The sequence below is a fragment of the Zea mays genome, chromosome 10 (genome assembly GCF_902167145.1).
Source record: "Zea mays cultivar B73 chromosome 10, Zm-B73-REFERENCE-NAM-5.0, whole genome shotgun sequence".
Classification (NCBI taxonomy): domain Eukaryota; kingdom Viridiplantae; phylum Streptophyta; class Magnoliopsida; order Poales; family Poaceae; genus Zea; species Zea mays.
Window position 1 is genome coordinate 15116328 of NC_050105.1, and position 72089 is coordinate 15188416.

The 72089-nt window shown below is 47.5% G+C and overlaps 1 protein-coding gene across 1 annotated transcript; it reads right to left on the reverse strand.

Annotated features, from left to right (window-relative positions):
• Nucleotides 1–11294: 11294 nt before the first annotated feature.
• On the reverse strand, nucleotides 11295–13702 carry LOC100381515 (putative subtilase family protein). Its single transcript, NM_001174345.1, has one exon. It carries the CDS (start codon nucleotides 13684–13686, stop codon nucleotides 11446–11448), a length of 2241 nt encoding a protein of 746 aa, NP_001167816.1. The 5' UTR covers nucleotides 13687–13702; the 3' UTR covers nucleotides 11295–11445.
• Between the last annotated feature and the right edge of the window lie 58387 nt (nucleotides 13703–72089).

Consider the following 72089-nt stretch of genomic DNA (forward strand, 5'->3'; position numbering starts at 1 on the left):
GGTGAGGGTCGCCTGAATGGCCACTCGGAAACATTCTGCGGCGCCTTGGAAGTCAGCGCGCACAGTTATGATTCCTTGTGGTCCTGACATCTTCAATATCATGTACGTATAATGTGGAATGGCCATGAACTTTGCCAATCCTGGCCTGCCGATGATGGCGTTGTACCCGCAGTCGAAGTTTGCCACCTCGAACCTCAGGAACTCGGTTCTGTAGTTTTCCAGAGTTCCGAAGGTGACCGACATGTAGATGTGTCCCAGCAGATATTCTCCCTCAGTCGGCACGATGCCAAAGAAAGGAGTGTCCGACTCATGGAGCTCTTTGAGGGGAACTTCCAAGCCTTGGAGCGTCCGGGGGAAGGTGACGTTAATACTGCTTCCCCCGTCCACTAGTACCTTTTTACCCTGCTTTCTCGGATCACCGGATCGACGAGGAGCGGGTACTTGCCCGGGTGGTCGAAGTTGAGCCACTGATCCGCCCGAGTGAAGGTGATCGGGTGCTCGGACCATCGATAAGGGACGAGAGGTCCAACAGTCGCCACCAATATCTAACGGTCGTTGAGCTTTTGTTGCCTCTTGCTTTCTTGCGACCCATGTCCGCCGAAGATGACATTGACATCTCTGTCGACGCGTGGGAAGGCTCCACCTCCTCCCCCTCCTGCTGTTGGGGTTGTCGAGGTTCTCCAGGTCCTCCTCACGGTGGGGGAGGCGGCAGAGGTTGGAAGGGTCGACCGTTCCCCACGGAATGCTTGAAGTCTCTGCAGTTCCGAAGGGTGTGGCGCATGTCCTTGTGGTACGGGTACTGGGCGTCGAGGATGTCGTCCAGCATGCGTTCGCCTCCGCGAGGTCCTCCTCGGGCGCGAGAGGCGGGTGGTCCAGCGGCGTGGACTTCTTCACGAGGCCTCTTCTCCCAATGTTTGTCGGGTTGTTGGTTCATGTCGCGGTGCCACCGGTGCAGGCTTTGCTCCTCTGATGAGGTCCTGAGCTCGTTCATCGGTGGTGATGTAGAGGTCAGCTTCCCGGAACAACTGCTCAGAGGTAGTCGGCACTTTCTGCAGTATGGCACGGACGAAGGCCGAGTCATTAGATCCCCGGTAGAAGTCCTCGATCACTGCTGCTTCTGCGACCTCGGGGATACGATTTCTCATGGTCTGAAATCTTTTGAGGAATGACCGGAGAGTCTCATCCCCTCGGCGCTTGATGTATTTGAGGTCCCATGGCTGCGCCGGTTTGTTGGATAGAGATTGGAAATTGGCGATGAAGCACCGACTGAAATCGCTCCAATCATCGATGCAGTGTCGGGGTAGGTGTCGCAGCCATTGCAGTGCGTCCTGCCCGAGGACGATAGACAAGTATGCGGTCATCATGTCTTCGGTTGCCCCAGCGGCTCGGGCGGCGGTGGTGTAGACGGCCAACCAGCCTCCCGGATCCTGCTTAGGCTCGTACTTGTCGACGTTGGAGACTTTGAAGTTAGGGGGCCATTGAATGGCCCTGAGGCGTGGAGTGAGTGCCGATACTCCACACTTGTCCTCCTGTCGTCGATGATGTTGTCTGTCCCAGGGAGGGGAGTTGTTGTCGTGGTGCCTCGACTGTCCCCGGGTCGTGCCACCAGTCGAAGCCGTTGCCGACTCAGTTCTGGTGGCCTGACTCCGCGCAGGGATGCCGTGATCCTGGTCATATTCTTCCCGGCGCCGGATCTCGTTCTCGTGTCGTCGTTTGCGCGAGGCGTTGATGGAGCTCCGTGCGTCTCGCCGACTGTTGATGGCGTGTCGTAGATCGCTCGACGGATGAGCGAGAGGTAGAAGGTGGTTGGCTGCCCGAGTGAACAGCCGCCGATAGCCCTCGGCGTCTGGAGTCCGGGGGGCCATCTGCTATCCGAGCCAATACTCCACCAACTTCACTCGGTGTGTTCATGGCTCGGGCGAAGTCAGGGTTCAGGTTGCGTCCGAAAAGTGGATTCTCTCGGCGTTGCCTCGCTTCCTGCTCAGCCTGCTCTTGAGCTTGCCGACGGTCACGTCGTCGGGAATTCCTCCTTTCCCTGAAGACCCGTTCTTCTGGAGTTTCTCCTATCTCCGAGACCTCGTCTCGTGATACGGGCTACGTCGGGTCCCTCTCTCCGGCCTCGTGATGTCGCCGAATATTTCAGCGTCGGTTCCTTCGTCGGCGGGATTCCCTCTAAGGAGGTTCTTCCCCGGGCGCAATTGGTTCATCGTCGGAGATGGGGGGCGACTCCACTCTTCCGATGAAGAGGACGTCAGTGTAGAATGGAACTGCCGCTGTGACGAGCTTGTTTCCGTTCTCCTTTGAGGACGGAGGCACCGAAAGAGCAGTTTGACAATCCTTTGCCTTGTTCGCTTCCTTTTTCCTTGTGACATGTGTCCATTTTTCCGTCGAAGAGGTGGACAATGGAGTTCTCTAGGTAGACGGACCCTCGGCTCCTAGCTTGCTGAAGGTGGTCTTTGCTCGGAGCGCTGGAGGTTGTGCTTTTTCCTGCTTCGCTCCGACTTTCCCAGAGATTTTTGAGGAAGACTTTCTCTCCGGCGGATCCGTGATGCGATGTAGAGTTCCTTCTTCATCTGCTACGAACGAAATGGTTCCGAAGCAGAACACGGACCCGGGGCGGAGGACGATCTTGTGCTGGAAAGTGACGGCCATTGAGCTAGCTTGGATCAGTGACACACCCCCTACCTAGCGCGCCAGCTGTCGGTGTTTTAGGTCCGACCGCGCACCCGGGGTTGCCCCTCGAGGTGCTTTTTGGAGTAGGACAGTGTTATCGACTGTAGCTCGATGGTTCGCGCTTGATGCACGAGAGACAGTGGACAGTTTTGTACAGGTTCGGGCCGCTTTGAGATGCGTAACACCCTACGTCCTGGCGTGAGTACTTTATGCGGTGGATTACAAGGAGGCTCTCTAGTGTCGAGGATGTTAGAGAACCGGGTGGATGGCTAAGTAATGAGATGCTTTCGATGGGGTGCCCCCTAGGCCTTATATACTCGACCGTGGGGCGTTAAATGTCGATATGATAACAATGTGTGCCTAAGTAATAGTGAACCAACTGAGCCTATCTTCCTATAATTCTGCCGACCTATCCCTTATTCAGTTTTGATGTACGAGGGCACTGCACGGGAAGGTCGAATCATTGTTGCGATCATTGCTTAAATTCATCGGGTCGTCTGGGCTTGCGTCAATCTGGCCTTGTGTCAATCCACTTCACTAGACGTTCCTCTCCAGACCCACGAAGGGATGACCTTACGATTTATTGGGCCCACGGGCCTTTCGTGAGGTCTTTTATCCTTCCGGTGGACCCAGGGGATATCCGTCCCCCACAGTTACTCTATCCTTTTAGAGTCTTGAAAGTATGGGAGGTACATTTTGATGTGAGTAAAATTTTCTTTCTTTTTTCTTATTAAATCAATTTTACTATGAGGACCTCCCACGGTCTTTCGAGTTTATGTTTGGGATTAAAGTCACGTACTTGCAGGACGAGGATTTTTAGTGGCTCCCATTCATCCCTCTCTGGTCGTCTCACCGGTCCTACAACGTGTTTGAATATAGAGCGAAAGCGAGACACACAATAGCAAAAGTGAAATCTCTGTATTCTTTATTGATGGAATGTCTTGCTTATATAGATACTAAGGGTGCCTCGAAGAGGTAAGTTTAAGAGATGACTAAAAGGGGTCAAGTCAGAGGTGCCTTTACAACCAAAGGGTGTCTTGAAGGGATGTGATCATTTCTCAATAAATTTCACTACTTGATGTGGTAGGTGCCACTTGGCGCATTAGAGATGTAGTGGTTCTCGAGAATATTTTAGGATCAATTTGTGTTCACTAGACATCATCTTTTAAACAATTTTCATTATTCAACGAGTGTTTGAATGCACTAGATCTAATAGTTAGTTGACTAAAAAATTGCTAATTAAAATAGCTAGCTAACTATTAACTAATTTACTAAAAATAACTAATAGTTGAACTATTAACTAGGGTGTTTGAATGTCTCTAACTAATTTACTAAAAATAACTAATAGTAGTGCATTCAATCACCACCTCAGTGTGATTTTACAAGCAACCTGATGCACAACACAGTATTATGTGTTTGAATATAGAGCGAAACACTACAGCAATCCAAAGCATCCCCGTCGGCTATATTAATTCCCGTCGGCCTGCGTGCGCGCCGACGGGAATTAATTAATTCCCGTCGGCCAGAATAAGGCCGACGGGGATTAAATAATTCCCGTCGGTCAGTCAACGCAGCCGACGGGGATTAAGTAACTCCCGTCGGCCTGCGCTTAGGCCGACGGCGATTAACTAACTCCCGTCGGCCGCGCCGCCAGGCCGACGGGAGTTATTCGAAATAACCAACGCCGGCCGTTCTTCTTCCTTTCTTTCTGTTTCTCTACGCCGCGCATTTCTCTCCGCCCGCGCCGCCACCGTGCTACCCGCCGCCCCGCCGGTGCTGCCCGCCGCCGGTGCTGCCCGCCGCCCACGCGCGCCGGTGCGCTCGCTTCCCGCGCCGCCCGAACGCCGCCCGAACGCCGCCACCGCGCCCACGCCGCCCGCCGCCCGCACGCCGCCACCGCGCCCACGCCCGCACGCCGCCCGCACGCCGCCACCGCGCCGCCCGTGCTGCCCGTCGCCCCCGCGCCCACGCCGCCGCGTCCACGCCGCGCCCACGGCCGCCGCCCCCGCCCGGGCGCCCGACGACCGCCGCCGAACGCCGTCGCCCGCCCAACGCGGTCACCCGCCGCCGTCCACGGTAGCCGCGACTTCCCCACATCGAGGTCGTCCATCTGCGTCCACCACCGTCGTCCGCGGAAAGTGAGCGAGGTATATTATATATATTGTAATGTTTTATTTTCGTCGGTTTTTTGTGGCCGACGGGAGTTAACTGTTATGTGATTAAATTTTGTTTAAATTTGTTAATTAACAGTGTTAGTAGTCTTCATATTTTTAATTTTATGTTGCAAATATAAAATGTGTTGTTTAATGTTATTAGTTAATGAATTTGATGATTAATGTGATGTGTTATACAAATAGTAGTTATTTCAAATATTATTATTTAATGAATTTGATGTTATGCAAGTAGTAATCATGTTAATGTGATTAAGTTATGTTATGTATATATATAGTTTAACTATTTATCTATAGATGTATGTGTGACGTTTATAAACATGAATGTCTCACACACACAATTCTTACTCGTACACACAGCCGCAATATGGGTGATAGACGTGATTGGATGTATGAAGGTTTCAAGAAGGGTGGGTGTCACACAAGTGAATGGTTTGCCAAGACGCAGATGTTTCTGGACCATGCAGCTGCTTTGTCACAAATAGATAACATTAGGTGTCCATGCAATAAATGTAGAAATATGACGAGCCACACCAAGAGGCAGGTCACACTACACCTGTGTTCGCATGGTTTCGTGCCAGGCTATAAGGTCTGGTATCTCCATGGTGAAGACGTTGAACGAGCAGCAGAAGTAGAAGTTGATGACGGTGAAGATGATGTTGATAGGATGGACCAGATGCTTGAGGATCTGCAGCCTGAACTGGCACCAGATCATCATGATTCACCTACACCGGAGGTTCAGAAGTTCTTCGACCTACTCAAAGCGTCAGAAGAGCCTCTTCACGGGCACACTGACGTGACCGTGCTGGAATTCGTGACCCGGCTGATGTCAATCAAGTCTAAGTTTGCATTCTCAATTAATTGTTACAAGGAGCTTGTGGATTTGATTAGCGAGGTTCTTCCTACGGGTCACAAGATGCCCAAAGACATGTACCAGTCCAAGAAATTGCTTGAAGGTCTTGGTATGGAGTATGAGAAGATTGATGTTTGCCAAGACAACTGTATGCTTTTTTGGAAGGAACATGGCAGAGAACAGAAATGCTTAAAATGTGGAAAGTCCAGGTACGTGGAGCTTGTAAATGAAGATGGGGAGAAGGTGGTGACAAAGGTTGCACATAAACAGCTTCGGTACATGCCTCTCACTCCTAGAGTGAAACGTTTGTTTCTCTCGAGGAAGACCGCTATGCACATGAGGTGGCATAAAGATTGTACGGACAGACAAGATGGGTTAATGGTGCACCCGTCAGATGGTGATGCATGGAAGGCTCTTGACAAATTTGATCCAGATTTTGCCAGCGATGCAAGAAACGTTCGTATCGGCTTGGCAACTGATGGTTTCACGCCGTTCAATATGACCGCTGCGTCGTATTCATGTTGGCCTGTCATTGCCATACCGTACAACCTTCCACCTGCTCTTTGCATGAAATATGAGTTTATGTTCCTATGTCTTGTTATACCTGGGCCTGAGCATCCTGGCGTACGCCTCAATGTGATGCTTCAACCACTGATTGAAGAGTTAAAGAAGCTATGGCAAGGTGTGGAAGCCTATGACTGCTTCAAGAAGCAGAAATATAATCGAGATTACATGGAAGGACACGAAGCCTGCTATTACGGGAAAATCAAAAATATAATCGAGATTACATTTGCTGGAAATAAGCCTTTAGCGCTAGTTTTCTTTGAGTGTAAATGGTATGACCCGAAGTATTATAGGACCAAATTTGGGATGACACAGATCCAACCTGAGAAATTGCTTCAAGGACACGACACGTATATCCTTGCCCATCAAGCAGACCAAGTTTATTTCTCGACATATCCATGCAAAAAGTTGTCTAAATGGAGGGTTGTGTACAATGTAAATCCCCGCGAACGCCTATACACTCCTGGTGAGGACGAATATCAAATTGGTCACCTTGAGCAGGTTGATGAGGTGTTTCAAGAAGAAGAGTTGCCAACTAGTTTTCATATTGATCCTGCACCGGCATTAGATTCACTAGTCGCAGACGTTAACGACCTAACTTTTCCCGAGAGGCGGAGAAGACAACCTGTTAGGAGAAAAGTTACATGGCGACCTCTGCATAGAAGAGAACAAATAGATCCTGATTTTGATGATATTTAACAAGTAAAGTTGTTTTGTTATTTCATTTGTTTATATTTTAAGTATTATGTCATTTTTGATGCACTAATGAATAATTTCTTATTTTTTATGCAGGATGCCGCCAAAATCAAAGAAGTCAGTGAAAGGGTTGTTCAAGGGCCTGGGCCTTTTTCAGGGCAGTTCTTCGAGCAGCAGCAGACGTCGAGAGCTGTTGAGCGCGGTACATGGAGATGAGGTAACATATCTTGTACAAATAAATTTATTTACATATTTACAAATAAATCTTGAGTTGTATGTACCAGGATGAGCAGCACACTGAGGAGCAGCACATTGAGGAGGAGCAGCACAATGAGGCTGAGCAGCACAATGAGGAGGTGGAGCACAATGAGGAGGTGGAGCACGAGACATGGGACCAGGCCGCACAGCATCACCAGCCATGGGACCAGTGGGACCACCAGAGAGAGCAGCAACAGGCGTGGGACCAGTGGGGCCAACATGGCGAACCGGCTGACAACCCGATGGATGATGGCTCGGGAGGCTCTTCAGCGACACGCACACGTCGCTCAAGAAAAAGCCACTCAGTAAAGCCTCGTCACGCGATAGAGCGAGAGGCTGATAGGACTTTAATCATGCCACATGGAGATCGGTGAGTGTAATATATTAACTTATCTCATATAACTATTATGTGTATTATTAATGTTTTTATGTAATGCAGGAATTGGGAGGACCTGTCCTTCGACGGCAAGGGACACCACACTCAGGTTAACCTTACGTTGGGTTCTCTTTGCCGCCTTCACTACCCTGGTATAGTGAAGGTGTCAAACGGTGATACCGAGGATGAGGTGCTCGTCAGTACCTGGGATGAGTACAAGTTTAAAAAGGAACGAAACCACACCGACAGACAGGGACTTGTGCGTAATGACTTTTGGGTATGAATTCTTTATTATTTTTGTTATGTTTCTTAATATTGTAAATCTATGACTTATACCATTGTATTTGTATTCTTTATGTTGTAGCTTCGATATCGGTTGCCTGACGGAGAGGATTACATGGGGCACGCTGAACGTGTCTTGCAAAACAATGCAAAGAAGCTGGTGAAGGATGCCATATACTATGCGAGAATTCAGGCTACAAACCTGTATTTTCAAAAGCATCCGGAAGAAGCGGGTCCCTTGAATAAAAAGGAAGGGTCCTCAAAGATATATTTGACTGAGGATCAATATCGTGAGGTTAGTATTCAATTTGTTTTACCCTTTATATTTATTGTTGTGATTGATATAATATGTAACATTGTGTGTGTGCAGGTGATGGTTCCATGGATGGCGTCCGTGCCTGATGCGTACTATGCTTGGTGTCGATATTGGGCTTCCGAAGGCTTCCAGAAAGCGTCAGCGCATCACAGACAATGTCGAGGAACCAATCCTAACCACAAGTTTGGCGGTGACGACATGATACGAAAAGCTAAAAGAATGGTAAGTTTGATCTTTCTATGTCGATCAACAAATAATACGATTGCTTATGAATGTTTTTTGTTTATACAGGAAGCTACGAGTGGCCAAAAGCCTAGTGACATTGAGGTGTACCAGGAGGGCCACAAAGGACCAGACCCGAACAACCCTGACCAGCTCTGCAGCCAGACAACCACGGATCGCTTGGTGAGTTTTGGCTCAAAAGTTCAAACGTTCAAAGTATATAAATTCCTGCATTTGTAAGGTTGTGAATGATGTATAGGCGGCATATGGGGAGGAGATGGTTCGTCGCCATGGCCCTGACTACGACTGGCGCCATGAACCAGTGGATCCCTCGGTGGTGTACGCAAGTGGTGGTGGCAAAGCGCATGGACGGTAAGCTCTAACTTATGAAATTATATGGTTGACACTAAATGGATTATGCAGTAATAACATTTTTTGAATCACTTATAGATACGCACTCTTCGACGGATTCATTGACTCGTCGTCGGTGAGATCTCAGAGGACGGGTTCATCTTCCCGTAGCTCATGCTCTCGTCGACCGAACGAGCAGGAGTTGGAGATTATGAGGATGCGTGAAGAGATGAGACAACAACGCGAATTTATGGAGGCTTGCAATGCTCATAATCAAGCGATGTATCAAGTGAGTACACATAATCCGAACTCTAAATTATTATATTTCAATACAACATCTTCAGTAGTAACACATATGTGTTTAACAGTTAATGCAGCAACAGGGCATGACATCAAATTTTCCACCGCCACCACAATGGAGCCAATTTGCAAACACACCAGTTCCACCACCACAGTTCACCACCCCTCCGACACATATACCTGCACCTGGAGATAGGGTACGTTTGATAACTCTCCATTAATTTATACACTTGTATACTTTTTGATATTTGCATTTAACGTGTTGATATTTGCTAACTTGCATAGGTTACGCCTGAAGCGGGTGGCAGTGGGTCTGATCCAGCAGCAGGGACTGGATTTGTTGACTCGCTCTTCGCGTTCCCTCCTCCTGGTGGTGAAGGTGGCAGCGGTCATAGCTCTAACCACCCAAGTGGTGGTTATCTCTAAACACTTAAACTCGTGCTCGTTATGTTTTTAACTCCTGGACGTTATGTTTGTGTAAACACTCTCGTATCTGAAATGTTTGTGATGTGTGAATTATATCAATGTGTTTGTGATGTGTGATGTCAATGATGTGTTTGTGATGTGTGATGTCAATGCGTTTGTGATTTATATGTTTATGTGATACGTTTTGTCATATGTTTGTGATATATATGTTTTGTGTATGTTATGTGTGAGAAATATCTAATTTGGTGTTGCTGTTGCAGAAATATAGGTTAACTCCCGTCGGCCCAGTTAATTCCCGTCGGTTTGACCATAGCCGACGGGAATTGACTATTAACTCACGTCGGCCCAGATAATTCCCGTCGGCTGACCTGGCCGACGGGAATTACTAATTAATTCCCGTCGGCTGACCTGGCCGACGGGCATTAATTAGTAATTCCCGTCGGCCAGGTCAGCCGACGGGGATTAGCCCTTATTCCCGTCGGCTCGATATTGGCCGACGGGGATTACGTATTCCCGCCGTCGGCCGACGGGAATAACCGTATCCCCGACAAGGGACGCCTGGCGGCTGACAACCGACGGGAATAAGGGCTAAACCGACGGGAATTACTTATTCCCGTCGGTTTAGTGCTTATTCCCGTCGGTTCCTGGCCGACGGGAATTTTACTATGAGGACCTCCCACGGTCTTTCGAGTTTATGTTTGGGATTAAAGTCACGTACTTGCAGGACGAGGATTTTTAGTGGCTCCCATTCATCCCTCTCTGGTCGTCTCACCGGTCCTACAACGTGTTTGAATATAGAGCGAAAGCGAGACACACAATAGCAAAAGTGAAATCTCTGTATTCTTTATTGATGGAATGTCTTGCTTATATAGATACTAAGGGTGCCTCGAAGAGGTAAGTTTAAGAGATGACTACAAGGGGTCAAGTCAGAGGTGCCTTTACAACCAAAGGGTGTCTTGAAGGGATGTGATCATTTCTCAATAAATTTCACTACTTGATGTGGTAGGTGCCACTTGGCGCATTAGAGATGTAGTGGTTCTCGAGAATATTTTAGGATCAATTTGTGTTCACTAGACATCATCTTTTAAACAATTTTCATTATTCAACGAGTGTTTGAATGCACTAGATCTAATAGTTAGTTGACTAAAAAATTGCTAATTAAAATAGCTAGCTAACTATTAACTAATTTACTAAAAATAACTAATAGTTGAACTATTAACTAGGGTGTTTGAATGTCTCTAACTAATTTACTAAAAATAACTAATAGTAGTGCATTCAATCACCACCTCAGTGTGATTTTACAAGCAACCTGATGCACAACACAGTATTATGTGTTTGAATATAGAGCGAAAGCGAGAGACACAATGGTAAAAGTGAAATCTCTGTATTCTTTATTGATGAAATATCTTGCTTATATAGACACAAAAGGGTGCCTCGAAGAGGCAAGTCCAAGAGGTGACTACAAGGGGTCAAGTCCAAGAGGTGACTTTACAACGAAAGTTGTCTCAAAGGGATGAGATCATTTCTCAATAAATTGCACTACTCGATAGTGTAGATACCACTTGGTGCATTAGATATTTAGTTGTTCTCCGGAATAATTTTAATTTCACTGAGACATCATCTTTTAAACAATTCTCATTATTCGGGGAGTGTTTCAAATAGCTAGCTAACTATTAACTAATTTACTAAAAATAACTAATAGAATAACTATTAGCTAGGGTGTTTGGATGTCTCCAACTAATTTACTAAAAATAACTAATAGTAGTGCATTCAATCACCACCTCAGTGTGCTTTTACAAGCGGCCTGATGCACAGCACACAGTATTATGTGATTGAGGCACAGCACATAGGAACGATACAGACATTTCAGGCGGACTAAGTTTTTATTATAACAAGTAGCTAGCAGACTCTCACCAGTCAGTCACCACGCGAGTCCTATCTTGACGACGATCTTACACTAGAATATTACAATGGGGCTCCTCACCACATGCTTGCTAGAGACCCACCTAAAGCATCCCTGAGCATGCTTGGTTTTGCTCGCATCCCAGCTTAACCTCACAGTAAACGTCTTCTTCTCCTTGAGCTCGGTGAACTCCAGCTTCGCTGGTGACACAGTGGCCTCGACTTCCTTGGGCAAGTCAATCTCAACGGCATAAGACGACACCGCATCTCCAACGTTAGTGACTGTCCGGTTCACGACAAGCTCTCCTACGCTCGCCCTTGTCGCCACCGAAGGGTAGTTCAGCTCGGCTTCAGCGATCTTCCGTCGTCCCTTGCCGCAAGCATCCTTCTGGTGCGTGATTGTTTCCACCTGAGAGTCTGTGTAGCCTAGGCCACAGAGATACAGAACGTACTGCTCCACGTCGGTGTCGTACACCAGGCCTGGGCTCACAGCCTGCGAAGGGTTGACATGTCCGGCCCCAACGCTGAAATGGCTCGCCGGACTGAGCTGCTCGTCTAAGATCGGCTGGTTTTTGTTGTTACCATACACGACATAGGCCGTCGTCATGATCGCCGACTTGATCACCGCCGGCGACCAGTCAGGGTGTGCGCTCTTGATGACAGCTGCGATGCCGCTGAGGTGAGGTGCAGACATGGATGTTCCAGATACGGAGTTGAAAGTAGCTGCTGCTGCTCCATGTTGGTCGTCGTCGTCACGGTCACGGCCGGCGGTGTTTGTTGTTGGCCCGACCTTGAACGGCCATGCCGCAACGACGTTGACGCCGGGCCCAATGACGTCTGGCTTCAAGATGCCAGGGCTCGCAGTGCTAGGCCCCCTGGATGAGAAGTAGGCGACGACGGGAGCTGGAGCGGTGCCCAGCGCCGTGCCGTTGAAGACGATGGAGGCAGTCGGCTTGCTGGACGTGTTGATGTACTGTCTGACGGCGGCGGCGTCTTGGGAGTTCAGATACGACGCCGGCAGGACATGGGCCGCCGCAATAGTCGTGTGACCAGTACTATCACCCCCCAGCAGTATCATCCCGGCACCACCGCCATCCTTGACAGACTGTCCGATTGCGACTTGAGAGCCATCAAGCTCGCAGGCGACAACATTCCCCGTTATGTTTCCAGCAGACAACTGGAGCATCAGGGGTAGAGGGCCAAGGCTAGGTGGCTGGTAGGCTGACTCGCCGACGAACGAGCGGCCGTCGCCTAGCTTCACGATGGCCTCCATCTGCCGGTCCATGGTGCTTGCGCCCACGGTCAGGACCCATGGCTCCTCGTTGCTCAGCGTGCCAGGAAACGGGCCGGAGTTCCCTGCAGAGCAGCTCACAAATATGCCCTTCTTTACAGCAGAGAAGGTTCCGATGGCGATAATGTCTTCATCGAAGGGCTGTTGAGGGCCGCCGAGCGACATGGACAGGATGTCAACGCCATCCACGATGGCGGCGTCCAGTCCGGCGAGTATGTCCGAGCCATAGCAGCCCTGCTCGTCGCAGACCTTGTACATGGCGAGGTGCGCGCGTGGGGCCATCCCAGCCGCGGTGCCATTGCCACTGCCAAGCACGCTTGCACCCTGCACGAACCTGCCGGCGGCTGTGCTGGCGGTGTGTGTTCCATGGCCGACATCATCCAGTGGACCCTCAGGATTGTTTGGGCCACCGATGAATGACCTTGCGCCAATGAGCTTCTTGTTGCAGTGACCACCACTAGTAGCAAACTTGCAGGATCCACGCCACCTGGAAGGCGGCGCGGACATGCCCTCATCGTCGAAAGAGCTGTGTGCGGAGTCGATCCCCGTGTCTAGGAGCCCGATGATGCTTCCCTCGCCCATGCCTAAGCTGCTCCAAGCCCCTCCGTTTGGTCGTAGGCTTAGGAAATCTGGCGTGTGGGTTGTCAAGAGCGGAAGAAGGATGTCCTTGTACACCATGAGGACCCCATCTTTGCTCTTGACATACTCCGCGTCGTCCTTTGTGAGGTCTACAGCAAACCCCAGAATGGCTTCTTTATAGGTGTGGATGAATGGAGATGTTGATCGAGGTGATCTGTCCATACGTGGTGGGAGGAATGATCTATACCAGCTTTCAAGGTCCATACGGCTCATATCCATGGAAATATTCAGATGAGGGCTCACACGTACAATATACGTGCATAGGCCAGATCTTTCACAATTTTCTTGGGTGGTGGCTTGAGTGGTGTGTAGTAGCAGGCCTATGAGAACAAGGGAGATCGATAGGAGTGTAGCATCCAACTCCATGGCAGAGACTTGGAAGATGAAAAGGTAGTGAGTTGTGTCAAAAGAAGCTGGGAGCTGGTCTATTTATAGCCCCACTAGATACCACTTCTATTCATAGATTCAAATGCCTATGAATTCTACGCATTTAATTCTTGCAAGGAACCATATGTTCATAATTGTGGTCAAAGGTATTTTCCATGACTTTGTTTTGCTATGCAAAGCCATCATGTATGATGAGGATTATAGGTGGGGGTCATGCATATTCTATTAACTGTTTCAAAATTACTCCTAGGAATAAAATTTGATTAAGCTTGATTTGATTCTGTACAAAATCTCATCATTGACTTTTGAGGGGTATATATGGCAGGGTTGGGGATCTTCTATTAGTAAGTTCAAAATTACCATGATGAATCGTAGTTGGAGTAAGGTTGGATTTAGTTCGTTGAAATGTATTGAAAGTTTTAAGACTATTTTATTACATAAGACAATTGTAGTTGAGGGTTACTCAATGAATCAAATAGAATCCTATGTTTATATATGTTCATAACTGTGGTCAAAGGTATTTGGCATGACTTTATTTTGTATATAAATTAAAGCCATCATCATGTATAATGAGGATTATAGATGGGGTCATGAATCTTCTATTAACTATTTGGAAATTACTATTGGGAATAAAAAATGATTTATCTCGATTTGCTTCTGTGCATAATCTCATCATGACTATTGAGGGGTATTGGTAGAGATGGGGAGCTTCTATTAATAAGTTTGAAATTACCATGAGGAATTGTAGCTGGAGTAAGGTTGGATTTAGTTCTTTGAAATGTATTGGAAGCTTTAAGACTATTTTATTACATGAGACAAATGTAGTTGAAGGTTATTCAATGAATCTAATAGAATCCTAAGTTTATATATGTTCATAGTTGTGGTCAAAGGTATTTGGTATGACTTTATTTTGTATATAAATTAAAGCCATCATGTATAATGAGGATTATAGGTGGGGTCATGTATCTTCTATTAACTGTTTGGAAATTACTATTGGGAATACAAATTGATTTAACTCGATTTGATTCTGTGCATAATCTCATCATGTCTATTGAGGGGGTATAGGTAGGGATGGGGAGCTTTTATTAGTAAGTTCAAAATTACAATGAGGAATCATAGTTGGAGTAAGGCCGTATTTATTTCTTTGAAAACTATTTTAATACATGAGACAAATGTAGTTGAAGGTTACTCAATGAATCCAATAGAATCCTATGTTTATATTTATATGTTCATAATTGTGGTCAAATGTATTTGGCACGACTTTATTTTGTATATAAAGCCATCATGTATAATGAGGATTATAGGTGGGGGTCATGCTTCTTCTATTAACTGTTTGGAAATTACTATTCGAAATAAAATTGATTTAGCTTGATTTCAATTTGTACATAATTTCATCATGACTATTGAGGGGTATAGGTAGGGATGGGGTCTTCTATTAGTAAGTTTGAAATTACCATGAGGAATCATAGCTGGAGTAAGGCTGGATTTAGTTCTTTGAAATGTATTAGAAATTTTAAGGCTATTTTATTACATGAGACAAATGTAGTTGAGGGTTACTCAATGAATCCAATAGAATCCTATGTTTTATATTTATGATATTTTTGGATGAATATTGGGAAATAATATTTTTCTACTAGGCACAAATGCACACGAGTTATATGCAATAAATTAATTTATCAAGGAAGAATATGTTTATGATGACATGATAAAAGAGGTTTAGCATGATTTGACTATGTAGACCAAGCCATTATAAATATTGATGATTTTAGGTTAAAGCCAGCTGTCTTCTACCAAAAGCTCCAACATTACTATGACAATTCATAACTATAGTAAGGTTAGGTTTGGTTCCTTGAAATGTTGTGGAAGTCTTGAGACTTTTATTATTACTTGAGACAAATATAGTTGACAGTTACTCAGTAAATGCAGTAGACTCCTTTGTTTTTAATATTTTGAAACAATATTTGGGATAGAATAAATATTTAACGTATAAAATGCACATAAGTTACATATATTTAATCAATCAGTACGAACCATTTGTTGATAGTTGAGATATTAGAAAAGTTTTTCTTGATTTTATTTTACACATAAATCATCTATTAATGGTTACTCGTGGTAGTTGGTTAGCTGCTATTAGTGGCTCCAACATTACGACAAGGAATGGCGGATAGATTGGTTTGGTTTGGTTCTTTGAAATATTTCAAAAATTCTTAGAGATTTTTACTACATGAGAAAAATATTGTTAAGGGTTACCAAATATGCGAACACAAGGTTGACTTTTCCATTATGATTCGAGTTGATAATGAGTAATTGTCAACGGGTAGCACTCTCTGGTAGACAGTGGACTGACCACAGTGTGAGATTATGTATGGGCAACAATGTCGGTCAGCTTGTGCATGTGTGGAGCACAGGGACGGTAATCGACGACTGAGGTGAAAGTCATGCGGGCTCATGCTGATGGACCGGAAGTGGTGAAGGATAAGTGCTGGGTCTTGGCTGACGGATCGGAGCAGCCGTGGTGGCTAACACCTGGGACACACACTCGCGTCAGTACATGGTGGAGTGGACCATATACATATTAGGCATATGAGGTGTATGAGGCATATGAGGCATGGAAAACATAGGATGACATGGGACACACATATTGATTATTGGTGGATAAAGAGGATGTGATCTTATGTAGTTGGAACGGGTTTTGGAAAGACAAGGGTATCACATAGCACTAAATGGGTTTGCAGAGAGTGAACTCATGTGGAGAAGCAACAATTGGTGATATGGTGATCTTTTTGGCTTAGACCGAAGGTGATATGAAGTGGGAGGAATATTGGTAGTATATGTGGCCCACTGGAAAAAGTTGGGGTTGATTTGAGCACAGAAGGCTGGTTTGTACATTCTATCGAACACCTGGTGTGCGTGGTGTAGCAAAAGAGGTGAAACAAGGGTTTTTAGGGGCAAACCTCCCAAAGGGAGAACATCACCTGCAAGGGAACTTCACAATGCATACACACACAGAAGACACAGATTCATAGAGATTTCCAATTCGACTCTATGCTCGAAGAAAAGGGTATTCCCCTTAACAAATTCCTCAATAAGAGCAACCATTTTTCTTAGACAATTGAAATCCAAGAGGCCCTCGACCGAATAATGTGTTCTTGAGCTCGCCACTGGTCTTGGTCGTGCCTGACCCAGGTGAAACACTCCTCCTCTATGTTGCAGCCACCACCCAGGTGGTCAACGTTGAGGTGGTTGTGGAAAGGGAGGACGAGGGAAACGTGCTCAAGGTGCAGAAGTCCATTTAATTCGTTAGTGAGGTGCTGATGGAGTCCAAGACACAGTACCCTTAGATCTAGAAACTGCTCTATGCAGTCCTCATTGCCAAGTGGGAGTTGATCCACTTCTTTGACCGACACTTCGTGCAGGTGGTGTCCATGGCACCCCTTGGTGAAATCATCAATAATCGGGATGCGTCCAGTCGCATGACAAAATGGCCCCTCAACCTCAGTGGGCTCGACATCAACTACATCCCTAGAACTGTGACCAAATTCTAGGCTCTTACCGACTTCATCGCAGAATGGATCGAAGCGCAGGAGCCACCCACAATCAAGGACCCAGAGTACCGGATCATGTACTTCAACGGATCCTACCTCAAGACCAGAAGCGGCACGGGTGTCGTCCTCATGTCGCCTTAAGGGCACAAACTCCGCTACGCCATCTTCCTCCACTTTGATTCCGCCAACAATGTCGCTGAATATGAGGCCCTCGTCAATGGGCTCCGGATTGCGAGCGAGGTGGGTGTGCAGCGGCTCCTAGTTAGGGGCAACTCCAAGTTGGTCATCGACTAGGTCATGAAGGCAATGGAGCTACACGACATGTGGATGTGCACATACTACAGTAAAGTACAAAAGCTAGAGGAAAAGTTCAAAGGCTTCGAGCTGCACCACAGCTACATACGTTTCAACGCCGAGGCCGACGAGCTATCGACCATTGCGTCGGGGAAAAAGCCCATCCCAGATGAGATCTTCACCTTCGACCTCTACGAACCGTTGGTGAAGTTCAAACAAAGGAAGGGTTGGACAAGGTGGCTGATGACCAGGTTGCCTGGCCCTATGGCCCAAGCTTGTGGGTTGGTAACGACAACCGATCGATAGGACTAGCGTCAACCCCTTATCGACCGACTATCAGACGGAGCCCTTCTCAAAAACACCACTGATGAAGCCAGGCGACTCTCTCGCGAAGCAAAGTCCTTCAGGCTCATCGATGGGACACTTTATAAGAGGAGCGCCTTCGGGATCAAGCAGAAGTGTATCATGCTCAAAGAAGGATGACGGTTGCTCACTGAGGTGCACGGAGGAACATGTGTGCACCACGAGGCCCCACGGTCCCTTGTCAGCAAAGCATTCAGTCAAGGCTTGTATTGGACCATGGTAGTGGTCGATGCTGAACAGGTCGTCCATACTTGCAACGACTACCGGTACAGTTGTTCACTTGTTCTCAAATGCTATAGATTAAGAACAAGACAACACAACTGTTAATAGTTAAATACCTTCGTCCTTCGAAGCATTATTTCCTCTTGGATATAATGATCCTCAGGCAAAGGTCATGAAGGACACGCCTTCATCATTTTATCACATAGACGTAAATACAAATAAAAGAGCAAAGGAACGTAGAAGAATGGAAATAACAATTATCATATATTGATAGTTTATTTATTATTATCTTCATCAAACACGAATAAACATTAACAATATTTGTATTACAACGGTACCTTCAGCTTGCCAAAAGGTAGAAGAGCGGGAGAGACGCGAGAGCGATTACAATCCAGCGTGAACAGTACGGTGCTACTGTTCATCTATTTATAGGCACGGGACGCAACCCGAACAAAATTACATTCATGTCCTTGACATTTACTTGTAATCATAATACCAATTATCAATGAGTAAATGGTCTTTTCCCCCTTTAAGTCGGTATCGTCCTTGGTCTTCATCACCGTATTGAGCCGAAGCCTTCCGAGAATAGCTTCGGCACTTGTTCCTATTGCCTTCGGGTTGTTCCTTTATGCCGCGACTACCTTCGCCTTTAGAGAAGGTCTTTTATTCGGGAGCCGAAGCCTCCTGTAATAATCTATGTCATACTAAAAACATATTGTTAGTCGCGTTTTTTGAGGACCTTCGGAAGAGGAAGGCCCCCAACAGGTACTACGTGTGACAAACACATACGCCGGTGCAAGCACTCCAAACCATACCCGTCACCTGGGCATTTGCGGTTTGGGGACTAGACTTGGTTGGGCCCTTCAAGAAGGCGCTCGAGGGCTTCACCCACCTGCTCGTAGCTGGACAAATTCATAAAGTGGATCGAGGCCAAGCCCATTGCAAACTCAAGTCCTCAGAAGCCACTACGTCCTTCAGCGACATTGTTTATCAGTTCGGGGTATCAAATTCCATCGTCACCGATAACGGGATTTAGTTCACAGAAGAAACGTTCCTGCAGTTCTGTGAAGATTTCAACATCCTCGTCGATTGGACTATGTGTTGGTACTTGCTCTCAACTCGCAAGGGGGCCCAACAAGGGTGAATAGTGGCGTTAACAGGGTTACGCGCTACATGGCAATAGCTCTGTTAATCTGGCCTCTCACGGGCACTGTGTGGGGGTATTTATAGGTACCTGAGCGCCCAGCGCCTTGTACTAAGGACGCATGTGCCCTCAGCTACCTAGGTTATCCCCAGAATATTCCCATAAAGCAGGGTTACAGACTGTAATTACAGGGATGCCTTTACAAATTAGGCCCGTAACACGCGGCGGCCACGCAGGGCCCGTTACAATGGGCCGGATCACACGTGGGCCTCTGAGCTGGACGAGGCCGCACTGTGGGATGACGTCGTCGCAGGTCTTCGTCTGGTGTCGAATCTGGCGAAGGGTGTCCCTGCCCGTTTTGTCTCTGTCAGACCAGCGGCTGCAGCGAAGGCCTCGAGCGAAGGGTGGCGTCTTTGCCTTCGCCCCAACATTTGCCCTCCGAGGGACCAGTTCGACAAAGTCACCTGGTGCCGAAGACGTCGCTAGATGGCGGAGACGCTGCCCTCGCTCGAAGTGGTTCCGCGGGGGTTTTTGACATGACCGTTGATTGACAGCGTACTGTTGGATTGCGGGTTTCCCGAAGCGCCGCGCCCTGTTGGATTGCGGGTTTCCCGAAGAGCCGCGCCCTGTCTATAAAAGGGGGCGGGGGTCGGTGCTTTTTGAACTTCACTTTCCGCGCTCCGTAAAAACCCTAGCCGCCTTTTTCCGCCGTCTTGTTGCTCGTCTGCCCGCCGTGCTCTTGTTCACCGGAGATCTGGCTCGAGTGAAGCAGACCGCCCGCCGCCGCCGACGGTACGTAGCGATGCCGACCTCCTCTTCTTTCGCTGCCGCTACGCCGCCGGCCAACGCCTCGTCTGAGGAGACGCTGAGTAGCTTGATGGCGGAGGAGTTGCGCGCCGGCGATTCTGTGAATTTTGGCGTGTCGCGGATGTCGTCGGTGAAAGGGAATTAGGCTTTCACCTAGTTCCTAAATAATTTTGGTGGTTGAATTGCCCAACACAAATCTTTGGACTAACTAGTTTGCCCAAGTGTATAGATTATACAGGTGAAAAAGGTTCACACTCAGCCAATAAAAAGACCAAGTTTTGGATTCAATAAAGGAGCAAAGGGGCAACCGAGGGCACCCCTGGTCTGGCGCACCGGACTGTCCGGTGTGCCACCGGACAGTAAACAGTACCTGTCCGGTGCACCAGGGGACTCAGACTCAAACTCTTCACCCTCGGGATTTCTCGGAAGCCGGCGCGCTATAATTCACCGGACTGTCCGGTGTGCACCGGACATGTCCGGTGCTCCAAGGAAGCGCGGCCTCCGGAACTCGCCAGCCTCGGTTTCGCGTGACAGCCGCTCCGCTAAAATTCACCGGACTGTCCGGTGTGCACCGGACTGTCCGGTGTGCCAGCGGAGCAACGGCTCTCTTCGGCGCCAACGGCTCTCTGCGATGCATTTAATGCGCGCGCAGCGCGCGCAGACGTCAGACTTGCCCATACCGGTGCACCGGACATCAAACAGTACATGTCCGGTGTGCACCGGACACCCAGGCGGGCCCACAAGTCAGAAGCTCCAACGGCTAGAATCCAACGGCAGTGATGACGTGGCAGGGGCACCGGACTGTCCGGTGTGCACCGGACTGTCCGGTGCGCCATCGAGCAGACGCCTCCAGCCAACGGTCAAGTTTGGTGGTTGGGGCTATAAATACCCCAACCACCCCACCATTCATTGCATCCAAGTTTTCCACTTCTCAACTACTACAAGAGCTCTAGGCATTCAATTCTAGACACATTCAAAGAGATCAAATCCTCTCCAATTCCACACAAAACCCTAGTGACTAGAGAGAGTGATTTGCCGTGTTCATTTGAGCTCTTGCGCTTGGATTGCTTCTTTTCTTTCTCACTTGTTCTTGTGATCAAAACTCCATTGTAATCAAGGCAAGAGGCACCAATTGTGTGGTGGCCCTTGCGGGGAAGTTTTGTTCCCGGCTTTGATTTGAGAAGAGAAGCTCACTCGGTCCGAGGGACCGTTTGAGAGAGGGAAGGGTTGAAAGAGACCCGGCCTTTGTGGCCTCCTCAACGGGGAGTAGGTTTGAGAGAACCGAACCTCGGTAAAACAAATCCGTGTGTCACACTTCATTATTTGCTTGCGATTTGTTTTGCGCCCTCTCCCGCGGACTCGTTTATATTTCTAACGCTAACCCGGCTTGTAGTTATGTTTATATTTGTAAATTTCAGTTTCGCCCTATTCACCCCCCCTCTAGGCGACTATCAATTGGTATCAGAGCCCGGTGCTTCTTAGAGCCTAACCGCTCGAAGTGATGTCGGGAGATCACGCCAAGAAGGAGATGGAGACCGGCGAAAAGCCCACTACAAGCTACGGGAGCACTTCATCGGAAGAGTCCCGCACCAAAAGGAGGGAGAAGAAGAAGAGCTCCTCCAACAAAGGGAAGGAGAAGAAATCTTCTTCTCACCACAAAGAGAAGAAGGAAAAATCTTCTTCCCACAAGCCGCATCGGAAAGGCGACAAGCACAAGAGGATGAGGAAGGTGGTCTACTACGAGACCGACACTTCATCAACTTCTACCTCCGACTCCGATGCGCCCTCCGTCACTTCTAAGCGCCAAGAGCGCAAGAAGTATAGTAAGATCCCCCTACGCTACCCTCGCATTTCCAAACATACACCTTTACTTTCCGTCCCATTAGGCAAACCACCAACTTTTGATGGTGAAGATTACGCTAGGTGGAGCGATTTAATGCGATTTCATCTAATCTCGCTCCACAAAAGTATATGGGATGTTGTTGAGTTTGGTGCACAGGTACCGTCGGTAGGGGATGAAAACTATGATGAGGATGAGGTGGCCCAAATCGAGCACTTCAACTCACAAGCAACGACAATACTCCTCGCCTCTCTAAGTAGAGAGGAGTATAACAAAGTACAAGGGTTGAAGAGCGCTAAGGAGATTTGGGATGTGCTCAAAACCGCGCACGAAGGAGATGAGCTCACCAAGATCACCAAGCAGGAAACGATCGAGGGGGAGCTCGGTCGGTTCCGGCTTCGCAAAGGGGAGGAGCCACAACACATGTACAACCGGCTCAAGACCTTGGTGAACCAAGTGCGCAACCTCGGGAGCAAGAAGTGGGATGACCACGAAGTGGTAAATGTTATTTTAAGATCTCTCATTTTTCTTAATCCCACTCAAGTTCAATTGATTCGTGGTAATCCTAGATATACTAAAATGACCCCCGAGGAAGTTATCGGGCATTTTGTAAGTTTTGAGTGCATGATAGAAGGCTCGAGGAAAATCAACGAGCTTGGCGACTCATCCGAAGCCCAACCCGTTGCATTCAAGGCAACGGAGGAGAAGAAGGAGGAGGCTACACCAAGTCGACAACCAATCGACGCCTCCAAGCTCGACAATGAGGAAATGGCGCTCGTCATCAAGAGCTTCCGTCAAATCCTCAAACAAAGGAGGGGGAAAGACTACAAGTCCCGCTCCAAGAAGGTTTGCTACAAGTGTGGTAAGCCCGGTCATTTTATTGCTAAATGTCCTATATCTAGTGACAGTGACCGAGGTGACGACAAGAAGGGGAGACGAAAGGAAAAGAAGAGGTATTACAAGAAGAAGGGCGGCGATGCCCATGTTTGTCGAGAGTGGGACTCCGACGAGAGCTCAAGCGACTCCTCCGACGACGAGGACGCCGCCAACATCGCCGTCACCAAGGGACTCCTCTTCCCCAACGTCGGCCACAAGTGCCTCATGGCAAAGGACGGCAAAAAGAAGGTTAAATCTAAATCCTCCACTAAATATGAATCCTCTAGTGATGACAATGCTAGTGATGAGGAAGATAATTTGCGTTCCCTTTTTGCCAACCTTAACATAGCTCAAAAAGAAAAATTGAATGAATTGGTTAGTGCTATTCATGAAAAGGACGACCTTTTGGATTCCCAAGAGGATTGTCTAATTAAAGAAAACAAAAAACATGTTAAGGTTAAAAAGGCTTATGCTCTAGAAGTAGAAAAATGTGAAAAATTATCTAGTGAGCTAAGCACTTGCCGTGAAATAATTGACAACCTTAGGAATGAAAATGCTATTTTAAATGCTAAGGTTGATTCTCATGTTTGTGATGTTTCATTTTCCACTCCTAGAGATAATAATGATGATTTGCTTGCTAGGATTGAAGAATTGAACATTTCTCTTGCTAGCCTTAGAGTAGAAAATGAAAAGTTGATTACTAAGGCTAAAGAACTAGATGCTTGCAATGTTACAATTTCTGACCTTAGAACTAAAAATGATATGCTGCATGCTAAGGTTGTAGAATTAAAATCTTGCAAACCCTCTACATCTATTGTTGAGCATGTATCTATTTGTACTAGATGTAGAAATGTTGATATTGATGCTATTCATGATCACATGATTTTAATTAAGCAACAAAATGATCATATAGCTAAACTAGATGCTAAAATTGCCGAGCACAACTTAGAAAATGAGAAATTTAAATTTGCTCGTAGCATGCTTTATAATGGGAGACGCCCTGGCATCAAGGATGGCATTGGCTTCCAAAGGGGAGACAATGTCAAACTTAATGCCCCTCCTAAGAACTTGTCTAACTTTGTTAAGGGCAAAGCTCCCATGCCTCAGGATAACGAGGGTTACATTTTATACCCTGCCGGCTATCCTGAGAGCAAAATTAGGAGTATTCACTCTAGGAAGTCTCACTCTGGCCCCAATCATGCTTTCATATATAAGGGTGAGACATCTAGTTCTAGGCAACCAACCCGTGCCAAGTTGCCTAAGAAGAAAATTCCTAATGCATCAAATGAACATAGCATTTCATTTAAGACTTTTGATGCATCATATGTTTTGACTAACAAATCCGGCAAGGTCGTTGCCAAGTTTGTTGGGGGCAAACACAAGGGCTCCAAGGCTTGTGTTTGGGTACCCAAAGTTCTTGTATCTAATGCCAAAGGACCCAAAACAGTTTGGGTACCTAAAGTCAAGAACTAAATTTGTTTTGTAGGTTTATGCATCCGGGGGCTCAAGTTGGATACTCGACAGCGGGTGCACAAACCACATGACCGGGGAGAAAAGGATGTTCTCCTCATATGAGAAAAACAAAGATCCCCAACGAGCTATCACATTCGGGGATGGAAATCAAGGGTTGGTCAAAGGTTTGGGTAAAATTGCTATTTCACCTGACCATTCCATTTCCAATGTTTTTCTTGTTGATTCATTAGATTACAACTTGCTTTCTGTTTCCCAATTATGTCAAATGGGCTACAACTGTCTTTTTACTGATATAGGTGTCACTGTCTTTAGAAGAAGTGATGATTCAATAGCATTTAAGGGTGTGTTAGAGGGTCAGCTATACTTAGTGGATTTTAATAGAGCTGAACTCGACACATGCTTAATTGCTAAGACTAACATGGGTTGGCTCTGGCATCGCCGACTAGCCCATGTTGGGATGAAGAATCTTCACAAGCTTCTAAAGGGAGAGCACATTTTAGGATTAACAAATGTTCATTTTGAGAAAGACAGGATTTGTAGCGCATGCCAGGCGGGGAAGCAAGTTGGAGTCCATCACCCACACAAGAACATCATGACGACCGACAGGCCGCTTGAGCTACTCCACATGGATCTATTCGGCCCGATTGCTTACATAAGCATCGGCGGGAGTAAGTATTGTCTTGTTATTGTGGATGATTATTCTCGCTTCACTTGGGTATTCTTTTTACAGGAAAAATCTCAAACCCAAGAGACCTTAAAGGGATTCTTGAGACGAGCTCAAAATGAGTTCGGCTTAAGGATCAAGAAAATAAGAAGCGACAACGGGACGGAGTTCAAGAACTCTCAAATTGAAGGCTTCCTTGAGGAGGAGGGCATCAAGCATGAGTTCTCTTCTCCCTACACTCCACAGCAAAATGGTGTAGTGGAAAGGAAGAATCGAACTCTATTGGACATGGCAAGAACCATGCTTGATGAGTACAAGACACCGGACCGGTTTTGGGCCGAAGCGGTCAACAGCGCCTGCTACGCCATCAACCGGTTATATCTTCACCGAATCCTAAAGAAGACATCATATGAACTCCTATCCGGTAAAAAGCCCAACATTTCATATTTTAGAGTTTTTGGTAGCAAATGCTTCATTCTTATTAAAAGAGGTAGAAAATCTAAATTTGCTCCTAAAACTGTAGAAGGTTTTTTACTTGGTTATGACTCAAACACAAGGGCATATAGGGTCTTTAACAAGTCCACTGGACTAGTTGAAGTCTCTTGTGACGTTGTGTTTGATGAAACTAACGGCTCTCAAGTAGAGCAAGTTGATCTTGATGAGATAGGTGAAGAACAGGCTCCATGCATCGCGCTAAGGAACATGTCCATCGGGGATGTGTGTCCTAAGGAATCCGAAGAGCCTCCAAGTACACAAGATCAACCATCCTCCTCCATGCAAGCATCTCCACCAACTCAAAATGAGGATGAGGCTCAAAATGATGAAGAGCAAAATCAAGAAGACGAGCCACCTCAAGATGATAGCAATGATCAAGGGGGAGATACAAATGATCAAGAAAAGGAGGATGAGGAAGAACCAAGACCGCCACACCCAAGAGTCCACCAAGCAATACAACGAGATCACCCCGTCGACACCATCCTCGGCGACATTCATAAGGGGGTAACTACTCGATCTCGGGTTGCACATTTTTGTGAACATTACTCGTTTGTTTCCTCTATTGAGCCACACAGGGTAGAGGAAGCACTTCAAGATTCGGATTGGGTGGTGGCAATGCAAGAAGAGCTCAACAATTTCACGAGGAACGAGGTATGGCATTTAGTTCCACGTCCTAACCAAAATGTTGTAGGAACCAAATGGGTCTTCCGCAACAAGCAAGATGAGCATGGGGTGGTGACAAGGAACAAAGCTCGACTCGTGGCCAAAGGGTATTCACAAGTCGAAGGTTTGGATTTCGGTGAAACCTATGCACCCGTAGCTAGGCTTGAGTCAATTCGCATATTATTGGCCTATGCTACTTACCATGGCTTTAAGCTCTATCAAATGGACGTGAAAAGTGCCTTCCTCAATGGACCAATCAAGGAAGAGGTCTATGTTGAGCAACCTCCCGGCTTTGAAGACAGTGAGTATCCAAATCATGTCTATAGGCTCTCTAAGGCGCTTTATGGGCTCAAGCAAGCCCCAAGAGCATGGTATGAATGCCTTAGAGATTTCCTTATTGCTAATGGCTTCAAAGTCGGCAAGGCCGATCCTACACTCTTTACTAAAACTCTTGAAAATGACTTGTTTGTATGCCAAATTTATGTTGATGATATTATATTTGGGTCTACTAACGAGTCTACATGTGAAGAGTTTAGTAGGATCATGACACAGAAATTCGAGATGTCGATGATGGGGGAGTTGAAGTATTTTCTAGGATTCCAAGTCAAGCAACTCCAAGAGGGCACCTTCATTAGCCAAACGAAGTACACTCAAGACATTCTTGCTAAGTTTGGGATGAAGGATGCCAAACCCATCAAGACACCCATGGGAACTAATGGGCATCTCGACCTCGACACGGGAGGTAAGTCCGTGGATCAAAAGGTATACCGGTCGATGATTGGTTCATTGCTTTATTTATGTGCATCTCGACCGGACATTATGCTTTCCGTTTGCATGTGTGCAAGATTCCAATCCGACCCTAAGGAATCCCACCTTACGGCCGTAAAACGAATCTTGAGATATTTGGCTTATACCCCTAAGTTTGGGCTTTGGTACCCTCGGGGATCCACATTTGATTTACTTGGTTATTCGGATGCCGATTGGGCGGGGTGCAAAATCAATAGGAAGAGCACATCGGGGACTTGCCAGTTCTTGGGAAGATCCTTGGTGTCTTGGGCTTCAAAGAAGCAAAATTCGGTCGCTCTTTCCACCGCCGAAGCCGAGTACATTGCCGCAGGACATTGTTGCGCGCAATTGCTTTGGATGAGGCAAACCCTGCGGGACTACGGTTACAAATTAACCAAAGTCCCTTTGCTATGTGATAATGAGAGTGCAATTAAAATGGCCGACAATCCCGTCGAGCATAGCCGCACTAAGCACATAGCCATTCGGTATCATTTTCTTAGGGATCACCAACAAAAGGGGGATATCGAGATTTCTTACATTAATACTAAAGATCAATTAGCCGACATCTTTACCAAGCCACTTGATGAACAATCTTTTACCAGACTTAGGCATGAGCTCAATATTCTTGATTCTAGAAATTTCTTTTGCTAAGCTTGCACACATAGCTCATTTGAATACCTTTGATCATATCTCCTTTATATGCTATGACTAATGTGTTTTCAAGTCTATTTCAAACCAAGTCATAGGTATATTGAAAGGGAATTGGAGTCTTCGGCGAAGACAAAGGCTTCCACTCCGTAACTCATGCTTCGCCATCACTCCAAGCAACTCTCTATTCCTTGGGGAGAAATGAGCATCAAAGAAAAGGACTTCATCCTTGGAGGAGAGAGTAAAAGCTCAAAAGCAAAAGGACCGGATTTCGTCTTTGGTATAATCTTAACTCATTTACTTATGACCAAAGGGGAAGAAATTACTAAAAAGGGCTCTAATGATTCCGTTTTTGGCGATTCATGCCAAAAAGGGGGAGAAATGAGCCCAAAGCAAAAGGACCGCACCACCACCACCAAAATCAAAAACTTAGTGCTTTCCAAAAGTCTTTATCATTTGGTATCCTATTGTGTTCAAAAGGGGGAGAAAGTAGTATTTCAAAAATGGTATATCAAAACCCTCTTGAACACTAAGAGGTGGATCTCTTTTAGGGGGAGTTTTGTTTAGTCAAAGGAAAAGCATTTGAAATAGGGAGAGACAATTTCAAATCTTGAAAATGCTTTGCAAACTCTTATTCATGTACCTTTGACTATTTGCAAAAGATCTTTGAAATGGATTTACAAAAAGAATTTGCAAAAACAAAACATGTGGTGCAAACGTGGTCCAAAATGTTATATAAGAAAGAAACATTCCTTGCATATCTTGTAAGTAGTTATATTGGCTCAATTCCAAGTAACTTTTGCACTTACATTATGTAAACTAGTTCAATTATGCACTTCTATATTTGCTTTGGTTTGTGTTGGCATCAATCACCAAAAAGGGGGAGATTGAAAGGGAATTAGGCTTTCACCTAGTTCCTAAATAATTTTGGTGGTTGAATTGCCCAACACAAATCTTTGGACTAACTAGTTTGCCCAAGTGTATAGATTATACAGGTGAAAAAGGTTCACACTCAGCCAATAAAAAGACCAAGTTTTGGATTCAATAAAGGAGCAAAGGGGCAACCGAGGGCACCCCTGGTCTGGCGCACCGGACTGTCCGGTGTGCCACCGGACAGTAAACAGTACCTGTCCGGTGCACCAGGGGACTCAGACTCAAACTCTTCACCCTCGGGATTTCTCGGAAGCCGGCGCGCTATAATTCACCGGACTGTCCGGTGTGCACCGGACATGTCCGGTGCTCCAAGGAAGCGCGGCCTCCGGAACTCGCCAGCCTCGGTTTCGCGTGACAGCCGCTCCGCTAAAATTCACCGGACTGTCCGGTGTGCACCGGACTGTCCGGTGTGCCAGCGGAGCAACGGCTCTCTTCGGCGCCAACGGCTCTCTGCGATGCATTTAATGCGCGCGCAGCGCGCGCAGACGTCAGACTTGCCCATACCGGTGCACCGGACATCAAACAGTACATGTCCGGTGTGCACCGGACACCCAGGCGGGCCCACAAGTCAGAAGCTCCAACGGCTAGAATCCAACGGCAGTGATGACGTGGCAGGGGCACCGGACTGTCCGGTGTGCACCGGACTGTCCGGTGCGCCATCGAGCAGACGCCTCCAGCCAACGGTCAAGTTTGGTGGTTGGGGCTATAAATACCCCAACCACCCCACCATTCATTGCATCCAAGTTTTCCACTTCTCAACTACTACAAGAGCTCTAGGCATTCAATTCTAGACACATTCAAAGAGATCAAATCCTCTCCAATTCCACACAAAACCCTAGTGACTAGAGAGAGTGATTTGCCGTGTTCATTTGAGCTCTTGCGCTTGGATTGCTTCTTTTCTTTCTCACTTGTTCTTGTGATCAAAACTCCATTGTAATCAAGGCAAGAGGCACCAATTGTGTGGTGGCCCTTGCGGGGAAGTTTTGTTCCCGGCTTTGATTTGAGAAGAGAAGCTCACTCGGTCCGAGGGACCGTTTGAGAGAGGGAAGGGTTGAAAGAGACCCGGCCTTTGTGGCCTCCTCAACGGGGAGTAGGTTTGAGAGAACCGAACCTCGGTAAAACAAATCCGTGTGTCACACTTCATTATTTGCTTGCGATTTGTTTTGCGCCCTCTCCCGCGGACTCGTTTATATTTCTAACGCTAACCCGGCTTGTAGTTGTGTTTATATTTGTAAATTTCAGTTTCGCCCTATTCACCCCCCCCTCTAGGCGACTATCAGTCGGTCCGCGTGCAAGATATGCGGCGGTTGGGTTACTTCGGCGGCGGAGTTGCTCGTGTCCCGGGGACGGAGGAAGTCCCCGAGCCGGAGGGCGAGTTGGTTGTGTTCGAGGCGTTCTTCGCCGCCGGTCTCCGCCTGCCTGCGCACCGATTTGTTGGCGAAGTCCTGCGCAGGTTTAACGTTCAGATACATCAGTGAAAGGGAAATGTGCCCTTGGGCCATTTCTATGTATTTTGGTGATTAAGTGCAAACACAAGTGCTTAAATGTGAATCTATGCCCACGGATGAACAAAGTGCAAATCACAAGTAAAGGTATGTTTCTAAGCCTTAGTACATTGGTTTTGTGCACTAATATATTTGTCTAAGTGTTAGAAACAGAAAGAAGAAGAGAAGAGAAGACTTGGCTGTGTACAGCCAAGAGGCTGTTTCGGTCTGGGGCACCGGACTGTCCGGTGGTGCACCGGACAGTGTCCGGTGCGCCAGGCTGCCTCGGCCGAAGAGGCCGCTCTCGGGAATTTGCTGACGGCGTACGGCTAAAATTCACCGGACTGTCCGGTGTGCACCGGACTGTCCGGTGAGTCAACGGTCGCCAGGGCCAACGGTCGGCCGCGGATTCTGCGCGCGACACGTGGCCAAGCCAACGGTCGGAAGGGGGCACCGGACTGTCCGGTGTGCACCGGACATGTCCGGTGCGCCAACGGCTCCCAGATCTGCAACGGTCGGCTTCGTCATTTAAGGAAAGGAATCGGGCACCGGACACTGTCCGGTGTGCACCGGACTGTCCGGTGCGCCCGATGACAGAAGGCAAGGATGGCCTTCCTGATTTGTTCTCAACGGCTCCTAGCTGCCTTGGGGCTATAAAAGGGACCCCTAGGCGCATGGAGGAGGACACCAAGCATTCCTACAACCTTTCTAAGCACCAAGACATTGATCTAGCGCATTCGATTCATTGTGATAGCATATAGAGCTCTTGTGGAGTTGTGTACTCTTTGAGTTGTGTTGCGAGCTCTTATTGCTGCTTGTGTGCGTGTTGCTCTGATCTTTTGAAGTCTTATGTGCGTTGCTCATTCCCTCCCTTGCTCCGTGATTCTCTGTGAACATCTTTTGTAAGGGCGAGAGGCTCCAAGCTGTGGAGATTCCTCGCAAACGGGATTGAGAAAAGAAAAGCAAGAACACCGTGGTATTCAAGTTGATCATTGGATCACTTGAGAGGAGTTGAGTGCAACTCTCGTCCGTTGGGACGCCACAACGTGGAGTAGGCAAGTTTTGTACTTGGCCGAACCACGGGATAACCACCGTGTCATCTCTGTGATTGAATTCTTGTGGTTATTGTGTTTTTTGACTCCTCTCTAGCCACTTGGCATAAACTGTGCTAACGCTTAATCAAAGTTTTGTGGCTATAAGTTTAAGCTTTTACAGGATCACCTATTCACCCCCCCCCCTCTAGGTGCTCTCAATTGGTATCGGAGCCGTTCTCTTCAAGAAAGGGACTAACCGCCCGAAGAGATGGATCCTAAGGGGAAGGGAATCGTGATCAACGACAAGGAAAAGGAGTCCTTCGTCAACGAGCCAAAAGATGATAAATCCAACGACTCTGGCTCGGGCCACAGACGTAAAGATGGGAAGAAGAAGAAGACAAGGCGCATCAAGGAGATCGTCTACTACGACAGCGACGAATCCTCTTCTTCCCAAAAGGACGACGACAACGACTACAGGAAGACGGTCAATTCGAACTTTTCATTTGATTATTCTCGTATTCCACATAGTTCGAATTCGCATTTGCTTTCCATTCCTCTCGGCAAACCTCCACACTTTGATGGGGAGGACTACGGATTTTGGAGTCACAAAATGCGTAGTCACTTATTCTCTCTTCATCCAAGCATATGGGAGATTGTAGAGAATGGAATGAAATTTGATAGCTCGGATAGTCCTATGCTTATAAATGAACAAATCCATAGAAATGCACAAGCTACTACTGTTCTTTTAGCATCTTTGTGCAGGGAAGAATACAATAAGGTGAGCGGCTTGGACAATGCCAAGCAGATATGGGACACCCTCAAGATCTCTCACGAGGGCAACGACGTCACCATGCTCACCAAGATGGAGTTGGTGGAGGGCGAACTTGGAAGATTTGCTATGATAAGGGGGGAGGAGCCAACCCAAACATACAACCGGCTCAAAACCCTTGTCAACAAGATAAGGAGCTATGGAAGCACGCGATGGACGGACCACGACGTCGTCCGCCTAATGCTGAGGTCCTTTACCGTTCTTGATCCTCATTTGGTGAATAATATTCGTGAGAATCCCAGGTACACCAAAATGTCGCCCGAAGAAATTCTTGGAAAATTTGTAAGCGGGCGGATGATGATCAAGGAGGCGAGGTACGTCGATGACGCGTTGAACGGTCCAATCCACGAGCCTCAACCCATTGCTCTCAAGGCATCGAGAAGCAAGGAAGCACTACCAAGCAAGGTGGCGCAAATTGAGGCGGCCGGGCTTAATGATGAAGAAATGGCTCTCATCATTAAGCGCTTCAAGACGACGTTAAGGGGTCGCAAGGAGCATCCCAACAAGACCAAGACGAAGGGGAAGCGCTCATGCTTCAAGTGTGGTAAGATTGGTCACTTTATCGCTAATTGTCCCGATAATGATAGTGACCAGGAAAAGAAGAGTGGAAAATGGGAAAAGAAGAAGAATTACAAGAAGGCAAAGGGCGAGGCTCATATTGGAAAGGAGTGGGATTCGGATTGCTCCTCGTCCGACTCCGACAACGAAGGACTCGCCGCCACCGCCTTCAACAAGTCATCCCTCTTCCCCAACGAGCATCACACGTGCCTCATGGCTAAGGAGAAGAAAGTAAGTACTCGAAACTCTACTTATGCTTCTTCTAGTGAGGATGAGTCTAGTGATGATGAAATAGACTATTCATGCTTATTTAAAGGTTTAGATAGATCTAAGATTGACAAAATTAATGAATTGATTGATGCTTTAAATGATAAGAATAGGCTACTAGAAAAGCAAGAGGATCTCTTGTACGAAGAACATGATAAGTTTGTAGAGGCTCAAAAATCCCTTGCATTAGAAATTAAGAGAAATGAAATGCTTGCTTGTGAATTGTCTACATGCCATGATTCAATTTCTAAATTAAAGAGCATTAATGATGACTTAAATGCTAAACTAGTAGAAGCACAAAAATCCAACTCTTGTGTTGAACATGTTGAAATTTGCACTAGGTGTAAGGATGTTGATATTAATGCTTGTAGTGAACACTTAGTTTCCATTTCAAAATTGAATGATGAATTAGCTAGTCTTAATGCCCAACTTAAGACTAGCAAGAGTGAATTTGAAAAACTAAAATTTGCAAGGGATGCCTACACTATTGGTAGACACCCCTCAATTAAGGATGGGCTTGGCTTCAAGAGGGAAGCCAAGAACTTAACAAGCCATAAGACTCCTATCTCCACCAAGGAAAAAGGGAAGGCTCCTATGGCTAATAGTGTTAAGAAGAATCATGCTTTCATGTACTATGATAGGAGATACTCTAGAAATGCTTTTAGAAGTAATGATGTTTTTGATTCACATGCTTATGACTCTTATGCTATGACTGCTTCTAGTTCTCATGTTATGCATGGTAGGAATGTGTTTAGAAGAAATGTTGTTCACCAAATGCCTAGGAGAAATGTAGTTCATAATGCTCCTAGGAAAGTAGTGAATGAACCTTCCGAAATTTATTGTGCTCTAAATGCTTCCTTTGCTATTTGTAGAAAGGATAAGAAAATTGTTGCTAGGAAGTTAGGGGCAAGATGCAAGGGAGATAAAACTTGCATTTGGGTCCCTAAGAATATTTGTGCTAACCTTGTAGGACCCAACATGAGTTGGGTACCTAAGTCCCAAGCCTAAATTTGCCTTGCAGGTTTATGCATCCGGGGGTTCAAGCTGGATTATTGATAGCGGATGCACAAACCATATGACAGGGGAGAAGAAGATGTTCACCTCCTACGTCAAGAATAAGGATTCCCAAGATTCAATCATATTCGGTGATGGGAATCAAGGCAAGGTAAAAGGGTTAGGTAAAATTGCAATTTCTAATGAGCACTCTATCTCTAATGTGTTTTTAGTAGAGTCTCTAGGTTATAATTTGCTATCTGTTAGTCAGTTGTGCAACATGGGGTACAACTGTCTATTTACAAATATAGATGTGTCTGTCTTTAGAAGAAGTGATGGTTCACTAGCTTTTAAGGGTGTATTAGACGACAAACTTTACTTAGTTGATTTTGCAAAAGAAGAGGCCGGTCTAGATGCATGCTTAATAGCTAAGACTAGCATGGGCTGGCTGTGGCATCGCCGCTTAGCACATGTGGGAATGAAGAACCTTCACAAGCTTCTAAAGGGAGAACACGTGATAGGTTTGACTAACGTGCAATTCGAAAAAGATAGACCTTGTGCAGCTTGTCAAGCAGGTAAGCAAGTGGGAGGAGCACATCACAGCAAGAATGTGATGACCACTTCAAGACCTCTGGAGCTGCTGCATATGGACCTCTTCGGACCCGTCGCCTATCTGAGCATAGGAGGGAGTAAGTATGGTCTAGTTATTGTTGATGACTTTTCCCGCTTCACTTGGGTGTTCTTTTTGCAGGATAAGTCTGAAACCCAAGGGACCCTCAAGCGCTTCCTCAGGAGAGCTCAAAATGAGTTTGAGCTCAAGGTGAAGAAGATAAGGAGCGACAACGGGTCCGAGTTCAAGAACCTTCAAGTGGAGGAGTTCCTTGAGGAGGAAGGGATCAAGCACGAGTTCTCCGCTCCCTACACACCACAGCAAAATGGTGTGGTAGAGAGGAAGAACAGGACGCTAATCGACATGGCGAGGACTATGCTTGGAGAGTTCAAGACCCCCGAGCGTTTTTGGTCGGAAGCCGTGAACACGGCTTGCCACGCCATCAACAGGGTCTACCTTCACCGCCTCCTCAAGAAGACGTCATATGAGCTTCTAACCGGTAACAAACCCAATGTATCGTACTTTCGTGTATTTGGGAGCAAGTGCTACATTCTAGTGAAGAAGGATAGAAATTCAAAATTTGCTCCCAAAGCTGTAGAAGGGTTTTTGTTAGGTTATGACTCAAATACAAAGGCGTATAGAGTCTTCAACAAATCATCGAGTTTGGTTGAAGTTTCTAGCGACGTTGTATTTGATGAGACTAATGGCTCTCCAAGAGAGCAAGTTGTTGATTGTGATGATGTAGATGAAGAAGATGTTCCGACGGCCGCTATACGAACCATGGCGATTGGAGAAGTACGGCCACAGGAACAAGATGAACGAGATCAACCATCTTCCTCAACTATGGTGCTACCCCCAACTCAAGACGATGAACAGGTTCATCAACAGGAGGCGTGTGATCAAGGGGAAGCACAAGATGATCATGTGATGGAGGAAGATGCGCAACCGGCACCTCCAACCCAAGTTCGAGCGATGATTCAAAGGGATCATCCCGTCGACCAAATTCTGGGTGACATCAGCAAGGGAGTAACTACTCGTTCTCGATTAGTTAATTTTTGTGAGCATTACTCCTTTGTCTCTTCTATTGAGCCTTTCAGGGTAGAGGAGGCCTTGCTAGATCCGGACTGGGTGTTGGCCATGCAGGAAGAGCTCAACAACTTCAAGAGAAATGAAGTCTGGACGCTGGTGCCTCGTCCGAAGCAAAATGTTGTGGGAACCAAGTGGGTGTTCCGCAACAAACAGGACGAGCACGGGGTGGTGACGAGGAACAAGGCTCGACTTGTGGCAAAAGGTTATGCCCAAGTCGCAGGTTTGGATTTCGAGGAGACCTTTGCTCCTGTGGCTAGGCTAGAGTCTATTCGTATCTTGCTAGCATATGCTGCTCACCATTCTTTCAGGTTGTTCCAAATGGATGTGAAGAGCGCTTTCCTCAACGGGCCGATCAAGGAGGAGGTGTACGTGGAGCAACCCCCTGGCTTCGAGGATGAACGGTACCCCGACCACGTGTGTAAGCTCTCTAAGGCGCTCTATGGACTTAAGCAAGCCCCAAGAGCATGGTATGAATGCCTTAGAGATTTCTTGATTGCTAATGCTTTCAAGGTTGGGAAAGCCGATCCAACTCTTTTCACTAAGACATGTGATGGTGATTTGTTTGTGTGCCAAATTTATGTCGATGACATAATATTTGGTTCTACTAATAAAAAGTCTTGTGAAGAGTTTAGCAGGGTGATGACGCAGAAATTCGAGATGTCAATGATGGGCGAGTTGAACTACTTCCTTGGGTTCCAAGTGAAGCAACTCAAGGACGGCACCTTCATCTCTCAAACGAAGTACACGCAAGATCTGCTGAAGCGGTTTGGGATGAAGGACGCCAAGCCCGCAAAGACTCCGATGGGAACCGACGGACACACCGACCTCAACAAAGGAGGTAAGTCCGTTGATCAAAAAGCATACCGGTCAATGATAGGGTCATTACTTTACTTATGTGCTAGTAGACCGGATATTATGCTTAGCGTATGCATGTGTGCTAGATTTCAATCCGATCCTAAGGAGTGTCACTTAGTGGCGGTGAAGCGAATTCTTAGATATTTAGTTGCTACGCCTTGCTTCGGGCTCTGGTATCCAAAGGGGTCTACCTTTGACTTGATTGGATATTCAGACTCCGATTATGCTGGATGTAAGGTCGATAGGAAGAGTACATCGGGGACGTGCCAATTCTTAGGAAGGTCCCTGGTGTCATGGCATTCTAAGAAACAAACCTCCGTTGCTCTATCCACCGCTGAGGCTGAGTATGTTGCCGCAGGACAGTGTTGCGCGCAACTACTTTGGATGAGGCAAACCCTCAGGGACTTTGGCTACAATCTGAGCAAAGTCCCACTCCTATGTGATAATGAGAGTGCTATCCGCATGGCGGAGAATCCTGTTGAGCACAGCCGCACAAAGCACATAGACATCCGGCATCACTTTTTGAGAGACCACCAACAAAAGGGAGATATCGAAGTGTTTCATGTTAGCACCGAGAACCAGCTAGCCGATATCTTTACCAAGCCTCTAGATGAGAAGACCTTTTGCAGGCTGCGTAGTGAGCTAAATGTCTTAGATTCGCGGAACTTGGATTGAATTGTAGCATACATGTGTCTATGCCTTTGATCATGTTTATTCTGCATTTTGTTGCTTATTATGGTGCTCAAGTTGTACAAACACTCCCTGGACCTCACAAGTCCGTTGCAAAGTGATGCACATGTTTAGGGGGAGATGTGTTACAACTTGACCCTTTGAGACTAACCATATGCTTGAGTTACTTGATTTAGTCTCGAAGGAAAATTGAAAGGGAAAAGGTGGACTTGGACCATGAAAGACTTCCACTGCACTCCGATGAGAGGGTAACTTATTCCAAGTTCATCTCATAAACTCTTATTGCCATTTGCTCTTAATTGAAGATTTTGGTGAGGCAATGGGGTTAAAGGGCCAAAGTTGATCCCGTTTTGGTGCTTGATGCCAAAGGGGGAGAAAATAAAGGCCAAAGTGAAAAGTGAAAAATGGATCAGCTACCACTTGAGAGATTTTGAAAATAGTAGAATAGAGCTTTTGGTTTATTCAAAACTCTTGCATTGTCTCTTTCGTCAAAAGTTGGCTTCTTGTGGGGAGAAGTTTTGACTATGGGAAATAGGGGGAGTTTTTGAAATCTTTGATCAATCTCTTTTGGAATGACTCTCTTTATGCTTCAACATGTGTGTTTGACTTAGAGATAGAGATTTGAGTTTGATCTGCAAAAACAAATCAAGTGGTGGCAAAGGATGATCCATATATGCCAAAATTGAATAAAACTCAAATTTATTCTATTTGAAGTGATTTTGCACTTGTTCTAGTTGCTTTATGTTGTGTTGGCATAAATCACCAAAAAGGGGGAGATTGAAAGGGAAATGTGCCCTTGGGCCATTTCTAAGTATTTTGGTGATTAAGTGCAAACACAAGTGCTTAAATGTGAATCTATGCCCACGGATGAACAAAGTGCAAATCACAAGTAAAGGTATGTTTCTAAGCCTTAGTACATTGGTTTTGTGCACTAATATATTTGTCTAAGTGTTAGAAACAGAAAGAAGAAGAGAAGAGAAGACTTGGCTGTGTACAGCCAAGAGGCTGTTTCGGTCTGGGGCACCGGACTGTCCGGTGGTGCACCGGACAGTGTCCGGTGCGCCAGGCTGCCTCGGCCGAAGAGGCCGCTCTCGGGAATTTGCTGACGGCGTACGGCTAAAATTCACCGGACTGTCCGGTGTGCACCGGACTGTCCGGTGAGTCAACGGTCGCCAGGGCCAACGGTCGGCCGCGGATTCTGCGCGCGACACGTGGCCAAGCCAACGGTCGGAAGGGGGCACCGGACTGTCCGGTGTGCACCGGACATGTCCGGTGCGCCAACGGCTCCCAGATCTGCAACGGTCGGCTTCGTCATTTAAGGAAAGGAATCGGGCACCGGACACTGTCCGGTGTGCACCGGACTGTCCGGTGCGCTCGATGACAGAAGGCAAGGATGGCCTTCCTGATTTGTTCTCAACGGCTCCTAGCTGCCTTGGGGCTATAAAAGGGACCCCTAGGCGCATGGAGGAGGACACCAAGCATTCCTACAACCTTTCTAAGCACCAAGACATTGATCTAGCGCATTCGATTCATTGTGATAGCATATAGAGCTCTTGTGGAGTTGTGTACTCTTTGAGTTGTGTTGCGAGCTCTTATTGCTGCTTGTGTGCGTGTTGCTCTGATCTTTTGAAGTCTTGTGTGCGTTGCTCATTCCCTCCCTTGCTCCGTGATTCTCTGTGAACATCTTTTGTAAGGGCGAGAGGCTCCAAGCTGTGGAGATTCCTCGCAAACGGGATTGAGAAAAGAAAAGCAAGAACACCGTGGTATTCAAGTTGATCATTGGATCACTTGAGAGGAGTTGAGTGCAACTCTCGTCTGTTGGGACGCCACAACGTGGAGTAGGCAAGTTTTGTACTTGGCCGAACCACGGGATAACCACCGTGTCATCTCTGTGATTGAATTCTTGTGGTTATTGTGTTTTTTGACTCCTCTCTAGCCACTTGGCATAAACTGTGCTAACGCTTAATCAAAGTTTTGTGGCTATAAGTTTAAGCTTTTACAGGATCACCTATTCACCCCCCCCCTCTAGGTGCTCTCAATCAGCTGACACCGAACGCTGTGGTTGCTCTGTCGAAGTATGTCTGGGCGACGACTTCTTACGGCGGACAGCCATCGGTCGAAGTCTTTGCGAAGTATTATTGCTTGCACTGGCAGATGAGGATGATTGGAGATGAAGTTGCTCAGTTTGGGTCCTGCACGTTTACGCCGAAGACCGGCAAGACCATGATGCAGGTAGTCGAGTTGGTTCCTTGCGCCCGCAACAAGTGGGGCAACTGGAATGAGTTTTGGTTTTACGTTGCTGAGGGTACCGTCGAAGACCATGAGGGACTCCCCGTGTCTGAGATGTGTTCTCATTTTTACTCAGCGTACCCGCCCTTTGAGGTGGCGGAGGAGGATGCGGACGAGGGGGCCCTTCGGCGCGCCGCTGGCCTGAGCAGTGGGCGGGATTTGGTTGAAGAATTTGTGGCGTACGGGGTATGGCCCTTGGCGCATGGCTGGGCGTTGGGCGAAGTGTGCCCTCGCCAGATGCCCTTCCACGGTGGGAGGGTGGTGCGAAGTCCCGTCTTCGCGCTGAATCTGCAAAACCGCGATCCGGCTGCCTTTGTGCGTGAGGCGGAGGACGGGGCGGTGCGGCTCGTTGGTCGCTACGTGCCGAGGACAGAGGGCCAGCGCAGTTGGGAAATCCGCGGGTCGAATGACCGTCTGAACAAGGTTTTTGAATTGAATCAACTGCCGTATGACGGCTATCCCGGTCAAGACGATGTGGACCACCGTGGGAAGAAGCCGGTGGTGGAGACTAGAGACGACCCTGCGCCGGCGGCCGCCCCTTCCTCTAAGAAGAGGAAACTAGGTACTGCCATGGGAGGACTTGGGGTTTCCGATGGTTTTGCTAGAGAGTTGATGAGGACATGCGCGGCCCCGGGGGGAAGGATGTCTTCGCCCGAGCTCCGGGAGTCTTCGGCTCGGATGCTGAGGGTTACCGGGGGTTGCTGGCCTAGGAATGTTCCTATCCCCCGCGCAGCTGGCGAGGACTTTTTTACATCTCGCATGGTTCGTGAATGGAGAGTTTTTCCTTACGGGCGGAATATTGCTACTGTTGTGTCGGCAGTGATGGACAAGGATCGCCAGGGAGCTGCACAAAAGCGCCAGGCGGCTGTCAGGCTCGTTGAAGCCAGGCCGAAGAGGCAGCGGGGGGCTGCGAAGGCTGCGGCCCCCGGCGGAGGCAAGCCGCCACTGGCGGCGAAGTCGGGCGTCCCTGCATCTAGCAAGGCGCCGGAGGCAACGGCAGGCGCTGGAGGCTCCAAATCGACGAAGGCGGTGCCGTCGTCCAGCGGAGTGGCGGAGGTCGCGAAGGCGGCCCGAGCGTTGCCGTTGTCAGGCAAGCGTGTCGCCGACTTCGCCACCGATATTAATGTGGACGACTATCTTGGTGGTAAGTCGTTGGCTCGTTTTTTTTTATTCGTTGATACGTCGCAGGGTCGGACGAAGGCCAACTTGCTATAGTTGCGCCTGCCGCGGCGACCACGACGGCTGTCGTAGTGCCGAAGGCAAAGGGCGGGGCTCTTAGCGCCGGAGGCGAGGTGTCGGCCCTCGCGGCTGTCAGGGATGAGGCGGGCACTGTGTCCCGCCGGCTGAAGGAGGTGAAGGAGGCACTAAGTCAGGTCCGTTGAGCTAGACTTCGGTGTTTTTTTCGGCTTTGCTGGGGCCGCGGTCTTACGTGTGTTTTGCAGGCGGCTGACTTCGTCGACCGCACAGCATCGGGGGCGCTCACGGCAGTTGTGTCTGCCGAAGTCGAGAGACTTCGGACGCAACATGCTGACGCCGTCCGTGAAAAATCAGCCACCGACAGTAAGTGCCGCAAGGTGGCGGACAAGGTGGCCGCACTGGAGAGGGAGAAGGCTGACCTCCGGCGCCAACTGGCGGGGGAGAGGAGGGAGACCAACGAGGCCCTCGCCAAGGAGCAGGCTGCGTAGGCGGAGGCCAAATTGGCGCGGGCGGAGGGCAATATTGCCAGGGAGCGCGCCGAGGAGCTGCAGGAGCGGCTCACCGCCCTGGAGAGCCGCGTGGAGAGGGCCGAGGCTGTGTCGCGCGCGGAGGCAGAACGGACGCGCAAACAGCTTATGGATACATACCGTGAGCTGGGCGCGCGGACCGGTGACTTCGAAGTGCCGGACCGAGAGCCCGAACTTCGCTGCCTAGAGTGGGTGCAGGAGGAGTTGCAGGCACTCCCCACTGTCGTGGAGGGGTTTATGTCGTATGCCTCCCTGGTCACCAGCGAGGGGGCGATGAACGCGCTCTCCCGCGAAGGGTGCCGGCACTTCGAGGTCTTCGACCAAGCCGATGAAGATTTTGAGCGAGATATCTATAAGGTTGAGGACCCCATAGTGAAGGAATCCGCCGGAGCCATCTACGACCGGATGTTGGGTCCGCACGGTCGCGAGGTGGTCAGGGAGCGGGCCGAGACGGCGAGGGCTCAGGTAACGTTTTCGTTTGTTTGGCGTTTGTTGGATGTGGGCTGTGTGTGGGTTTGCTGAATTTTGTGTGTTTTGTCTTAGGCGACGCGTGACGAGAGGGTGGACGACTTCGGGGCATTGAACAGCGCGCTGCCTGACCCTGAGCCGACCCTGGCGGAGGCCGTGTCCGGGGCCGCCCTGGAGCCGCCCCCGGAGATCGCAGAAGGCGCACCGGATGCCTCCGCATCCGCTGCGGCCGGCGGAGACCTGCCCCCAGAGACCGCCGAAGGCGCGCCTGATGCCCCCGCAGCCGCTGCGCCGAGTGCTGAAGATCCTGCGACGGTGGCGGCGGAGGCGACGGCGGAGGCAACGGCGGAGGCAACGGCGGAGGCTCCGCAGGTGGCGTAGTGGGTGTAGATAGTTAGGGAATTTTGGATATGTTGCTGAATTTTGGTTGTTGCGCAGGTTCAAGATTTTGGGCCTGCGCACGCAACTGCCACTACTAAATTTTTGGCGGCTTCGACCGCGGATGGTGGTAATGAATGTGGTGGATCTGCATCTGAGTTTTCTGATTTTTCTGACTCTGGGAGCTCGGTTGAGTGGACTGAGGAGTCGTCGGAGGAGGACTTGGACTACTTTGCGGCCTTGGATGTGGCTGCGGCGGAGGCTTCACCGCACGCCGCAGACACAGAAGATGTGCCTGGTCCTAGCGCCGGGCGCTGGCGACGAAGGGCGGTTGCGAAGCATAGAGTTAGTGGGGCAGAGGGGGGTCGGCTTCGTGTGAGTAGGGCTGGCCGGCAAGAACTGATGTCTTTGCCGGCCGCCGTGAGTACAGGTGAAGGGGAACTGCGAAGTCTTTTTGCGGGTGAGGAGCTTAGGATAATGTTATTTAATTATAGGGAGATGGGAATTATTCCTAAGGTTGAGCCGATGTAGAGTGTGGTGCCCTCGCTTGTATATATGTGTAAAGGCTTGTATGATGAGGTTGTGTGCCCTCGCTTGTCTATGCCTGCGAAGGCGTTGTGTACTTGGTCTGGTGTGTTTTGTTATGCTGTGCTGGTGCGCGTATAGTCGGTCTTGGCGCGGACGGTTTGATGTTGTCGTTTCTGCTTTTGTTGTGCTGGTCCGGCTGCACCCTTAGGCGTCTTCTGCACGGATGGTCTACGTGGTAGACTTCGGTTTCTTTGCACTTGTTGTGCTAATCCGGCTGCACCCTTAGGCGACTTCTGCGCGGATAGTCTTCGCGGTAGACTTCGGTTTTTTCGCACTTGTTGTGCTAGTCCGGCTGCACCCTTAGGCGACTTCTGCGCGGATAGTCTTCGCGGTAGACTTCGGTTTTTTCGCACTTGTTGTGCTAGTCCGGCTGCACCCTTAGTCGACTTCTGCGCGGATAGTCTTCGCGGTAGACTTTGGTTTTTTCGCACTTGTTGTGCTAGTTCGGCTGCACCCTTAGGCGACTTCTGCGCGGATTTGTCGCACGCGAGGGTGGCTAGCGCTTAGCCTCGCGGTGACCTCGTATTGGTCGAATGTCGAAGACCGTCGTCGCGGTATTTTTTCGACGCATGTTTTTGCGGGGGATTTTTCACACATATATTACATGGCTCTGCCTCGTTAAAAACCTCACCCCCCGGGAGGAAAAGAGTGCGGGCCGGTATAAGATTGTTTTTGCGAATTACAAGGGCAAAATCAGCCCTGATGAGTCAAACAAAAAATTTGCGGAGGTTGTCGATGTTCCAGGAGTGCTCCAGGTCTTCGCCGTTTGGCGTTGTGAACCTGTAAGCGCTGGGGGGAGCTTTCGTCTTGACTATAAAGGGGCCCTCCCACTTGGGCTCCAGCTTGCCCCTGGACTCTGTCCGAGTTGTTCGGACGAGTACGAGGTCCCCTTCGCTGAATTCCCTCGGGATGACTGCGTGGTCGCGCCATGCTTTTGTCTGGGCTTGGTATTTGTTTAGGGCCTGCAGGGCGAAGAATCGGTCTCCGTCAATGAGATCCTTTGAAGTTGGCTCGTCCACGTCGGGGACGGCTGATGGAACTGTTCGCGGGGACCCATGTTTTATTTCTTGTGGGGTCATGGCCTCCGATCCGTATAGAAGGCGGAAAGGGGTAAACCCGGTCGCCCTGCACTCAGTCGTGTTCAGTGCCCAGACTGCCTCGGGTAACAAATCGGTCCATCTGCCCTTTTTTCATCGAGGAGCATCTTTTTGACAGCTGTGAAGATTTTCCCGTTGGCGCGTTCCACAACTCCGTTGGACTGCGGATGATAGACTGAGGCGAAGGCAAGCTTGGTGCCAATGGAGAAGCAAAAATCCTTGAAGTCTTGGCTGTCAAACTGCTTGCCGTTGTCAACTGTTAGTTCAGACGGTACTCCGAAGCGGCAAACAATGTTTTGCCAGAAGAATTTTTGGGCAGTCTTTGATGTTATTGTGGAAACAGCCCTCGCCTCGATCCATTTGGTGAAGTACTCGACGGCGACGAAGGCGAACTTAAGATTCCCCTGAGCGGTGGGCAGGGGCCCGACAATGTCCAGGCCCCAGCGCTGGAGAGGCTATGTATGGGCGATCAGCTTTGTATACTGCGAGGGGCTGCCTGACCGAGGAGAAAACTTCTGGCAGGCTTCGCAGGACCTTGTGACCCGATTTGCGGCGCAGATCATTGCGGGCCAGTAAAAGCCCTGGCGGATCACCTTAGCAGCTAGGGCCCTTGGCCCTGCGTGTGAGCCGCACGTGCCACTGTGGACTTCACGTAGGATCTGGATGCCTTCGGTTTCGGTGACGCACTTAAGCATTGGCTGACTGACCCCTTTCTTGTAGAGTTGGCCTTCAATCAGTGCGAAGTCCCAGCTTCGATGTCTGAGGCGCTTGGCCTCGCTGATGTCGGTTGGATGATAGTACCCCTGTAGGAACAGGGTTATTGGTGCCCGCCAGTCTTCGGTCATGATTAGGTTGACTATGCGGTGGCCCTCGCTGTCATTAGTTATTTGGAGCCCTTCGGGGCTCCGGACGGCTGGCGTGCCGATGATATGAAAGAACACGTCGGGGGGCAAGGACTCGCCCCTGGCGGCGGCCTTGGCCAATGCGTCGGCCTCCTCATTCTTGGCCCTATCCACATGCTGCAAGGTGAATCCCTTGAATTGTCTCTCGAGACTTCGGATGGCCGCGAGGTATTGCATAAGTGCGGGGTCCTTTGCTGCGTAGTCTTTCTCGACCTGGCCGGCAACTATCTTGGAGTCTGTTTTGATGATGCAGGTGGTGACTCCGAGGGCCCTTAGCTTGTGGAGGCCGAGGATGACTGCTTCATATTCTGCTATATTATTTGTGCATCTGTCGGATTCCAGAGCGAAGCTGAGGCGTGCTGCATATCTGTGCTTGACCCCGGCTGGTGAGGTGATGACTGCAGCGACGCCTGCCCCCGCATGGCACCATGCGCCGTCGCAATGGATCGTCCAAACCTTTTCTGCGGACGGGTCTGGTTGTGTTATTGGCCCAGTCCAGTCGACGACGAAGTCTGCTAGGACTTGTGACTTGATGGTTGTCCTGGGCTCGAAGCTGATGTGGTAGCCGGATAGTTCGGCTGCCCACTTGGCAATCCTCATCGATGCCTCCGGGTTTCTGAATAATTCGCCGAGTCCCCTGTCTGAGGTGACTCGGACCTTGAATGCTTCGAAGTAGTGGCGCAGTTTGCGCGAAGACATAACGACTGCGTAGGCAATCTTCTCCAGCTCTGTCATGTTGCACTTGGACGGTGCCAGTACTTCGGAGACATAGTAAACAGGGCACTGCCTGACCACGCCCTCAACTGTCTGCTCCTGCACTAGTGTCGCGCTGACCGCATGCGGCGAAGCCGCGACGTAGAGCAATAGGGGAGCGAGGAGTCGGGGCTTGTGAGGATGGCCAGCTCCGACAGGTACTGTTTTAGTGAGGCGAAGGCCGCTGCCTGCTCCGGTCTCCAGGCGAAGTCTTTTGCACCGCGGAGTGTTTTGAGGAAGGGGAGACTTCGCTCGGCGGACCTGGAGATGAATCTGTTGAGAGCGGCCAATCTGCCTGTCAGACGCTGGACGTCCCTGGCGGACCGCGGAGGCGTCATGTTTACGATGGCCTGGATCTTGGTTGGGTTGGCCTCGATGCCGCGGTGTGATACCAGGTAGCCCAATATTTTGCCCTGGCGAACGCCGAAGACGTACTTTTCCGGGTTTAGGCGGAGTCGTGCGTCTCGCATGTTCGCGAATGTCTCGGCGAGGTCGGCGAGATGGTCCTCCTTGTTCTTGCTGGCGACGACGATGTCGTCCACATATGTAAATATATTTCTACCAACCTGCCCTTCGAGTACTGTTTTGGTGAGTCTGGAGAAGGTGGACCCGGCGTTCTTGAGTCCCTCCAGCATTCTGATGAAGCAATATGTGCCGAAGGGTGTTATAAAGCTGGTGCTAGCCTTGTCTTCCTCCTTCATGTATATCTGGTGGTAACCGGAGAAGCAGTCGAGGAGTGACATGACCTCGCATCCGGCCGCGCTATCGACTATTTTGTCGATCCGTGGCAACGGGAAATTGTCCTTTGGGCAGGCCTTGTTGAGACTGGTGAAGTCTATGCACATTCGCCATTTCCCGCTTTTTTCTGCACCATTACAACATTGGAGAGCCACGTGGGGTAAGCCACCAGCTCGATGAATTTAGCCTCTAGGAGGCGGTGCACCTCCGCCTTGGCGGCCTCTGTCTTTTCGTCGGACATTTTGCGAAGCCTCTGCTTTTTTGGTCGCACCGAAGGGCCAATTCCCAAGTTGTGCTCAATTATGGATCGGCTGACTCCGACCAGGTCGAGGGCGGACCAGGCGAAGACATCTTTATTCTTGGACAGACAGCAGAGGAGTTTCTCTTCTTCATGCGAGGTGAGGTCTTCGCTGATAGTGACTGTCTGCTTGGGCGTGGCCTGATCGAGGGGGACAGTCTTGGTCCCGTCTTGGCTCTGCAGCTGTGCCTTGTCATGCTGTTTATCGGTTGGGCTGGCAGGCGCGGGGACCTCGCGCTGGGCCGTGAGGCAGTGCACGTTTCTCTGACCGGGCACGAAGTCCCGCTCTATGTTGCGCCCGTCTGTTGGTTGCCGTAGACCGTAATGACGCCTAGCGGACCTGGTATCTTCATACATAGGTACAGTCCGTGAATGGCAGCTTCGAACTTATTGATGGAGCCCCGACCCATGATGGCGTTGTATGGATATACCATATCCACGATATCGAAAGTCACTTGCTCACTTCGGGCATTGGGTGCTACACCGAAGGAGAGGGGCAACTCTATTTTGCCGACGGGAAAGGTGCCCTTGCCGCCGAAGCCATACAACGGGTTGTCCGAAGGCTTGAGCAGGCTGTGGCTTATACCCATGCGGTCGAAGGCGTGGAGGAAGATGATGTCCGCCTGACTGCCGTTGTCGACTAGGACTTTGTGTAGGTCCTAGCCTGCCACGCTGCAATTGATAACCATAGCGTCGATGTGGGGGGCGCTGCGCAGGTCGACATCTCGTGCGTCGAAGGTTAGCGGTATGTGGGACCACTTTGTCTGCACGACTGGGCCAGTGACGGCGACATGGTTGATGCTGCGGTAGTGGTCCCGCTTCTGCCGCTTGGTGTCGAAGTCAGTGCTGGACCCCCCAGTTATCATGTGAATGACTCCGCGATATGGTTGATCGGCGAAGTCTTCCTGCTTTGGGGCGTGGGGATGTTTTGATGTTGCTGGTGTGGTGGTGGGGGTGGGGGAGGTACGATTTGTACTTCCTGATGGTGTTGGTAAGCGTGGTGCGGTGGATGCGGGGCGGGGGCATGGATATATGGTGGAGGGGGTTGCTGGTAAGTGTGCGCGACAACTCTGGGGTTGTCGGCTGGCTGCGCTCGTGCCATTCTGTCTCTGGTGGCCTTCGTTTCGGGGCAGTCTTTGGTTTGGTGGGCGCAGTCTTCGCCATGGAAGAGGCAGTAGAATCGGCGCGGCGGCTGCGCACGCCCTCGACCCCTACCACGAGTTCCATTTCCGCGGCCCTGGGGGGATATTCCTGGCGACGAGGGGGGTCAACAGCGGGATGCTGGTTGGCGATGTTGTGCACTTGCTGCTGATTGCGGCCGTCTCGACCGGAGTCTGGCTGCGGAGTCCTCGTCCACGTGCGGCTGGACTGTGGAGCATCTTTGGGTTTCCGTTGTGACTCAACCTTGCGCTGGTGGAGCTCTTCAGATTTGGCATATTTTTCAAAGAGCTGATATAGCTCCTGGAGGTTCTTGGGCGGATCTCTGATACAGTGGCTGTAGAGGACGCCGGCACGAAGGCCACTGATGGCGTAGTGGATAGCGATCTGATCACCGACGGAGGGCAGCTGTGACTTGAGTGTTAAAAATTTGCGGTAATACTCCCGCAGAGTCTCCTTTTCCAGCTGCTTGCAAAGCGAGAGCTCGGCCAAGGCGTCAGTGTCTGGGCGGTAGCCTTGGAAGTTGAGTAGGAACTTATCCCGGAGGCTTCTCCAGGAATCAATGGACAGCGGAGGCAACCTGGTGAACCAGGTGAGAGCTGGGCCCTCCAGGGCGATGATGAAAGACTTCGCCATTGTGGCGTCGTCCCCTCCGGAAGATGCAACGGCTACCTGATAACTCATATATTGTGTTGGGTCGGTGCTGCCGTTGTACTTGGGATATGCCCCTGCCCGGAAGTTAGCTGGCCAAGGCGTCACTTGCAGGTGTGGCGCCAGGGGACTTCGCTCGTCGAGGTAGTTGACCCCTTGGAATGGCGCGGCGTGCGGAAAGGTGTGGTCGCGCTGGGGGAAACGCGGGCCTTCCGGTTGTGCGCGGTCTTGCAGGGGTGGCCCATGCTGCAGGCCGAGGTGGCCTTCGCGCGTGTCTTCCAGTTGTGCGCGCTGTTGGAGGGGTGGCCCGTGCTGCAGGCCAAGGTGGCCTTCGCGCTGCATCAGCGCGATCTCCCGCTCGAGATCTTGGGCCTTCTGCTCTTCGTCGCGTATCATTTGCCGCACTTTGGCTAGTGCGGACACGCGCTGGCGCTTGGCCTCCAGTATCTCTTTCTGCCTCTGGAGATTGCGGTTCTTGAGGCGCAGGGCGCGCAGCTGTAGCTGTTCTTCCGCTGAGACGCCGAGGACTTCACCATCCTTGGTGAGGTCCGCGCCCTCCAGTGGGGCGAAGCCTGGGGGTGGCTGCGATTGTCCTTCAGGGCCGCAGGTGCGGAGAGTGTCGTCTTCGCAGGTGCGGGGAACATTGTCTTTAGTGGCCTCTTGGTGGGTGGATTGGGTGAGGGCGAGGGCCTTGCCCTTTCTTGCGGCGAGCAGTGCTGCCTTCGCAGCCTCGTCAGCCTTCGGGTTAGCTCTCTTGGGTGCCATCGCGGGTGGTTTTCTCGTAGCACGAACGGTGGGCGCCAAATGTTGGTACTTGCTCTCAACTCGCAAGGGGGGCCAACAAGGGTGAACAGTGGCGTTAACAGGGTTATGCGCTAGATGGCAATAGCTCTGTTAATCTGGCCTCTCACGGGCACTGTGTGGGGTATTTATAGGTACCTGAGCGCCCAACGCCTTGTACTAAGGACGCATGTGCCCTCAGCTACCTAGGTTATCCCCAGAATATTCCCATAAAGCAGGGTTACAGACTGTAATTACAGGGATGCCTTTACAAATTAGGCCCGTAACACGCGGCGGCCACGCAGGGCCCGTTACAATGGGCCGGATCACACGTGGGCCTCTGAGCTGGACGAGGCCGCACTGTGGGATGACGTCGTCGCAGGTCTTCGTCTGGTGCCGAATCTGGCGAAGGGTGTCCCTGCCCGTTTTGTCTCTGTCAGACCAGTGGCTGCAGCGAAGACCTCGAGCGAAGGGTGGCGTCTTTGCCTTCGCCCCAACACTATGATGGCTCACCCATGGACCAATTATCAGGTAGAGCGTGCTAACGACCTAATCCTACAAGGCCTCAAGGCGCGGGTATTTGATAGATTGAAAAAGTTCGTTGGGTGATGGGCAGTCGAGTTACCCGCAGTACTCTAGAGCCTGCGAACCACATAATCCAGAGCGATGGGTTGCACGTCGTTCTTCCTAGCATTCGGCGCAGAGGCTGTAATCCCCATAGAGATGGAGTACAGGTCCCTGAGGACTAAGACCTACAATGATGAGTAAGAAATGATAGACGTGCAACTCTTTGTCGACCTACTCGATGAGACACATGACGTGGTCGTCATCCGTTCCGCCAAATACCAGCAAGATCTATGACGCTACCATGACCGACAAGTTCATGGCAGATTGTTCAACATCGCCGACCTAGTATTGAGAAGGGTGATGGCCACCAAGGATAGACACAAGCTTTCCTCGCTATGGGAGGGGCCTTTCATCATCGCCCTGATCCTGCCCGGAGGCTTACTGGCTCAAGGACGGTGACAACAATCTCCTGACCAATGCCTTGAATGTCGAAAACCTAAGGAACTTCTACCCCTAAGTAACAATTTCTATCCTTTTCATTTTACACTTAAGTGAACAAGACATGCCGACCTCCTCGACTGGTCGACCAAGTCGCCACGTTCTGCTCAGGAACTGGAGAGTAGGTACCGCTCTGCTAAACATACCTGGATTTGTCCCGCTTCCATGCATGGCTAGGGCTTAAAGAAAAAGCAGAGCTCGGTGGTTGAACAAGAAATAAATTTACACGAGTGTCCATCCGATCAGCTCTGTCATTCAAGAGTTTATTACAAAAGCACTAAAACTAACACGATTTAGACACCGCGCGGATGACTCCAAACTCCATGGGCCCATTAGGAGAAACTTCACATCAACTCGGCTCGCAATTGACTGGGCGTGATGATGCACCTGCTCTTCAATGTTGTCTAGCTCCTTGTCACTCCAGCCGACAGTGAAGCCCTCCGCGGTCATGGTAGCATCGATCCATCAAAGTGGGAGACCATCTGCCCTAAAGCCATGCTGCTCTCATGGTATGCACCTTCGAGGACCACGCGTTCCACATGTACGGGCAGCGCCTGCAAATGAGGAGAGAGGTGGTCACTCATCGCACTAGTGGTCAGACGAAGCTTCTGTAGCTCGGCGCCTCGCTCCATGAGGGCCCGTTCGGTTGTACCGGAATAAGCCAGAATTCATTCCAGCTCATCAAAATCTATATAAATTAGAGAAGTAATTCGGCTACGAAATAATCCGGGACTTCAATCCGGAACAACCGAACAGGGCCTGAGGGAGATCTCTTCCTGGACCTGTGTGGTAATATGTAAAGCCCTAAAATTGTGTAAGATAAAAAAATGATAAAATAAATAAATACATGTATTTATATAAAAGTGTTTTGGGTATTATTTTCTTTTCTTTCTGCACACTCAATTAAAGGAATTAAAATAGTTAAATAACAAATAAATAAATATAAATGTAGTTCATGCTGAATTTTGTTTTGTATGAGCATGCTTGAATGAAAATTTGAATTTGAAGATTCACAAATTTAAAATTTAAAACTGAAAACAAAATAGGTGAATAGAAAGAGAAGGAAAGGAAAAGAATATACACTATAAATAAAACAAAAATATTATAAATAAATAATAGGTGTTATCATCATATTAGGATTTGTATTGGATATAGTTGGGAAGCTGAAGTTCAAACAGGATTTAAAATTTGAATTGGGGTTCAAACTTGGAAAAGAAAGAAAAATACAAAAGAATAATAAAAAGATGGAATCAGCCCCCCTGGGCCGAAACCACCATTTCCGGCCCAAAACCCCTGCGCGGCCCGACCAGCCTCTCCCACCGCGCGCTCATTGGATGCGGGTCCAACCAGTCAGCCTCAAAGTTTTTTTCCCACGCGCCGACTGCCTCTCACTGCGACTGGGACCCCAGGTCAGAACCTTCTCCCCCAACTCTGCAACGGTCGGCCGATTTCACCGCTGCTCAGCGCGATTTTCCTGCTAACCACGAACGGGGACTCATCCACGGACTAGGCGAGAGCTCGGGATTCTGTTGAGATCCACAACCACCGCGCTGGCCACGTTTCTCCCGCTCTTCTTCCCCAAATCCGCGCCGAGCTCAACTACCGCGCGCAATACCCGTATCTGCCGCCGCTTCTTCGGGGATTCGTTGCAACGGCGCGCGATAAAGCACCTCGAGCTCGTTCTTCGCCCATATAAAACCCGGCCGCCGCCACCCATAGCCCTGTGCCTCCGTGAGTAATCCGCCTCATTAGAACTCACCGCCTTCACTGTCTGTGTGGTGGAATCGCCGCTGTGCATGTCCAAGTCACCATCACCATCGACCCGCGGCATCGTTACCGTTGCGGCCTCGGATCTGGGCCAGAGCGCTTCGGGGAGATACACTGATGGTGCACGGGGACATTCCAGGCGCGATTGGGGACCAACGGTGCCGCAATTTCTCGCCGTGGGTCCAACGCCGCCACGGACCCGCCCTGCTCCGTGGGCAGAAGCATTAGCGCTGGCAATAGAGGTAAGAACTCATCTAGGTAGTTCATGCTTCCCTACTTGTTTAGCACCGGTTGAATTCGCGTTTGGGACACCTGGGTGCTGGCTCGCGTTGCTCCGGCGAGGATGTTGTCGCGCGGGCTCTGTGCCCCTGCTCAGCCTTGGTCACAAGGTAGGTGATGGCCCTCTGTCCGTTGGATCCCCGGGTGACAGATGCGATTAGAGCTGGAAAACGATTGGGGTTGATTAGATCTGAACCGTTGGATCACGATCCGACTGTCTTGATTTGATCCGAGCACGTGTTACTCTAGGATCATTTGGACCGTTAGATCGTATAGTGGCGGATCGGATTGGATCGCACTTAGGTGATATGTTGACCGTTGATGTTGGATCCGGCGGTCAGGGGAAATTGAGGGAGTGTAACGCGCATGCTTCTAATCTGGGCCGATCATCCCAAATCGGACGGCCGTTATCGATACATACCCCTTCGCCCTAGCACTTTAGCATAAGCAACCCTAGGCTTTATAGAAATAGAACCCGCCATCCTTCGCGGCTATTCACTGTGTCTTGGGACTTTTGCACTGGGGCCCTGTCTTTATTAGAAATTGAGGCACGGCCCAGACTGATTATAAAACAGAGAAAATCATTTAGAAATTGATTTTTAATACAAAACTAATTCGAGAAACTTGCATAAATCATATTTAATTCATACTAAGTCCAAATTAATCCATTCCAATTTCTAAAATTTTGTAATGTTATTGTCTATCACTTAGAGTCTCTGTTTTATCATGAAAACAGTTAGAAAAATTAATTTCTCATTTAATCCCATTTCAAGCACATAAAACCCTAGGAAATTCATAACTCCTCCGTTTTAACTCCGAATTGACCCGTTCAAGTTGCGTTAGTCTCGTAGCAACGCGTAGATCATTATTATGCAGTATGTTCTTATGTTTGATGTGATGTTAATTTTGCCTATACCATGTCTGTTTGTATTGCTACGACTAGCAGTGAGGTTACGAGGATCTGAAGTTCATCCTGTCACCTAGAATCTCAAGTGCCAGGCAAGTTGTGCCCTTGATCACTTCTTTTACCCACTCATGTTCTAATTAATCATAATGATCTGCATAGGTTAATTTGATGGGACCTAATAGGTTACCCTAGTTTGTCTATCTTTATGCCTTGTTTACCACTAAACTTTCTGGGTAGTACTTGCTAGTGCTATATGTGGATTTGGGCATTGAGATACATATTATTCATACTTTTTGTTATCAGTTGCTATTTACTGTTCATGATAAGATCATTATGTTAATTGGAACATGGAGAACCACCCGGGAAAACAGTGCTACCACAAGGGTTTAATGGGACGCCCTTGGCCGATTAATTAGAAAAGCTAGTGGAAGACTACCTTACCCGAAAGGGGCAAGGGCAGTAGGGGAGTGGTCAGTGTAGGGAGGCCCTCGGGAGGATTTTGCTGCGATGGCGGTCCTGCAAGGGATTCCTGCATTGGAGCTTCCTATAAACTGTAGCGGGTTTTCTGAAGCTAGTGGAACTTTGTAAAGGCCTCGTAGTGTTACCCTGCCTCGCCTCCTCGGTAGAGGTGTATGGGAAGTCGCGATCCCTTGGCAGATGGGTAACATGACTTGTGGGTAAAGATGCGCAACCTCTGCAGAGTGTAAAACTGGTATACTAGCCATGCTCACGGTCATGAGCGGCTCGGACACTCACATGATTAATTTATGGAACTAAATTCAATTTGTCATATGCATTGCATCGCAGGTGATGTTATTGCTCTTCTTAATTGGGTTGGTATTTACTTATACTTAGTAACTGCTAATAAAACTTTGACCAACTTTAAAAGCAATGCTCAGCTCTAACCATCCTCTTTGGTAAGCCTTACACTTCACGTGAGCTCCCACCTTTGGCGAGTTCATGCACATTATTCCCCACAACTTGTTGAGCGATGAACGTATGTGAGCTCACTCTTGCTGTCTCACACCCCTCCACAGGTCAAGAACAGGTACCGCAGGATGAGGCGCTTGGAGGATGCTGTGGCGAGTTCGTGAGAGGTCTAGGCCGTCGTCTCCCAGTCAACTTTGGGTTGCTGGACCGTTGTCTCCTTATAATGTAATTATTTATTTATTTTTTTGTATAGAACTCCTATTATATAGTAAAGTTGTGACATTCGATCCTGTGCCATGATTCATCATATGTGTGAGACTTGGTCCCAGCACACCTGGTGATTATGTTCGCGCCCGGGTCTTGGTGCCCCGAAATCCGGGTGTGACAGAAGTGGTATCAGAGGAATGTTGACTGTAGGACGAAACCTAGATAGAAATGGACAAAACTATTACCTACTTACCTTACTCTAATTCTTTTCTAAACTTATCTTAATCTTTTCTCATCTAATTCCGCTTTACTCTGATTATTCTTACCTTTTTCTTTCTAAAGAAAAATGTGGATTTCACACTTTGAAATCTTGTGCCTAAAGTGACTTTTAGGAATAGGAGACCTAATCTCAGGGACAAAAACAAAACTATTTTTTTATAAGTGTCTATATGCTTGAATGCTTGTTCTTATGATATTTGTCTGATTTGGATCTTTGATTGAGTGTGATGAGTTGTGGAGTAATGTCCACAATTACATCTACATATACATATAGGCATAAATATAAATAAATAAAATTCATAAGATAACTAGACAAACTAGATTATTCCTCATTAAAGTATCTAGCCTAACAATATCCATCTCATCTTAAAATATTTTATCCTACACTCATAGATCCATCTTATGTGAAAAGATCCTAACTTATCCTAATTAAAACATACCTTATCTTAAAAGATTTTCTCTTATCTTAATAGATTCATCTCATCTTAAAAGATTTTATCCTATCTTATCTTGTCATATCCTAACTACTTTGCTTATCTCGTACTAAGTGTAACAACTATGATCTATTCTAAAATAAGTAGATCTTAACTAGTCTAATCTAGTTATATCCAATCTGTCTATCCCCACCTAACATCAAACAAGATTTTGACCTACATCATGTAGTCTATCTCATCCGTATCTATCTTAACCATATTCCCCAACCCCGATGATATACACTAACCTCGAATCAATGAGACCAAGACCAGAGAAGAGAAGATCGACCTCGACAAGGAAGGATAAAACAGTCAAAGTGAATCTCGAGATGAATCAAGACTTAAACATTGCTGGTGAAGTCTTTTCCCTGTCATAATCTTTCTTACCTCAACCTGTCCAGCTTATACCCTATATAATAGGTAACTAGATACCTAGGCTCTCCTAATCAACCCCTATTGACTATAAAAAAATGAGACTCCGGATTTTTGAACCAACTATAGACCAAAAGCGGAATTACAAACCAATTCTTTTGTATCCCTTTTCTTACAAATCTCGGGGACGAGATTTCTGTTAAGGGGGTAGGATTTGTAAAGCCCTAAAATTGTGTAAGATAAAAAAATGATAAAATAAATAAATACATGTATTTATATAAAAGTGTTTTGGGTATTATTTCCTTTTCTTTGTGCACACTCAATTAAAGGAATTAAAATAGTTAAATAACAAATAAATAAATATAAATGTAGTTCATGCTGAATTTTGTTTTGTATGAGCATGCTTGAATGAAAATTTGAATTTGAAGATTCACAAATTTAAAATTTAAAACCGAAAACAAAATAGGTGAATAGAAAGAGAAGGAAAGGAAAAGAATATACACTATAAATAAAACAAAAATATTATAAATAAATAATAGGTGTTATCATCATATTAGGATTTGTATTGGATATAGTTGGGAAGCTGAAGTTCAAACGGGATTTAAAATTTGAATTGGGGTTCAAACTTGGAAAAGAAAGAAAAATACAAAAGAATAATAAAAAGATGGAATCAGCCCCCCTGGGCCGAAACCACCATTTCCGGCCCAAAACCCCTGCGCGGCCCGACCAGCCTCTCCCACCGCGCGCTCACTGGATGCGGGTCCAACCAGTCAGCCTCAAAGTTTTTTTTCCCACGCGCCGACTGCCTCTCACTACGACTGGGACCCCAGGTCAGAACCTTCTCCCCCAACTCTGCAACGGCCGGCCGATTTCACCGCTGCTCAGCGCGATTTTCCTGCTAACCACGAACGGGGACTCATCCACGGACTAGGCGAGAGCTCGGGATTCCGTTGAGATCCACAACCACCGCGCTGGCCACGTTTCTCCCGCTCTTCTTCCCCAAATTCGCGCCGAGCTCAACTACCGCGCGCAATACCCGTATCTGCCGCCGCTTCTTCGGGGATTCGTTGCAACGGCGCGCGATAAAGCACCTCGAGCTCGTTCTTCGCCCATATAAAACCCGGCCGCCGCCACCCATAGCCCTGTGCCTCCGTGAGTAATCCGCCTCATTAGAACTCACCGCCTTCACTGTCTGTGTGGTGGAATCGCCGCTGTGCATGTCCAAGTCACCATCACCATCGACCCGCGGCATCGTTACCGTTGCGGCCTCGGATCTGGGCCAGAGCGCTTCGGGGAGATACACTGATGGTGCACGAGGACATTCCAGGCGCGATTGGGGACCAACGGTGCCGCAATTTCTCGCCGTGGGTCCAACGCCGCCACGGACCCGCCCTGCTCCGTGGGCAGAAGCATTAGCGCTGGCAATAGAGGTAAGAACTCATCTAGGTAGTTCATGCTTCCCTACTTCTTGTTTAGCACCGGTTGAATTCGCGTTTGGGACACCTGGGTGCTGGCTCGCGTTGCTCCGGCGAGGATGTTGTCGCGCGGGCTCTGTGCCCCTGCTCAGCCTTGGTCACAAGGTAGGTGATGGCCCTCTGTCCGTTGGATCCCCGGGTGACAGATGCGATTAGAGCTGGAAAACGATTGGGGTTGATTAGATCTGAACCGTTGGATCACGATCCGACTGTCTTGATTTGATCCGAGCACGTGTTACTCTAGGATCATTTGGACCGTTAGATCGTATAGTGGCGGATCGGATTGGATCGCACTTAGGTGATATGTTGACCGTTGATGTTGGATCCGGCGGTCAGGGGAAATTGAGGGAGTGTAACACGCATGCTTCTAATCTGGGCCGATCATCCCAAATCGGACGGTCGTTATCGATACATACCCCTTCGCCCTAGCACTTTAGCATAAGCAACCCTAGGCTTTATAGAAATAGAACCCGCCATCCTTCGCGGCTATTCACTGTGTCTTGGGACTTTTGCACTGGGGCCCTGTCTTTATTAGAAATTGAGGCACGGCCCAGACTGATTATAAAACAGAGAAAATCATTTAGAAATTGATTTTTAATACAAAACTAATTCGAGAAACTTGCATAAATCATATTTAATTCATACTAAGTCCAAATTAATCCATTCCAATTTCTAAAATTTTGTAATGTTATTGTCTATCACTTAGAGTCTCTGTTTTATCATGAAAACAGTTAGAAAAATCAATTTCTCATTTATTCCCATTTCAAGCACATAAAACCCTAGGAAATTCATAACTCCTCCGTTTTAACTCCGAATTGATCCGTTCAAGTTGCGTTAGTCTCGTAGCAACGCGTAGATCATTATTATGCAGTATGTTCTTATGTTTGATGTGATGTTAATTTTGCCTATACCATGTCTGTTTGTATTGCTACGACTAGCAGTGAGGTTACGAGGATCTGAAGTTCATCCTGTCACCTAGAATCTCAAGTGCCAGGCAAGTTGTGCCCTTGATCACTTCTTTTACCCACTCATGTTCTAATTAATCATAATGATCTGCATAGGTTAATTTGATGGGACCTAATAGGTTACCCTAGTTTGTCTATCTTTATGCCTTGTTTACCACTAAACTTTCTGGGTAGTACTTGCTAGTGCTATATGTGGATTTGGGCATTGAGATACATATTATTCATACTTTTTGTTATCAGTTGCTATTTACTGTTCATGATAAGATCATTATGTTAATTGGAACATGGAGAACCACCCGGGAAAACAGTGCTACCACAAGGGTTTAATGGGACGCCCTTGGCCGATTAATTAGGAAAGCTAGTGGAAGACTACCTTACCCGAAAGGGGCAAGGGCAGTAGGGGAGTGGTCAGTGTAGGGAGGCCCTCGGGAGGATTTTGCTGCGATGGCGGTCCTGCAAGGGATTCCTGCATTGGAGCTTCCTATAAACTGTAGCGGGTTTTCTGAAGCTAGTGGAACTTTGTAAAGGCCTCGTAGTGTTACCCTGCCTCGCCTCCTCGGTAGAGGTGTATGGGAAGTCGCGATCCCTTGGAAGATGGGTAACATGACTTGTGGGTAAAGATGCGCAACCTCTGCAGAGTGTAAAACTGGTATACTAGCCGTGCTCACGGACATGAGCGGCTCGGACACTCACATGATTAATTTATGGAACTAAATTCAATTTGTCATATGCATTGCATCGCAAGTGATGTTATTACTCTTCTTAATTGGGTTGGTATTTACTTATACTTAGTAACTGCTAATAAAATTTTGACCAACTTTAAAAGCAATGCTCAGCTCTAACCATCCTCTTTGGTAAGCCTTACACTTCACGTGAGCTCCCACCTTTGGCGAGTTCATGCACATTATTCCCCACAACTTGTTGAGCGATGAACGTATGTGAGCTCACTCTTGCTGTCTCACACCCCCCCACAGGTCAAGAACAGGTACCGCAGGATGAGGCGCTTGGAGGATGCTGTGGCGAGTTCGTGAGAGGTCTAGGCCGTCGTCTCCCAGTCAACTTTGGGTTGCTGGACCGTTGTCTCCTTATAATGTAATTATTTATTTATTTTTTTGTATAGAACTCCTATTATATAGTAAAGTTGTGACATTCGATCCTGTGCCATGATTCATCATATGTGTGAGACTTGGTCCCAGCACACCTGGTGATTATGTTCGCGCCCGGGTCTTGGTGCCCCGAAATCCGGGTGTGACAGAAGTGGTATCAGAGGAATGTTGACTGTAGGACGAAACCTAGATAGAAATGGACAAAACTATTACCTACTTACCTTACTCTGATTCTTTTCTAAACTTATCTTAATCTTTTCTCATCTAATTCCGCTTTACTCTGATTATTCTTACCTTTTTCTTTCTAAAGAAAAATGTGGATTTCACACTTTGAAATCTTGTGCCTAAAGTGACTTTTAGGAATAGGAGACCTAATCTCAGGGACAAAAACAAAACTATTTTTTTATAAGTGTCTATATGCTTGAATGCTTGTTCTTATGATATTTGTCTGATTTGGATCTTTGATTGAGTGTGATGAGTTGTGGAGTAATGTCCACAATTACATCTACATATACATATAGGCATAAATATAAATAAATAAAATTCATAAGATAACTAGACAAACTAGATTATTCCTCATTAAAGTATCTAGCCTAACAATATCCATCTCATCTTAAAATATTTTATCCTACACTCATAGATCCATCTTATGTGAAAAGATCCTAACTTATCCTAATTAAAACATACCTTATCTTAAAAGATTTTCTCTTATCTTAATAGATTCATCTCATCTTAAAAGATTTTATCCTATCTTATCTTGTCATATCCTAACTACTTTGCTTATCTCGTACTAAGTGTAACAACTATGATCTATTCTAAAATAAGTAGATCTTAACTAGTCTAATCTAGTTATATCCAATCTGTCTATCCCCACCTAACATCAAACAAGATTTTGACCTACATCATGTAGTCTATCTCATCCGTATCTATCTTAACCATATTCCCCAACCCCGATGATATACACTAACCTCGAATCAATGAGACCAAGACCAGAGAAGAGAAGATCGACCTCGACAAGGAAGGATAAAACAGTCAAAGTGAATCTCGAGATGAATCAAGACTTAAACATTGCTGGTGAAGTCTTTTCCCTGTCATAATCTTTCTTACCTCAACCTGTCCAGCTTATACCCTATATAATAGGTAACTAGATACCTAGGCTCTCCTAATCAACCCCTATTGACTATAAAAAAATGAGACTCCGGATTTTTGAACCAACTATAGACCAAAAGCGGAATTACAAACCAATTCTTTTGTATCCCTTTTCTTACAAATCTCGGGGACGAGATTTCTGTTAAGGGGGTAGGATTTGTAAAGCCCTAAAATTGTGTAAGATAAAAAAATGATAAAATAAATAAATACATGTATTTATATAAAAGTGTTTTGGGTATTATTTCCTTTTCTTTGTGCACACTCAATTAAAGGAATTAAAATAGTTAAATAACAAATAAATAAATATAAATGTAGTTCATGCTGAATTTTGTTTTGTATGAGCATGCTTGAATGAAAATTTGAATTTGAAGATTCACAAATTTAAAATTTAAAACCGAAAACAAAATAGGTGAATAGAAAGAGAAGGAAAGGAAAAGAATATACACTATAAATAAAACAAAAATATTATAAATAAATAATAGGTGTTATCATCATATTAGGATTTGTATTGGATATAGTTGGGAAGCTGAAGTTCAAACGGGATTTAAAATTTGAATTGGGGTTCAAACTTGGAAAAGAAAGAAAAATACAAAAGAATAATAAAAAGATGGAATCAGCCCCCCTGGGCCGAAACCACCATTTCCGGCCCAAAACCCCTGCGCGGCCCGACCAGCCTCTCCCACCGCGCGCTCACTGGATGCGGGTCCACCCAGTCAGCCTCAAAGTTTTTTTTCCCACGCGCCGACTGCCTCTCACTGCGACTGGGACCCCAGGTCAGAACCTTCTCCCCCAACTCTGCAACGGCCGGCCGATTTCACCGCTGCTCAGCGCGATTTTCCTGCTAACCACGAACGGGGACTCATCCACGGACTGGGCGAGAGCTCGGGATTCCGTTGAGATCCACAACCACCGCGCTGGCCACGTTTCACCCACTCTTCTTCCCCAAATCCGCGCCGAGCTCAACTACCGCGCGCAATACCCGTATCTGCCGCCGCTTCTTCGGGGATTCGTTGCAACGGCGCGCGATAAAGCACCTCGAGCTCGTTCTTCGCCCATATAAAACCCGGCCGCCGCCACCCATAGCCCTGTGCCTCCGTGAGTAATCCGCCTCATTAGAACTCACCGCCTTCACTGTCTGTGTGGTGGAATCGCCGCTGTGCATGTCCAAGTCACCATCACCATCGACCTGCGGCATCGTTACCGTTGCGGCCTCGGATCTGGGCCAGAGCGCTTCGGGGAGATACACTGATGGTGCACGGGGACATTCCAGGCGCGATTGGGGACCAACGGTGCAGCAATTTCTTGCCGTGGGTCCAACGCCGCCACGGACCCGCCCTGCTCCGTGGGCAGAAGCATTAGCGCTGGCAATAGAGGTAAGAACTCATCTAGGTAGTTCATGCTTCCCTACTTCTTGTTTAGCACCGGTTGAATTCGCGTTTGGGACACCTGGGTGCTGGCTCGCGTTGCTCCGGCGAGGATGTTGCCGCGCGGGCTCTGTGCCCCTGCTCAGCCTTGGTCACGAGGTAGGTGATGGCCCTCTGTCCGTTGCATCCCCGGGTGACGGATGCGATTAGAGCTGGAAAACGATTGGGGTTGATTAGATCTGAACCGTTGGATCACGATCCGACTGTCTTGATTTGATCCGAGCACGTGTTACTCTAGGATCATTTGGACCGTTAGATCGTATAGTGGCGGATCGGATTGGATCGCACTTAGGTGATATGTTGACCGTTGATGTTGGATCCGGCGGTCAGGGGAAATTGAGGGAGTGTAACGCGCATGCTTCTAATCTGGGCCGATCATCCCAAATCGGACGGCCGTTATCGATACATACCCCTTCGCCCTAGCACTTTAGCATAAGCAACCCTAGGCTTTATAGAAATAGAACCCGCCATCCTTCGCGGCTATTCACTGTGTCTTGGGACTTTTGCACTGGGGCCCTGTCTTTATTAGAAATTGAGGCACGACCCAGACTGATTATAAAACAGAGAAAATCATTTAGAAATTGATTTTTAATACAAAACTAATTCGAGAAACTTGCATAAATCATATTTAATTCATACTAAGTCCAAATTAATCCATTCCAATTTCTAAAATTTTGTAATGTTATTGTCTATCACTTAGAGTCTCTGTTTTATCATGAAAACAGTTAGAAAAATCAATTTCTCATTTAATCCCATTTCAAGCACATAAAACCCTAGGAAATTCATAACTCATCCGTTTTAACTCCGAATTGATCCGTTCAAGTTGCGTTAGTCTCGTAGCAACGCGTAGATCATTATTATGCAGTATGTTCTTATGTTTGATGTGATGTTAATTTTGTCTATACCATGTCTGTTTGTATTGCTACGACTAGCAGTGAGGTTACGAGGATATGAAGTTCATCCTGTCACCTGGAATCTCAAGTGTCAGGCAAGTTGTGCCCTTGATCACTTCTTTTACCCACTCATGTTCTAATTAATCATAATGATCTGCATAGGTTAATTTGATGGGACCTAATAGGTTACCCTAGTTTGTCTATCTTTATGCCTTGTTTACCACTAAACTTTCTGGGTAGTACTTGCTAGTGCTATATGTGGATTTGGGCATTGAGATACATATTATTCATACTTTTTGTTATCAGTTGCTATTTACTGTTCATGATAAGATCATTATGTTAATTGGAACATGGAGAACCACCCGGGAAAACAGTGCTACCACAAGGGTTTAATGGGACGCCCTTGGCCGATTAATTAGGAAAGCTAGTGGAAGACTACCTTACCCGAAAGGGGCAAGGGCAGTAGGGGAGTGGTCAGTGTAGGGAGGCCCTCGGGAGGATTTTGCTGCGATGGCGGTCCTGCAAGGGATTCCTGTATTGGAGCTTCCTATAAACTGTAGCGGGTTTTCTGAAGCTAGTGGAACTTTGTAAAGGCCTCGTAGTGTTACCCTGCCTCGCCTCCTCGGTAGAGGTGTATGGGAAGTCGCGATCCCTTGGCAGATGGGTAACATGACTTGTGGGTAAAGATGCGCAACCTCTGCAGAGTGTAAAACTGGTATACTAGCCGTGCTCACGGTCATGAGCGGCTCGGACACTCACATGATTAATTTATGGAACTAATTTCAATTTGTCATATGCATTGCATCGCAGGTGATGTTATTACTCTTCTTAATTGGGTTGGTATTTACTTATACTTAGTAATTGCTAATAAAATTTTGACCAACTTTAAAAGCAATGCTCAGCTCTAACCATCCTCTTTGGTAAGCCTTACACTTCACGTGAGCTCCCACCTTTGGCGAGTTCATGCACATTATTCTCCACAACTTGTTGAGCGATGAACGTATGTGAGCTCACTCTTGCTGTCTCACACCCCCCCACAGGTCAAGAACAGGTACCGCAGGATGAGGCGCTTGGAGGATGCTGTGGCGAGTTCGTGAGAGGTCTAGGCCGTCGTCTCCCAGTCAACTTTGGGTTGCTGGACCGTTGTCTCCTTATAATGTAATTATTTATTTATTTTTTTTGTATAGAACTCCTATTATATAGTAAAGTTGTGACATTCGATCCTGTGCCATGATTCATCATATGTGTGAGACTTGATCCCAGCACACCTGGTGATTATGTTCGCGCCCGAGTCTTGGTGCCCCGAAATCCGGGTGTGACATAATAGCGCCACCGTAGGCGAGCGAGAGCTTACGCGCCTCATCCTCCGCCGCCTTCCTCACCTCCTTAGTCACCTTCATGGCGACTCGGGCCTCAGAGCAGTTCTTCTGGAGATCTGTAAAAGAGAAGTCATGATCAATCTGAGGCACCAAGTCAAGTAGAACACGCAGTCTAGGAAAAGGAATATCTTCGGTTACCTAGTGTTCACGCGAGAGCTCCAAGTTCACCTCCTCCAAGCGAGCGTTCGCGGCCCTCAATGTCGAATTGTCGACTCGGCCTCCTCGGCTCGCAGGTTCATCTCGCGCAGGTCCCCCTGGAGCTAAGAGCATCTCCAACAATGCCTCAAAGTAATGTCTCAAATCAAAATATAGGGCTTTATACATGAAAAACCACTCAAACAGTGACTCAATTCAACAAATTTTGTCAAAAAACTATAGGTCACCCTCTCAAGTGCCTCAAATATACTACACCGTAGTGGGCTGTCCTATAATCTAGATTTGAGGCTTTACTGTTGTAGCGGAGTGTTTTGTTGGTGTCCTAAATTCTATAAAATTTACTTATTTTTAAATTATAAGGCATTTTATAGGTCACATTGTTGGAGATGCTCTAAGACCTCTCCCCCTGGAGGCGGTTGGCGTTTCTCCACGCCTTGTCACGTGGGGCGTGTCCACTCACTTCGAAGCCGATCAGCCTCGGCACTGAGCATGGAGAGCTCGCACTCCCTCTCCTTTGTACGGGTAGCCTCTGCCCGTAGCCTCTCCAGCTCCCGTCGTGCGGGCAACAGCGCCTCCCTCCAGGTCATCGACCGTGAAAATAGGCGCTACGGAGAGTGGTCAGGTGATGAGCTGAGCGTTGGCCAAAAAGTGACGAATAGGGAGAAACGACCAGAAAATAACACTCACACCTGGCTGTGGGGGATCAACTCCCACGTCATCGATGAGCGGGCAATCGAATCCACCTCCCCAAAGTTGCTAAGGATGTGCTTGACAGTCTTCAGTCTCTTGTCGACCCGGTTCGTGTTAGAATTATAGGCATTTTTCGTATCATTTTAATTCTATAAATTAACATTATGATGATGACATATAAAAGATAATTAACTATAGAAATCGTGATCTCAAATATATCCATAACAATATGGATAATGAGAACACAAAGCATATGAATCATATAAATCATATAAATACGATAAACATATAAACTGACTGAACAATTGAAAATAAACAGATAGAAACATAAACAGCATGACTGTAAAATTAAAACAGACAAATGTATCATATTATAATAAGACAAAATAGATAAGATAAAATCATTGCTACATATAAAACAACACAGATGAATATATGAAACATATATAATCTGCAGAACGTAAAACAGTAAGGAAATAAACTGATCATACCCTCCCATGCGCTCTGATGATCCAGATCCTTGTCCAGCTTCCCTTGTCATGTCGCCAGGAAGAAGATGTTTTGGGCAGTCGCGTAGACGCTCCCCAAAAACCTATTACCGATCCCCCGTGCAAGGTCTCGAACGGCAAGGGCTTCGAAGGCACCTGCCCTCTCGCTGCTCTGTGCGCGCAGAGTCACGAATAGTAATACTCTCACTTGCAGCTGGGTTGTGACTCTGAAAATGGTTCTGTTCTCTTGTACCAAGTGTCAGGGGTTCTCCTCTACTTAACCTCTCGCAGAGGAAAGCTGAAGGAGAAGGGTCGCATGTTGCACGCCAAGGGACAGGCAGCTGAAGGATAAGAGTCTCGCATGAAGCTGACGAAGAGACAGGCAACTGAAAGGTTTACACGGTTAGTGAGTGCTGAGTGCTAAAAATTAACACAACCACACCACGCCCGCTCGCCTGCCTGCCTGCCTCGCCTCGCCACGCCACGCCCAGCCCGGCCGGCGGCGGCGGCGCACACGCGCGTGTGGCACGCCCTTATCCGTTTCTTGACTTCTCGAGTTAGGTGGAATAATTCCCACCATATAAGTCAAGCCAAAAGACCCTTGGACTTCCAATATGGTACTATTGATATTCTCCACCATTACACACCATAGAGTTTATTCAATAAATGGGCCGAGCCCATAAAAGATCCAACAATCCCCACCAAACTTTAGGGTTTGTAATGATGAAGTATCAGAATCACAATCCTTTGATATACCAGTGTTTCAATGGAAACTGTTAAGTTGAACATCCATCTAGAATAAGAGTTTCACCCATTCACAACTGAACAATGGACTAAGCCTTGAATTGACAGTTTTGTGCGAAGTGAGATTCACTCAAATCATTTGTTGATACTAGGCTGCAAAAGGGTATTCCCGCTGTTTAGAAGCATATAAGTCACACTTCAGTGCCTTTCATGAATATTTAGGGATTACCCAAATCCCATAGACTGTGACCAGCAATCTGACTCATATAGGTGTATTCCTCAGAAGATGTTCTGTAGGACAACATCTCATCTTTATAAGACTCTTGGAATACATTAAGGTAAAAACCATCCTGCCTTACAGATAGGAAAGATGTGCATCAGAAATGAGTTAAAGAAGGGATCTTTCCTCACAATCTACTCCTAGCTTGTTTCTCCACTCTACTTCACGGGATCTCCGATCACATAGAGCAGGTTACCACTAGAGTAAATTTCACATGGGTCTCATACCCATTTCTCTCGATGCACTTTCTATCACATTGCGTGATAGACCCTTAGTGAATTGATCTGCCAGATTATTCGATGTGTGGACATAATCCATAGTTATAACTCCAGAGTTTTTCAGCTTTCTGACAGATTTCAATCTCCTCTTAACATGCCTTGTAGACTTCATGTTATTCCTGGAACTGTTAACCTTTGTAATCACTGTTTGGTTGTCACAGTTCATGGAAATAGCCGATATCGGTTTTTCAACTACCGGTAAATCCAATAGGAAATCACGAAGCCACTCGGCCTCAGACCCAGCAGTGTCTAATGCTGCAAGTTCTGCTTCCATAGTAGACTTCGTTAAGATAGTCTGCTTGCAAGACTTCCAGAAAACAGCGTCACCTCCAAACAGAAACACATATCCGCTTGTGGCATAAAGCTCATCAGCATCAGAAATCCAGTTGGCATCACAATAGCCTTCCAACACTTTTGGGTTTCCAGTATAATGAATACCGTCATAGTACCTTTCAAATATCGCAACACTCTCTCAAGAGCACGCCAGTGATCATCTCCTGGTTTCGACACAAACCGACTTAGCTTACTCACAGCATAAGAGATGTCTGGCCTTGTTGCACTTGCAAGGTACATGAGCGAGCCAATGATCTAGGAGTATGTCAATTGATCCCTTGCTATTCTCCGATTCTTTCTCAATAGCATGCTAGGGTCATAAGGTGTTGGAGCAGGATCACAGTCACTAAAACCAAAGCGACTCAATACCTTTTCCACATAATGGGATTGTAACAAAGTTACCCCACCATCAGCTTCTCTAACAAGCTTGATGTTTAGAATGAAATCAGCTTCTCCCAAATCTTTCATTTTGAAATTGCTCGATAGAAGATTTTTAACTTCCTCAATCACATTGAGATTTGATCCAAAGATCAAGATGTCATCAACATAAAGGCACAGCATAACAAACTCACCCCCACCATACCGATAATACACACACGTGTCAGATTCATTTACAGCAAAGCCAGCAGTTGTAAGAGTATTATCAAACTTTTCATGCCATTGCTTAGGTGCTTGTTTTAGGCCATACAATGATTTTATCAACCTGCACACCTTGTTCTCTTGACCATCCGCAATGAACCCTTCTGGCTGATCCATATAGATCTGCTCATCCAACTCTCCATTAAGGAAAGCTGTCTTAACATCCATCTGATGAATGATAAGACCATAAGAGGCTGCCACGGCTATTAATGTGCGAATTGTAGTCAATCGAGCCACTGGTGAGTAGGTATCAAAGAAATCTTCACCCTCCTTTTGGGTATATCCTTTAGCCACAAGCCTTGCCTTGTACCTCTCGATTGTACCATCAGGCCTAAGCTTTTTCTTGAAGATCCATTTGCAACCTATAGGTTGACAACCATAAGGACGGTCAACGACCTCCCAAGTTCCATTAGACATAATAGATTCCATCTCACTCCTTACTGCTTCCTTCCATAAGTCAGCATCAGGAGAGGAATATGCCTCACTAATGGTAGTTGGTGTGTCTTCCACAAGGTACACTATAAAGTCATTACCAAAGGATTTTGCAACCCTCTGTCTCTTGCTCTTTCGAGTGACTATAGTGTCATCCTCCTCAGGGATGTGCACGTGAGAATCCTCAGCATGATCTATATGAATAGACAGTTCGTGCTCATGGGGAATTATAGTCTCATGACTTATATCACTAGGTGTATTCTTCATGGGAAACTCATTCTCAAAGAATGTTGCGTCTCTTGATTCCATGATAGTATCAACATACATATCAGGCACATCAGATTTTATAATTAAGAACCTATACCCAGTGTTGTGAAAAGAGTACCCAAGGAATATACAATCAACAGTTTTAGGCCCAAGTTTACGCTTTTTGTTGATTGGCACATTCACTTTAGCCAAGCAACCCCAAGTGCGCAAATATGAGAGATTTAATCTTCTCTTTTCCTATTCCTCAAATGGTGTGATCTCTTTGTTCTTTGTTGGAACTCTATTCAGGACATGACATGCTGTCAAAATCGCCTCACCCCACCATGCCTTGGATAATCCCGCTGTACTCAACATGGCATTCACCAAATCTGTTAGAGTGCGGTTTTTCCTTTCAGCAATCCCATTGGATTGTGGTGAGAATGGCGGTGTCCTCTCATGAATAATACCATGTTCCACGCAGAACTCATCAAACACATTAGAGAAATATTCTCCACCTGGATCGGACCTTAACCGTTTTATTTTCCTCTCAAGTTGGTTCTCAACTTCAGCTTTATAGGTCTTAAAATAATTAAACGCTTCATCTTTTGTTTTTAAGAGATACACATAGCAAAATCTAGTGGAGTCATCTATAAAAGTGAGAAAGAATCTTTTACCACCTTTTGTCAAAATACCATTCATCTCGCATAGATCAGAATGAACAAGTTCTAGAGGTGACAAACTCCTCGCCTCAGCAGCCTTGTGAGGCTTGTGGGGTTGTTTTGATTCAACACACACATGGCACAGACTTTTTGACCAAGTTAAATTTGGGAATTAGATTTAGATTTGCTAACCGCATAAGACAGCTAAAGCTTGCATGACAAAACCGTGAATGCCATAAATCTGACTCATCAGAAAAATTAACAGAATTCACCAGTTTATTACACACATCATGCAGTGATAAGCGGAACAAGCCTCCACAGTCATATCCTTTACCAACAAAAATACCATGTTTCAACACAACACATTTATTAGACTCAAGAACAACTTTGTATCCATCTCGACATAGCATAGAAGCACTAACGAGATTCTTCTTGATAGAGGGCACATGTTGCATGCTCTTCAATGGCACCGTCTTTCCCGAAGTAAACTTCAGAATGACCGTACCAACACCAAGAACATGAACACTCAACCCATTTCCCATTAACAAGGCGCCAGACCTCCCGACCTGGTAGGAAGTGAACATAGAGGCATCAGCGCACACATGAATGTTTGCACCACTGTCCATCCACCACTCAGGTGAATTACAAACTGAAAGAACAAATGGTAAAGAATTACCATACCTAGATGTTCCATCTTCAGTTTCAGTGGTTACAACATTAGCTGATTTCTTGTCCTGTGTGAACTTGCGATCAGGGCACTCTCTAGCCCAATGTTGATCACTGCCACAGACAAAGCATCCTCCCTTTCCCTTGTTGTTGTTGTTCTTCTTTTTAAACTATGCTGTTTGAACAGGTTTATTTGCATTCTCTTGTTTGTTCTGGTTTTCCTTCTTGTTAAACTTGCGGAAGTTTCTCTTCTGCACCACATTAGCAGTAGAGGTCTCAACACCTTTTCCACTGTCCTTTGTTCTAGCCCTTTCCTCAACATCAAGAGTACCAATGAGCTCTTCCACATTGAACTCTTGTCTCTTATGTTTGAGAGAGGTAGCAAAGTCCTTCCAAGAAGGTGGCAACTTGGCGATTATACCGCCAGCCACAAACTTGTCAGGTAAAGGACAAGGAAAAAGTTCGAGTTCCTTAGCTAGTGCCTGAAACTCATGAGCCTGTTCTGAAAGGGAATTAGGCTTACACCTATTTCCTAAATGATTTTGGTGGTTGAATTGCCCAACACAAATAATTGGACTAACTAGTTTGCTCTAGTCTATAAGCTATACAGGTGCCAAAGTTCACACTAAGCCAATAAAAAGACCAAGAAAAGGGTTCAAACAAAGAGAGCAAGGGATAACCGAAGGCACCCTGGTCTGGCGCACCGGACTGTCCGGTGTGCCACCGGACAGTGTCCGGTGCACCAGGGGACTCCGAGACAAACTCTTCACCTTCGGGAATTCTCAGAGGCGCTTCGCTATAATTCACCGGACTGTCCGGTGCACCACCGGACAGTGTCCGGTGCTCCAGAGGAGAGCGACTCTGAACTCGCCAGCTTCGGGAATCTGCTCCGCTATAATTCACCGGACATGTCCGGTGCACACCGGACTGTCCGGTGAACCAGCGGAGCAATTGCTACTTCGCGCCAACGGTCGACTGCAGGCGCATTGAATGCATGCCAGCGCGCGCAGAGGTCAGAGCACGCGCGGGTGGCACACCGGACAGCCTACAGGGCCTGTCCGGTGCACCACCGGACAGCCAGGCGGGCCCACAAGTCAGAGCTCCAACGGTCGGAACCCAACGACCTGGTGACGTGGCTGGCGCACCGGACTGTCCGGTGCGCCATGCGACAGCAGCCTCCACCAAATGGCTAGTTTGGTGGTTGGGGCTATAAATACCCCAACCACCGCCACATTCAAGTCATCCAAGTTTTCCACCTTCCAACTATATTACAAGAGCTAGCATTCAATACAAAGCACACCAAAGATATCAAATCCTCTCCCAACTCCACACAAAGCTTTAGTGATTAGAGAGAGTGATTTGTTGTGTTCATTTGAGCTCTTGCGCTTGGATCGCTTCTTTTCTTTCTCATTCTCTCTTGAGATCAAACTCACTTGTAATTGAGGCAAGAGACACCAATCGTGTGGTGGTCCTTGCGGGAACTTCGTGTTCCATTTGTTTGAGAAGAAGAAGCTCACTCGGTCTGAGGGACCATTTGAGAGAGGGAAAGGGTTGAAAGAGACCCGGTCTTTGTGACCACCTCAACGGGGAGTAGGTTTGCAAGAACCGAACCTCGGTAAAACAAATCCGCGTGTCACACTCTTTATTCGCTTGCGATTTGTTTTGCGCCCTCTCTCGGACTCGATTATATTTCTAACGCTAACTCGACTTGTAGTTTGTGTTTAAGTTTGTAAATTTTAGTTTCGCCACCTATTCACCCCCTCTAGGCGACTTTCATGTTCCACTACAGATTGGTTCTCAACCATCTTGTAGTCATACAGCTGCTCCGTGAGATACAGCTCGCTACCAGCGTCAGTTTCTCTAAACTTTCCAACAAGTGCATCCCACAACTCTTTCCCTGTAGGAAGGATGATATAGCTTTTCTGGAATTTTGTATCAAGTGCGCTAATTACTGCTCCTCGAAAGTGGTTGTCTTCAGCCTTAAACTTAGCCTCATTCTCAGGAGGTAAGTCGACAGGCTTGCCCTCAGCGGCATGAAAACAAGACATTGCAGTAAGCCACAATTCAATCTTAGCTTTCCATATCAAGAAGTTTTTACCATCAAAAGGATCAGGCTTTAGCACAGCAGCAAAACCTCTGACAGAAAAATACCTAACATTAGGTTTTTGGATTGTTAGAATTATAGGCATTTTCCGTATCATTTTAATTCCATAAATTAACATTATGATGATGACATGTAAAAGATAATTAACCATAGAAATCGTGATCTCAAATATATCCATAACAATATGGATCATGAGAACACAAAGCATATGAATCATATAAATCATATAAATACGATAAACATATAAACTGACTGAACAATTGAAAATAAACAGATAGAAACATAAACATCATGACTGTAAAATTAAAACAGCCAGATGTATCATATTATAATAAGACAGAACAGATAAGATAAAATCATTGCTACATATAAAACAATACAGATGAATATATGAAACATATATAATCTGCAGAACGTAAAACAGTAAGGAAATAAACTGATCATACCCTCCCATGCGCTCTGATGATCCAGATCCTTGTCCAGCTTCCCTTGTCATGTCGCCAGGAAGAAGATGTTTTGGGCAGTCGCGTAGACGCTCCCCAAAAACCTAATTACCGATCCCCCGTGCAAGGTCTCGAACGGCAAGGGCTTCGGAGGCACCTGCCCTCTCGCTGCTCTGTGCGAGCAGAGTCACGAGATATGAATACTCTCACTTGCGGCTGGGTTGTGACTCTGAAAATGGTTCTGTTCTCTTGTACCAAGTGCCAGGGGTTCTCCTCTACTTAACCTCTCGTAGAGGGAAGCTGAAGAAGAAGGGTCGCATGCTGCACGCCAAGGGACAGGCAGCTGAAGGACAAGAGTCTCGCATGAAGCTGACGAAGAGACAGGCAACTGAAAGGTTTACGCGGTTAGTGAGTGCTGAGTGCTAACAATTAACACAACCACACCACACCTGCCTGCCTGCCTGCCTCGCCTCGCCACGCCACGCCCGGCCCGGCCGGCGGCGGCGGCGCGCGCGCGTGTGGCACGCCCTTGTCCGTTTATTGACTTCTCAAGTTAGGTGGAATAATT

Bases quoted from the DNA above. Each gene is read 5' to 3' on its own strand.
- LOC100381515 (NM_001174345.1), bottom strand. From the start codon at position 13,686: ATGGAGTTGGATGCTACACTCCTATCGATCTCCCTTGTTCTCATAGGC.